Consider the following 72089-nt stretch of genomic DNA (forward strand, 5'->3'; position numbering starts at 1 on the left):
TGTAGTGTCATGCTATGTAATGGAATGCGTTGTAATGGATTTTGCGTTGTAAAAAATGCGTTGTAAGTCCATGCGTTGTAAAAGTGTGCGTTGTAACGACATACATCCGTCCAACCTACTACATGTCGGTGGTTCCGCTAATGTGACCACCATGCAGGCAGTCGGAAAACTGCTCTTTTGCATTGCTGCTTGTGCTGCAGCCCTAGAAGAGGGCTGGAGCACAAGCCACAATGCAAAAAGAGCACAGTTTCCAAACATCCATGCACCGTGTGCAAGGCACCATACGATGCCTAGCACAGGTTGCATGGATGTTTGGGGAGGACCACATGTGCTTCCCTGGGCCCATCGAGGAGGCTCACAAGAGACAGGGGCCCTGGTAGGGGCCCCGAAAGTCCAATTCTGTCTGCCTTTACATGGCAGTCGGACCACCATGTAAAGGCAGAGAGAAGGACATTGTAATCACTACGGCTGGGTCCCCGCTGGCACCACCCCCATTGTAGGGATTACGGTGGGACCGACGCTCTGATGGGCTCCTTGAGCCTGTCAGAGGCGTTAGTCAGTCATTCCATCCACTGCGGTCCTACCGACCTCATCATAATGCAGTGGTCGGACCGCTATGCTGGATGTTGGTGGGCCGGCCACTGATGGCCTGTCGGTGGGCGTAATCAGGCCCTCTGTGTTTAATACACTAGTGCATAAATATTCATTTTCAGTTTTAAATGTTCATTTATTTTTCATTGGGTCGTCATAACTACATTGTCCATACCACTCTTTCAGGGGTGTATGAAGAAACTAAAAGATAAAACAGTGGTCAAGGTGTCTCTAATAAACTTCACAGTTGAAGGATGGGGTAAACGTCACTTGCAAGTTGCCAGAGTTGTAGAAGTGTATGGCACTTTGAACTATCTGCTGGGTAAACCCTTGTTAGCCTTGTAGGCCTCTGAGAAGTGTGTGAATTCACACTGGCTTGAAAAGTATTGCAAACATTGTTATGCAACATGGAGCAGAGCACCTCAATTATCAAAGGACTAGAGTAGCTGACTGCAGGTTAGTCTAATATTCACATATATTCTCTTTCTAAAGTAATAGGCACACTAATCTGCATTTTAGTGGGTCTAAGGTACCATTATCTCTAGCCAGCTCTGCATAATCCAACTATTGTACATAGTACCAACTTATATGTAGTGATAGACTCCTCTTCTTATGGGTAGCCCTATAGAGAGTGTAGTGAGAATTAAATAGGAGATTGTTCTCCTAATGGAGCTTGAGTGTGATGAGGGACTGTACTGTGACTGAATATGTAGATCTCTGGGCATTGTGAAGGGATAGCATAACATAAGCTCCGACATGTATAGTGTGCCAGTAATCTATGCATAAATGATAGCCTACAAGTAAAACAATGTCCATAAATAGGAGTTCTGTGTGTAATATAATGTGCATCTGGTGATGTATTAATTTAAGCACAAAGAACTCTATACAACAGAAACACTGTTTGTTCAAGGGAACTACACAGAAAATGGGATTCGCTATGTTAAAGGTCTAACATATCTGTGAAGAGGTCTGCAGAGAGCGAAGGCTATATATAAGCACTGTCACGTATAATAAAGCTAGGGTACACTGTGGAATTATGTCTATACAAAGTATTGTAAGTACGTTGTTACCGATCATCACCTAATGAGTTTTCAGTATGATTTTGTAATCACCTTGGTTGCAATTAGCTCGAACATGGAGAAACGAATAGACTATTAAGAAATACCTTCAATAATTAAGAACAGTTACAATCATTATGGTTAACATAATTAGCAATAAGCATTCATTTTATACATTGGCTTTAGTTAAATATGTTTTTTGTGTTCTCTGACTATACTCACAGAGGATTATTTTACTAATCATAAGAACCCAAATGTGCTCGGCACTGGCAACATTTCCAAAAAACATTTTGTCACCAGTTAACTATGGGATAAACATAATTTTGGTTTTGAAAAAAAAAAACAGAACCACCGTCCATGTCACACTGTGCATTGTAAATAACAGGTGCTGCATATCATTATCAGTCACACTCCATTTTCCCTATGAGTTTGTTTAATTTCTAACTTGCTAAAAGGCAATATTTTCTCAATCATTTGCATATGTAGTTTGCTAAAAGTAAAAAACATATTGAAAAGGATCCAAAAATTAATGTATTAGACTACACTGGATACCTAAAGCACATTTAAGCCTAGATCCCACATCAAGTAATACATCAGGTGCTTTGTTAGCCATTAACTTTGAGCACATCAACGTACAAAATGTAACCTGGGTGATTACACGATGAAACATGTCACTAATAACCCTAATGGGGCTGCTCCCACCAGACCACACAGGGAGGCTTTTTTTTTAAATCTGTAGGTAGGCTCCCTCTCTATTCATATAAAGGTATTCATAAACAGGAAGAGGAGAGAACTCAGGATAAAACCTCTTTTTCCCTCTTTTGGGAATTGTTTCCTAAAATTAAACTTAACACAAATGGAAAAGTTACTCCACAAACATTTAAGACCTAAAGCGGTTGTCACTCTTGCTAGGCCGCATGATGACACAGATGCACAATGTTTACAATATCTTTACGTGTAAAGCTACATGCACTGCAATTACCTCGCAAATTCAGGAACTTTGGAACCATAAGTAAGAGATATGAGTTTGGTAGCTTTCGCGGTACTCTCTGTATAATGTAAGACAAGTGTCTTTACATTCAGTCTATCTGGACCTATTCTTCAAATACACTGTGTGGCTTGAACTAACGGTGTGTCCTTCCTCAATGTCAATGGCAACAGCAGTGTTTGTTTTTCTATATATTGGTATTGGACTGGCTTTACAGTTGGTGATATCAGTATTTACTTTAGTGCCTTATGCTCTTCACTGTTGTAGTATAAGAATGGCATACTTTCTGTCCTCCCTAGCTGCCAAAGTATTTAGGGGCATATTATCAAGAAACGGCGTTAAAATTATCGCCGCTTTAGCCCTTGAGAATTCCCATAGAAGCCCATGTTCTGGTGTCAACCTGGGCTTCTATTGGAATTCTCTGCGGCATATTATCAAGCCCATTATCGCTGCTTTAGCAGCAGTTTTCTGCCGCTAAAGCGGGGATAATTTTAACGCCGTGCTTGATAATATGCCCCTCAGTACTTCTGCTCTACAGTCGGGACATAAGTTATTTTGCACAGTTTGGTTTAGCAATTTGTCAAATTACACTGATTTGCAATCTGGTATGGTGACATACACAAATCACTCTAATTCAATGCCAGTTCTTGGTGACTGGCGACAATTCACACAGTCATGTTCCCAGGAATAGCTAATTCCAAACATTCGATTGACTCGAATAATCTCATTCTGTACGGTACATATAAATATCCGAAAAAATTCCAGGCCATCTTATCAGAAATTCAAAGCAAATTGATTTACACCGGTCCAGAACTCAACCAAATCACTTATACCTGTTGTAGTATGATGCACATGCTTCGAAGCTTGCACTTAAATCAATCGAGTTGACAGTACACTGTATAATTGTTTGCCTTTGTTTTGCTGAATTTTCTAAATTTGGAAAGGTAAATGAAAAATAACATTTCCAACAACATTTCAGATAACTTCAGGAGGGTTTAAAAAATTGACACCCTACCATATCGTTTACTTTTTCTGTGCCTCCTGCTTCACCTCGCCAAATTTTTTGACATTCCTGTCTTCAGATATTTTATCAAAGGGACGCTCCCTACAGCTGGCACATTTCTCTATGGTTGGTTATAGATCCAGATGAGGAGCATGCAGAGGTCTCACTGGATTGTAGTCTCTAACACATTAGCTGACTGCATTTATTCTGCTCTCATCAAAATCTAGAAGGTACAACCCTGAAAGTGACCTAACACGTGATACTGCAGCATAAGACATACCCTCTTTGAAAACTGTGTGAGCAGTATTTATTATGGCTGCATACAGACTTAAACTTTGTGCTTTCTGAATGATGACAACATAGGCCAAGCACAGAGGAAACTGTTTTCCAAGCATATTAAGGGCCTTAACTAACAGGACCCAACTGCTGCACCTTACTATTTGCTTTTGCTCTTCAAAATGGTCAAATCTGATCAAAGCAAATTCAAACTCAGTTTTATTGTGATATATGATGAAGCCTACAATGGTGTTTGCACAAAATATCAAGTTTTAAATATTGGTGAACATAAACATTCGAAAATATCATGGTATAAAATATCTTTGTCAAGAATATTCTTTTTTGCTAAATATTATCGTTTTCAAGACTATCATCGGTTTTAATATTGTTTTCTGTAATACAGTTCTAAAAAAAGTATTGTTTTTAATTATTTTGATGTGTTTCAGTTTATATATTAATTTTACGTGTTAGTATTGTTATTGGAATTGTCATTAAGTGCAGTCAGTTTGAAATGATATCCCCATCCTGCTTGGGGCAAAGACTGCACCAATCGGGGTTGAGGGATACCGCTTTGGACCTTTTGGGTTCCTTTCTGGCTAATAGGACCCAAACTGTCAACTGTTGGGACTTCAGGGTGTAACCATTGCAGCTCCCTTGTGGGGTTCCTCAGGGGTTTTCCCTCAGCCCTACCCTGTTTAATCTTTATGCTGCTCCCCTAGTAAAATCAGTGCGATCATTCGGCTTTCAGGTGCTGCCCCATGCAGATGACACTCAGATCTTCGTTTCTATATCTGACGACATGTCATCAATTGCATACAAATTCAAACTCTGTATGATGGATGGCGGCATCTGGAAGAAGGAGAACTGTCTAAAATGAAATGCCAAAAAGACAGGTATCTTGGTCTTTGGGGCACAACACTCGGTGTGGTCAGAGCGGTGGTGGCCAGAGATGTGTTGCACTTCACCTATAACAGTTGTCTCTGCAAAAAACCTAGGAATCATCTTTGATAACACCATTAACTTTGACACCCAGGTCAATAAGACTATGAGTTCTTGCTTTTTCAGTATTAAAATTCTGAAAAAGATGTTCCCTCTTATACCAGTTGATCTCAGAGTAGCAATGGTTATTGCGCTCATTACATCACGGCATGACTACTGTAACTCACTATATTTAAACATTAATAAGGCATCGCTCAACAAATTTCAGCACATTCAAAATGCGGCAGCCTGTCTGGTATTGGATATACCTAAACTCCTTTCAGTCAGGGAAGGCATACGTTCCCTGCACTGGCTGCCTCTCAGGATGCGCGTGACATTTAAAGTGCTCTAAATGGTCTGTCAGGCTCTGCGGCTACAGGAGATTTTTCTCCTGAGGTCAGTATTTCATTGGTACTCCCGTAAGAGACAGTTTAGATCTTCCTCTATTAGGAAGGTGAACATTCCTAGATTTGGGAAGGCCAGATGGGCAGTCACTCCTATTCCGTAGCAGCGGCTAAACAGTGGAACACGCTGCCTTTCCATATAGCTAGATTAAACACAAGCAACTGAAAACTTGCATTTTTTCTCTTCCGGGATTGTAGCGCTGTGGGCTCTCTCAGCATTCTTCTTCTATGTTGGTAGCACTTTGATGCCCATGGGCATAATGCATTTTATAAAATGCTAATACAAATTAATATCAAATATTTTATATATATATATATATATATATATTCACTGAAAAAACCATAGGTTTCAGACATGTTATAGTTAGCGGAAATTTTACTGATAAAAAACCAATGAAATTCCCCCGTTATAGTTAGTGCAGGCAACTATAACTCACGCGACCGCAATCCTCTGCTGATGCTAATACTGTATTTAGACACTTATTTGCCCATGTCTTCTTCCATAAATTTTTAGCTATACATATATTAGAAATATTTTTTTTTCATAAAGACACATATGTCATCAGCAGAAGATTGCGGTCGCGTGAGTTATAGTTGCCTGCACTAACTATAACGGGGGAATTTCATTGGTTTTTTATCAGTAAAATTTCCGCTAACTATAACATGTCTGAAACCTATGGTTTTTTCAGTGAATTTGCAAGGTTTTTTAAATGCTAATTCCTAACTATAACGTATGTGAAACCTATGGTTTTTTCAGTGAATTTGTACGTTTTTTTAAATGCTAAGTTACTTTAGGCCATTCGTGGCGTGCACGCCCACTTAACGCAGTTCGTTCCGTGCACGGTTTTTATCAACTATAATAAGCCCTGTACATTTGGTGGCCTTCGGCCACCAAAAGCACAGGGGGTGGGGTCAATGTGGATAGTGTTTTTTTTATTTCGATTTTATAATTTAATTATATTTTAATGCACATTTTTTTTATGTCATTTTTTGTAAGCCGTTTTTTAATAATTTATGTACTATATCCTGCATTATGGAAAGGTTTTTTTTTTATGCATTTTTTTCCGTGCGCGTACGGTAAGCTGACGCTACGCGCTTGTAGAATACGCGTACGGTAAGCTGACGCTACGCGCTCTGGACGTAATTAGTGCAGCGCGCCTACGCGATACGTGCGTGCCGTACGCGTATACCCGGAAGCAACGTCGCGGTTACGCAGGGGCGTGTAATGCGCATGCGCGATACGTGATACGTGCGTGCCGTACGCGTACACCTGGAAGCAACGTCGCGGTTACGCAGGGGCGTGTAATGCGCATGCGCGAAAGTGACGTAAGCGCTGCGTAAGCGCACCGTAAGCGTCACGTGCGCGCACGGTAGGTCATGTGACTTACAAAGAACACTTTTTATTGGTTGAAATTACTTTCACTTCCAGAAACTTCCCACACCACACCCATTCCCCTCATTACTCCTTGAAAGAACACTTTTCATTGGTTGAAACTACTTTCAGTTCCAGATTCTTCCCACACCACACCCATTCCCCTCATTTCTGCTTGTGATTCTCTAGGAGCAGGAGCTGGATTGACATTGGGATACAATGGCAGAACAGCAGGGCTCTTCTGAGAGTGAGGCCAGCAGCACCACCATGATCCAGAGAAGGAGGAAACAAAAGACTTCTTTTGTATGGGAGTATTTCACTTTTCCAGAGGGGGAGAAAAAGGTGAATGCTCAATTGGTCACTTGCATACTTTGTGATCGTGTTTTATCAAGAGGAAATCCAAGGAAGAAATATTCCTTTGGAAATCACTCTATGACGAGACACCTTCAGGACAAACACCCAAGGACCTTTGCTCGACATACTGGAGAAAACTCTTCAGTAAGTCACCAGAGCCCAGCCTCAGATGCTCAGCCGAGTACATCATCGGCAGCTCAGCTGAGCCCTTCCTCTGTTGTTGGAGCATCACCTTCTTCTTTTCCTTTGGACATCAACCCTCGATTTGCGAGTGTTGAAATGAGGTGTACAAAATGTGGTGGTCCTATTGTTTTTGGAGAGGTCAGTCTTCCCCTTATTAACAATAAGATAGACCAGCATGTTTGTAGACGCTTATAATACTCCCATTCTTTCTTTCCTCCATCCCTGTATGAACCCAACGGCTCTTATAAGAGCCAACCTTACCTCACAATTTTTTTTATTTTTTTTTAAGCTTTCCTTTTTGCAAATTTTTTTTTACCGTGCGCGCACGGTACGCGTAATTCCGCGAATTTCGCGGAATTCCGCAGGTCACCGTGCGCGTACGCTACGCGCATACGGCGATTTTTCGAAATTTTTTATTTTTTATTTTTGCCCTTGAGGGTCCTTCTGGGACCCCCTGACCAAGGCTAGGGGGTCAGGAACTGTCGAGCCTGCCCCCTTTTCACATTATCCACCTTTTTTATTCACCCCCCTGACAGTTCGAGAGAGAAAATGGCGGCCGCTGCTTCCTGGTTTCGACCGATTCGAATGTTTACTATGATCTAACAGCCAATCAGAATCGCGCTCGCGCACGGCACCGTACGCGTACCGTAAGCTTACCGTAAGCTTACCGTAAGCGCACGGTAAGCGCACCGTAAGCTGCCACAGATATATATATTGATTTAAAGGCTATTTTCTCAGGATCTACTGAACAGATTTACACCAAACCTACAAAAGGCACTTCCTTGACCTGAGGACTACCTCTCTGCCAAATTTCTAGTAATTCTGTTCAGCCGTTCGGGCTGTTGCCCTGTCTAAAGGTCCTATGGAAAAATGCATGGGAAAAACGCGTTTTGGGACCCCCCTTTTATCTCAGCCCCCGCTTGACGAATCCCCCCGAGACTTTCAGGGTAGGAGCGGAGCATAGCGCCCCACCTATTTTGAGAAATTCGCGAGGATTCGTCGACCGGCGCCAAAGTTATTCAAAATAGAATGTTGAGGTTTTCCTATGGAAAAGGGGTCCTAACTATAACTACCTACTGGCGACCGCCAGTAGGTAATATATATATATATATATATATATATATATATATTCAATGAAAAAACCAAAGGTTTCACACATGTTATAGTTAGCTGGACATTTCACTCGTAAAAAACCAATGAAATTCCCCCGTTATAGTTAGTTCAGCTAACTATAACTCGCGCGCCCGCAATGCACTGCTGATGATGTCACATATTACATCACTCATGACATGGTCAGTGACATCACTCATGACATCACTGATGACATCTCAAATGACATCACTGGTGACATCACTGATGACATCATCCTTGTGATAGAGTGGCAGACCTCCTCTCACCCTAATATAACATTTCATACACACATTCAAAGATAGAGACTAAAATTTTCAAAACAATGGACATACCAATACCAGTTACAACAACCTCTTCAGTAATTCTAAGATCCACATACATATCCACTCATTCACCAACAGTCCTATACAGTCACTCATACATGTACTCACTCATCATATGTACTCATACACCTATACATCCTGTTACACAATGCCACTCATCCATAGAGTTACTCACACACATAGTCACTCATGCTAATAAAGAATCAAACATACATTTACTTGCATATACAGTTATACACACACCACCACACTTACTTCTACAGAAACTTACACATACTTAGTCGTTTAAACAATCACTTATAGAAACACATACTTATTCATAGAGGAACTCTTTCAATCTCTCACTCTCACATATACTCGCTTATATACACCAATAGTCACATATACTAGTTTAAAACATATGTAGTTACTCATAAAGACACTATTGAGACAGTCATTCACTCACTAACACACCCATACACTCACTCATCCACCCATAGAGTCCTGCACACATGCTGTCTTCAACACATACAAAGAGTGAGTCACTCATTCATGCACCTATGCACTACGTAATACCCCCACCGAACCATGCAGACACTCAGACTGATACTCATAAAACCAACTAATAACCTATAGAGACACCCATGTAGCTACTCACCAACCCATGCAGCCACTTATACACAAAGTGAGAGACTGATACAGATATTTACATATTAAAACATTACTCACTAAGCCATGTATTCTCTATGATACACTTAATCAGTCAGTTACACAATCAATTTTTCAAAAACAAATCATTCCATTTAGACACTTATATACTCATTTATTCTTCCATCGACCTTGAGATATACATATATAAAACATACTTAATTGTCAGAAAAACACACATTCACTGGATGATGTCATCAGTGATGTCATCAGTGATGTCATCAGTGATGTCACTGACCATGTCATGAGTGATGTAATATGTGACGTCATCAGCAGTGCATTGCGGGTGCGCGAGTTATAGTTAGCTGAACTAACTATAACGGGGGAATTTCATTGGTTTTTTACGAGTGAAATGTCCAGCTAACTATAACATGTGTGAAACCTTTGGTTTTTTCATTGAATTTCTAAGGTTTTTTAAATGCTAATTCCTAACTATAACGTGTGTGAAACCCATGGTTTTTTCAGTGAATTTGCAAGGTTTTTTAAATGCTAATTCTTATATTTTCCTTTTTTTTTTTTTTTTTTTTTTGCAATGTTTTTTACATATTTTTATTTTAAATTTATATCCTCTTTAAAGACTATGGTTAAATTTTAAAAATTCTACAATTTATTTTTTATTTTTACCTTTTTTTTAAGCTAAACAGGTAAGATTTAGTAGTATAACATAGTGAATCTTTTTTTCCCTTTTCTTTTTTTTTTTTTAGTATTTTTTTAACGTGCGCTTACCGTACGCGCACGTCTTGCTTTTAGTACGTTAGATTTCTACGCTGTTTGCGTACAGTTACGCAATTTGCGTAGACGTTCATCACGCGCATGCGGCGTGTAACGCGTACGCTGCACGCGCATGTTACGCGGAAGTGAAGGAGCGTGCCTGTTTTGCGCATGCGCGCGTGCGCGTGTCTTTTTTACGCGCATGCGTACTTTTACCGTAAGCGCTCCGTAAGCGCACCGTAAGCGTAACGTACGCGCACGTTGGGTCATGTGATCAAGAAACAACACTTTTGATTGGTTTTTACTACTTTCAGTTCTAGAACTCTCCTACACCACACCCATTCCCCTCATTTCTGCTTGTGATCCCTTAGGAGAAGGAGCTGAGTTGTCTTTGTGATACGATGGCAGAACAGCAGACCTCTTCAGAGAGTGAGGCTAGCAGCACTACCTTGAGGCAGAGAAGGAGGAAACAAAAGAGCTCTTTCATATGGGAGTATTTTTCTTTTCCAGAGGGCAAGAAAAAGGTAAATGCACCTTTAGTGACTTGTAAGCTTTGTGACCGTGTACTTTCAAGAGGGAATCCTAACAAGAAGTATTCCTTCGGGAATCACACTATGTTGAGACACCTTCATGATGTACACGGTAGGACATATGCTCGACATACTGGAGGAAACCCTTCAGTAAGTCAACCAAGCACATCCACAGCAGCTCAGCCTGGTCCATCATCTGCAGGGCCGAGTCCATCTTCGGCAGGTCAGCTGAGCCCTTCATCTGTGGGGGGAGCATCTCCTTTTTCTGGTCCTCTGGAAACTAACCATCGGTTTGCGAGGGTTACAATGCGGTGCGCCCCTTGTCATGGTCTAATTTGTCATAGGGAGACCAGTGTTGCCCTAGTTAACAATAAAATAGACCAGCACATTTGTCCTACCGACTAATATTCCCATTCTTTCTTTCCTCTGTCCCTGTACGAACACAACGGCTCTTTTAAGAGCCAACCTTACCTTTCAACTTTTTTTTATATATTTTTTTAAACTTTTTTTTGATTTTTTTTTTTATCGTACGCGTACAGTACGCGTAATTTTTTTTTTTTTTTTTTTTAAATCAATTATCACATTACAAGGTCCTTGAGACATTACAATGAAAAACTGAAAATGTGATTGTGGAGAAGTGGGAAAAAAGGGACCATGAAATTTCTGACTTACCATACCCACTCAAAAAATTATTTATTAATTAAAAATTAATTTAAATTGCTATAAAAATGGTTCAAGTTTTCGAAAATGTTCTTTCTCAATCTGAAAAAAACAAAAAAAGTATTAATATTTAACAAAACATTTTATAATACAGTACACATATTTACATATTTTCAAAAAACAATTTTTTGCCTTTTTTTTGCTGTTTTCAGAATATATTGCATTTCACTATAAATCGTGAAAGCAATTGCATTCATCACTTAACAGCGGGCAAAAAAAAAATGACAATCTCAAAGATTGTTTAAAAAAAGCCCAGAATCTCTTCTCAGTTAAACATAACATTATCGAAATGCAAAATATTATTCATTAAAAATATCATCTAATAACAAAAACTATTTCTAAAAAATACCGTCTGACAATTTTCTTACAGAAGCATAATCTCAAAAAAAATATATCTCAAATAAATCCATCTAGTTTCCTTTCTTTTAGGCCAAATGTTAATTTTTGAAATTATTTTTTGATTAAATTTCCAACGATAATCCAATAAAATTTCAACATTTAAATTGTACAGATGTTACCGATTCTCTCTAAAATTTTGGTTTCCGAAAGATTAATTAGGATTTAATTAAGTCCACAATACAATTGGATACCTTTCCTTTAGGCCAAATGGTAATTTTAAAAATCTTTTTTGATTAAATTTCCAACGGTAATCCAATAAAATACAAAAATTTAAATTGTACAGATGTTACCGATTCTCTGTAAAATGTTGTTTTCCGAAACAATAATTAAGAATTATATAAGTCCACAATACAATTGGTTACCTTTCCTTTAGGCCAAATGATAATTTTAAAAATCTTTAAATTTGAAAATTCCAATGGTAATCCAAAAAAATGGTAAAATTGTTTTGTACAGATCATGCCAAGTCTCTCTAAAATTTAGGTTTCAGAAAGATTAGATAGGAATTTGCTAAATCAAAAGGCAAACGTTGCTTGAAAATCAATTTTGAATCATTACACAGTGTCCAGCCTTTTTCACATTTAAGATAAACTGTGTAATGTCCAGAAGTAACAGTAGGTCCTTCATGGAAAATTATTGCAACTGTTACAAAAGTTTTTCCTGAAATTGATAATTGCTGTCCTGTAAACTTCTTTATTAAAGTATCCAATTTTGAACCATCAGCTCTACATCGTTGCATCATTAAAATTACATACTGTCCGTATTCCTTTAAAATTAACGTTGAAAACATGTCAGATTTACACTCACCGCATTGCATGCTATGATTAGCATCTTTAACTAATTTAGCAAAAGTGACTGTTTTACTCTCTGGCAATGAAATAAACCTTTCAGAATCAACATTAGAGCCACATGTATTGAAACAGTTTTCACAACTATGTTCCCATTTATAAGACAGACCAAACAAATTTTCAATGTGTACACCTTCTTCTTCCAGTACCTGAAGAAAATACAACAAGAATTCCTGTGCGTCTTGCTGTACATTTTGAGAAAACTGTGTACATCCTGAACATACATCTAAAAGTTTTCTAATTTCAGTAGCACTTTCTATTTGAGTTTTATCATTACTCAGCTTTTGAAAAAGGAGACTCAACTCAGAACAGAATCTTTTTCTCTGATTTACTATTATCTGCTCTTGCAAACTTTCCAGATAAAATGCAACATTCAGCACTACATTAGCGTAGCAGTTGACACCAGAGCTATTTTCAAAATGACATCCTACAACCTCTTCTTCATTTTCCTTTTTCTTTTTGCTTGCAATTACATCACTCCTCTTTTTTTTCCTCCTCTCTACATCCTCATTAGAGATATTCTCATTTCTCCTTTTACGAGAAACTACACGTTTCTCTAACACAGGATACTGACCTAAATGAGGAGCATAGGTTCTTCTTAATCTATTGTACTCCTTTACACAATTTGCATCAGCACTAACTTTTGAATCATCAAAGTCTATCATGAATAAACCAGGTAATGTTTTCACTCGTGACAAAGCTACATAAGCCATAACTTCTTTGAACACAGATGAACCAATGTTTACAAATGCACAATCTACAGTCAATCCTTGAGACTTGTGAATAGTTACAGCATATGCTAGAGAAAACGGAAACTGTTTCCTTTGTACATATAAGTCTTTCACAAGCATAAAACGAACTGTACAACGACAAATGTCTATAACTTCTTCTATCTGATCAAATTTTATTTTTAAACATTCAATTCCATCTTTTTTCTGATAATTAATAAAACCCACAACTCTTCCCATAACTCCATTAACTAAACCTTTTTCAACATCCAAATTTCTCCTTAAAAATACTCTACAGTTCATGCAAACATATAGATTTTTTTCTAATCCAGCAGTTTTTGAAATGTTCTTCTCTAGTGAATCCAATTTATTTTTCAGTTTGCCTGTTAATGTGATAGTAATTCTTCCATCCTGAATTTTGTCCACTGCTTCCAATTTCCTGATATCTTCCTTTTCCAATTTCAAAAGCTCCTCATTGAATATTGAGCATTCACGTAGAGTTGGCATTAAGCAGATGACACTTTTCTTTTCTGCAATGTTCTTGTATATCTTCTCTGCAACTATTTCTTCCTTTGGAAATAAATTATGTAGCAACCAACTCTGTAATGCTTTTGTGCCAGCTTCAGTGAGTAGTCCAATTCTGATATCTTTCAGAATACTTCCATATTCTTCATCGTTTGCTTGTCTCATATTAGTAGTAAGTTCCTTGTACTCAAAGAAGGACCAAATATTTGCATTACCGATGCTTCCCAATGACTTCTTTGTATCTTCATGTGTCACAGTATTAAACACTGGTTGTCCTTTAACTGGAGTAAGCTGTAGAAGATCCCCAAAAACTATGACATGTTTTCCACCAAATAACACGTCATAGTCTGTCCTTAGAGTTTGCTGCATTCTTAAATGCACAAAGGCAAGCATTAAGTTTGATACCATGCTCACCTCATCAATAATGAGAACTTGCATCTTCTTCAATACTCTTGAAACTTCCAAGCATGCTTCTCCAGTTAGCTTGTGGTATTGTATTTTGTTCTCATGCTCCACTGGTAACATTAGCAAACGATGTAAGGTGATTCCTTTTATGTTATATGCTGCTAACCCAGTTGGAGCAGTAACCACACAAGACAAAGTAGAATCCGTTTTTTGCTGTAGGTAGCTTCTGATGACTTTTACTAGGAAACTTTTTCCAGTTCCAGCTTGTCCGCTTACATACATCCTGATTGGATGAAATGATGTGCATGAGCACTCTTTTTTTTCATGTAGTAATCCGTGATCAATTTTGTTTCTGTTTTCTTCATAAATTTGTTGCTGCTCTTCATTCAGTTGTCTTTCCAAATTTGGTAAGTCTATAAATTCTTCTTGAGCTTGATTCATAGCCGTTTCCACTTCATTCATGGCTATTGCAGCTTCATTTTCAACGATTGGTTGTCCTAGGGGATCTTGACTGAGTGTTCCTGAACTTTGGCTGTCTTGAGAACTGTCTCTAGCTACTTCAGCTGCAATTGTAGTTTCCTGTTCAATTTCTTCATTTAACATTTGCACATAAGTTGTGAATGTACTGCATTGTATGCTGTCTTTGCAAGCATTAAATGAATCTTCATAGCTTTGAAATTCTCCCAGTAGTTCATCCTCTGTACGCCATGGTTTAAATAGCTGTAAAAGAGCCAAGTAGTAAAATTCCTTTTTGTCAGTAGTGTCACAACTCAGCTTCCTGTGATTTATCAAACTTCCTTTTGTTTGCTTCACCAAACATCCTTCCTCACCAATGACTTTATATTTTCCATTGTTGATGTCTTCTGCAGCTTTCCGTGAATAAATGTAGTTCTGCAGCACTTCATAGAGACACATGTTCTCCAGATGATGACTTCTCTTGGGATAATATGTGTCCAACATGTTTGATTTCAAAATATCTGTACTTTCTGGGTCATTCTCGGCCAAATATTCAATTTCTCCAACAGATTTCAGTACCCGATTTCTCATTGCTGCAAGGCCTAAACTTGCCCAAATTATTCTTCTTGATTTCGAGTAGAGACTTGCAGAAGATAACCTATCTGAACATTCGTAGGATCCAATTTCTCGATGCGATAACATCTTTAAACTGAAACTGTACAGCTTCTTACTGACAGTCTTCTCGTGAGAAATCTCTTCCCACATTTCCTTCAATTCAGTTTTTTCTGATTTAGTAATGTAAGACGTTACATATCGAGCAACAGCAATGGAATTGTCAGCTACATACTGTATATCCATGTTAGCATTCCACATGGATAAAATGACTGGGTTGTAGTCATTTATATTTTTTGATTCTTCTTTTCTTTTAAGGTTGTAGGTATTCTTAGGTGATTTTCTTGTGATAGTATGTCTCACAGATGACATAAAACTGTTTACTCTTCTATTTGAAAGAACAGGTCTAGGAAATCCAAATCGACATTTAGTGTAGTATTTATCTTTGCTCTTGTATTTCCGTCGACAGTATTTTCCACACCGATGACTTTGGAAACGTAAAACTTGCTCCTTTAGCTTTTTCTCTTCTGTGCTTTTTGGTATAGCACATGTTGCATATTCTTCAATGAAAGATAACACTGCTTCATCAGTATCTGTTCCAAACTTTGGGGCATCCTTGATCCACAACAGCATATGAATATGAGGAGCACCTCTTGCCTGGTACTCTTTTCTCCAAAAGAAATCCTCTACTTCTCCAAGAGGTGGATTGTTTTTATTGCAGATGAAGGACATCATAGCCTCAAATCTATGATTGAAATATCTGCAAACATTAACCGGATCCAATGAGCACAGTTCTCCAGCTGTCTTGTATTCAATGTTTTCAATGTTTGAATTTGCCTCTCGTAGAAAATCCAGTAAATCATCCCAAGCGTACTCAGCACAGCTTAGGGTATGGAACCATGTTGGTGTTCCTAAATTTCGTAACATGCATTTTAATTCACCATGGCGTCGGTACCAATATTCATTTGTCCCACGCTGACAAGCCATCAGATTGATGAGTTGTGTTTCCAAATGATCATCTCGGTGCTGCACTTTCTCCATAAAATCCTTAGCAGACACATTTTGTAAATGTACTCCACTTTTTAAAATGTGATTTACTGCATATGATAATGCAGACAAGTCGCTTTCAAATAAAAGATGGAATAAATAAGGAATACTTTGTCGAAATCTTGGATCTCCTGCATATAGTCTTGTAGTCCGATACTCAGAAGCTGGAATCTGTTCTGGACGTTCATCGTATCGTCATCCTTTTCCTGTAGGAAACAGCTGGGGAAAACATCGAGCTTCCAAGCTCTCCTCCCATACACTCACGGGAGTTCCTTTTGCTTTCCTCATCTGAAACAGATCAATATTGTCTCCCATAACTTCTTTTGAATGAAGAGGATGTATGCTAAAATGTTTTACATTTCTTCTTCCTTTGACTTGTCCATTTTTTCAATTTGTCCAGTTGGTGTTTCTGTGTCTTCTTGTAAATCTTCTTCTTCTTCTTCTATATAAATTGATTCATACCATTTGTTATTCCTTTTCAAATACAAATTTGCTCTTTGAACTTTCCGTACATCTACCAGCTCCTGCCAAATCTTCTTATTCTTTGTAGGTACACCATTAACCAGAATAACTAATGGTTCAGTTTCCAAAGTATTTGCATCAATAGTTTCCATATTTTTTTTCAAATCCAAGGGCAAATACACCACTCTACCTTTTAAACCTCTCAGTAAATCAGAAGGAGGTAATTTACCAGTTTTGGGCTCCATACGTACTATGGTCTGGAACGGATGAACACATTGAATAAGTATAGACTCATATGTATTTAATTCAGAAAGTTCGGCAGGAATAACATCCAATTCTAAATTATTATGTACAGCTCTGGTCGGCATTCTATTTTCTTCTAACTTGTTGTAACAGTATTTACAAATACGCTGATCTTCACCCAATTGAAAACAATTTTCAAGAAATATATAAGTGGCAAAATCCTTCCACTTATAATTATCTTCATTTTCACTTTTTCTGTAGAGATCAACATTCCTGGTTTGTTTTCTATAATGAGTTCTGCGGCAACAAATACAAGTAATATTTGGTCTTTCATTAGAGATTATTGCAAATTTTGTTATGTGATCATTAAATGTCTTACTTACAGAGGGTTCTACATTCTCTTCCACTTCTTCCTCATTTACTGTGTCCTTTTCTGCACTTTCTTGTTCTGGACCAAAGTAACAAAACTGAATTTCATCAATAACCTTCTCTACATCTGATACCGTTCCACGGAACAGAGCCCTATTCAATTCATCTAACTTTATTGCTGGACTTTTAGCAAAATACAACCGTCTCACAAACTTTCTCATTTCAGTATGATGAACAGCCAGCATCCTAAAATGATGGAAAACACTATTGCACACTTTTCTAGATGGACAAGCCAGAGAATGACCCTGCAAACCAGTATTCTCTCTCACTCTGCATGGATCTAGACTTTGAAGCACCTTAATCTTCTGTTTTACACTTTTTTTACTCGATTCTCTTAGAAACTCAAGAAATTTATCAATAGATTCCTGACGCACAGTGCAAATACTACTACAATTCCAAGTGTACACTGGGGCTTTAGGACGTCTCCCCATAGCCTCATCCGCCATCACTTGTACCTCATCTCTTGGAACCATTTTCTCCTTCTCCATTATACAACCATTTTTCACTTCGTAAGCACGACCTCTGGTGTCAACTGCATGCAGCAAAGTATTACTTTGAAAATAACTCTCTTCATTAAAAAAAGGTTCACTACTTGAACTATGCATTCATTCTCCTAAAAACACTTTGCAATAGTTTGTTCTTTTCACTTCTCTTTTCCTTTTTGATTGTGATTTCAGTACATTAACCATTTTATCTAATGTACGCATCCTATTCAAAATTAAAATGAATAGTTTCCTTTTTAATTCTAATGCCTTAGCTGCAATGGCTTCAATTTCTTTTTTTCTCTTATAAAAATAAAGCCTTTTGCTTATATTTCTTCACATCCTTTATCAAATTGGACATAACTCTTCTCTGAAACATTTTTCTACATATCTCTTTAAACGCTGTTTTTCTGTTTAAATTAATCTTTATTGTTTCTGAAGGTATATTTGCATTAACTAAATGCTCAATTTTTTCCTGTTCTTTTCTATGTAAAACATTCTTTCCAGTACAGACATTTTGTACATTTTTCCTTTTTTTGAAGATGTTCTTTAAAAAATCTTTTGTCTGCTTACTAGAAGACTTTCTCTTTTTCCCAACATGAGCATCTCCAGCTAACTTAGGTCCTCCAGTTGTCTTCAAATATAGATTTTTTTTTGTGGTTTTTCCTTTGTCTGGATTTTGTAGGCATCTTAAATTTTGTTCACTGCTCTTCAGCAATACCTGAACAAAACTAAAAAAAAATTCTTTATTTTATTTAAATATATTACTACATTTTTTATGATCTTTTCAAATCTTAAAATACTAAGTACCCCTTTCCTACAAGTGAAAATCACAATAACACCTTCACAAATTAAATATCTAAAAACAATTCCTGTGTGCACACAGAGTCATGGTTTGAAATTAGGCAAAAAACGAAATTTCTTTGCCAATTGGAAAGCACACTTCCTACTGCTTTTTTGGCAAGTGATAAGTACTTTTACAATCTGACACATTTCTAATCCACTTTTCAGATTCTCAAAAAAGCACATGTCCAAACAGCTTTTTCAGACCAGAAACATCTATAACCTGGGTGACTGACTACACTCCAGCAAGGGCAACCAGCCTTAGTGATGCTGAATGTATTTGCATTACTAACTGCAACCTCAAACCCCACTCGGTTGTGAATACTGTGCATGATTCCACAGGATAAGCAGCTGGCTGTGTGCTAAGAGTCTGCTTCTGCACAAAAAAAATAGTTCCCCCTTTCCTACTAATGCAACTGTAAAATTACCAGAGCAATACGCAATAAATCTCTGCCTGTAATTCCTCTTTGCACACAGAGTCATGTTTTCATATTAGTCAGAAAACGAAATTTCTTTGCCATATTGAAAGCACACTTACTACTCTTTTTTTTGGCAAGTGATAAGTACTTTTACAGTCTGACACATTTTGAATCCACTTTTCATATTCTCAAAAAAGCACATGTCCAAACAGCTTTTTGAGACCAGCAACATGTGTAACCTGGGTGACTGACTACACTTCAGCAAGGGCAACCAGCCTTAGTGATGCTGAATGTATTTGCATTACTGACTGCAACCTCATACCCCACTCGGTTGTGAATACTGTGCATGATTCCACAGGATAAGCAGCTGGCTGTGTGCTAAGAGTCTGCTTCTGCATAAAAAAAATAGCTCCCCCTTTCCATCTAATGCAACTGTAAAATTACCAGAGCAATACGCAATAAATCTCTGCCTGTAATTCCTCTTTGCACACAGAGGTGCCGATCACGATCCTGCAAAAACCGGGTACGAACCGTCGGACGGAGCACAATCTCCGCCCGACGCGTACCCGGTCGTCAATTTTCACAAACAAGGAATTACGTTTCGCACGGGTACACCATTACCGTACGAATCGTAAAAAAGCCCGACCGAACAAAAAAACACCTACCAATGCGATCCGGGAAAGCGCCGACCTGACGTCGGGACGCTCGCAGCCAGCCATTCACGACCCAGGAATCACGATTCGCACCGACGTCACCCCGCACGGTGAATATTTTGCGGCAGCCAAAAACTGCCGGGAAATCAGGACGACGCGAACAAGGACCACCAGTACGCGACGGACAGACGACGACGCGAACAAGGAGGACCAGTACGTGACGGACACACAGGACGACGCCACCAAGGAGGACCCGTACGCGACAGGATGACGCGATCAAGGAGGACCCGTACGCGACAGGACGACGCGAGCAAGGAGTACCAGTACGCGACGGACAGACATGGACCCGAACCTACGAGTCATCCCTGCCCTCATAGCAGTACACCTCCTCTACAGGTTACGACGCAGACGCCGCAGAAGGTCAGAATAACTAAGGGAGGGGGGAAAGTGGGGTGGGGTGGGGGTGGCACGACCAGGGCAGGCCACAAAACAACCACATAAGTCACACACCACACATGGCCTGGACATACCTGACTCCCATGCCCTGGTCACCACGAGGGGGTGGGGGCGTGTCCTGATAAGCCAGCGACCGCCACAACGGAAGTCCGTCACCACGCGAACCGGCAACACAACCAGACAGGTACGTCCCGTACCCACGCCTGAAGAGCGTGGGTACGAGTCGGACCACGCCCACACACGTCACCCCAACAATGGCGGGACGGATCGCACCCACGTGGCAAAGGCCTGGGTACGGGCCGCACAAACATCACATAGCGTGGGGACGGATATGTACGGACCCTACCCCCACCCCGTATGCAAGGAGCGTACCCCCCAGCCCAACAGTGCAAGTACGACCCGTACCCCCACCCGCGTATGCATGGAGCGTACCCCCATGCCAACAGTGCAAGTACGTCGCGAACCCTCACCCGCGTATGCAAGGAGCGTACCCCCCAGCCCAACAGTGTAAGTACGACCCGTACCCCCACCCGCGTATGCAAGGAGCGTACCCCCCATGCCAACAGTGTTAGTACGACCCGTACCCCCACCCGCGGACGTACGGAGCGTACCCCCACCCCAACAGTGTAAGTTCGACCCGTACCCTCACCCGCGTATGCATGGAGCGTACCCCCCATGCCAACAGTGTAAGTACGACTCGAACCCCCACCCGCGGACTCACGGACCGTACCCCCACCCCAACAATGTAAGTTCGACCCGTACCCTCACCCGCGTATGCATGGAGCGTACCCCCCATTCCAACAGTGTAAGTACGACTCGAACCCCCACCCGCGGACTCACGGACCGTACCCCCACCCCAACAGTGTAAGTACGACCCATACCCCCACCCGCGAATGCAAGGAGCGTACCCCCCAGCCCAACAGCGTAAATTCAACCCGTACCCTCACCCGCGAATGCAAGGAGCGTACCCCCCAGCCCAACAGTGTAAGTACGACCCGTACCCCCACCCGCGAATGCAAGGAGCGTACCCCCCAGCCCAACAGCGTAAGTACGACCCGTACCCCCACCCGCGAATGCAAGGAGCGTACCCCCCAGCCCAACAGCGTAAGTACGACCCGTACCCCCACCCGCGAATGCAAGGAGCGTACCCCCCAGCCCAACAGTGTAAGTACGACCCGTACCCCCACCCGCGAATGCAAGGAGCGTACCCCCCAGCCCAACAGTGTAAGTACGACCCGTACCCCCACCCGCGTATGCAAGGAGCGTACCCCCCAGCCCAACAGCGTAAGTACGACCCGTACCCCCACCCGCGAATGCAAGGAGCGTTCCCCCCAGCCCAACAGCGTAAGTACGACCCGTACCCCCACCCGCGAATGCAAGGAGCGTACCCCCCAGCCCAACAGTGTAAGTACGACCCGTACCCCCACCCGCGAATGCAAGGAGCGTACCCCCCAGCCCAACAGTGTAAGTACGACCCGTACCCCCACCCGCATATGCAAGGAGCGTACCCCCCATGCCAACAGTGTAAGTACGACCCGTACCCCCACCTGCGGACGTACGGAGCGCACCCCCACCCCAACAGTGTAAGTTCGACCCGTACCCTCACCCGCGTATGCATGGAGCGTACCCCCACCACACCAGTGTAAGTAGACTCGTACCCTCACCTTGAATGCATTGAGCGTACCCCCACCGTGTATGTGCCAAGCGTACATATCCTGAAATCGGAGGTGTGTGTGCAGAGTCCACCCAGCAGTGCCCTGAGACAGGAGGGATGGTTGCCTATCACTCCCAGCAGTGCCCTGAGACAGGAGGGGTGGGTGCCTATCACTCCCAGCAGTGCCCTGAGACAGGAGGGGTGTGTGCAGAGTCCTCCCAGCAGTGCCCTGAGACAGGAGGGGTGGGTGCCTATCACTCCCAGCAGTGCCCTGAGACAGGAGGGGTGGGTGTGGAGTCCTCCCAGCAGTGCCCTGAGACAGGAGGGGTGGGTGCCTATCACTCCCAGCAGTGCCCTGAGACAGGAGGGGTGTGTGCAGAGTCCACCCAGCAGTGCCCTGAGACAGGAGGGGTGGTTGCCTATCACTCCCAGCAGTGCCCTGAGACAGGAGGGGTGGGTGCCTATCACTCCCAGCAGTGCCCTGAGACAGGAGGGGTGGGTGTGGAGTCCTCCCAGCTGTGCCCAGAGACAGGAGGGGTGGGTGTGGAGTCCTCCCAGCAGTGCCCTGAGACAGGAGGGGTGTGTGCAGAGTCCTCCCAGCAGTGCCCTGAGACAGGAGGGGTGGGTGCCTATCACTCCCAGCAGTGCCCTGAGACAGGAGGGGTGTGTGCAGAGTCCTCCCAGCAGTGCCCTGAGACAGGAGGGGTGGGTGCCTATCACTCCCAGCAGTGCCCTGAGACAGGAGGGGTGTGTGCAGAGTCCTCCCAGCAGTGCCCTGAGACAGGAGGGGTGGGTGCCTATCACTCCCAGCAGTGCCCTGAGACAGGAGGGGTGGGTGTAGAGTCCTCCCACCAGTGCCCTGATACAGGAGGGGTGTAACACATGTGTGTGAGGCCAGAATTATCCACATGCATACTGGCTACAAGGGAACATGTCCCCATGAACTCATGTCAACAGACTCCACACACAAGTACAGTGATCATCAAGGATGCCACGATTGTTGCAGGTGGAGACATGGCCCTGCATGCATGGCCAAAGTAGAAGGGCTCCGTCACACACACAGCTCATGTAGACACAGCTCTGCGCTAAACATTGGGAACACCCAGCAGGGAAGAAAGCTGGGTACACAGAGGAAGGAATACACCCTGGGACAAGTGCACCATGCAGTAACTGCTTACATGAACAAAGAAAGTTAGCCAACACCTTGTGATGGCACACAGATCCCAGGGTCCCACCAATGAGCAGTACACTACTACATATCCCACACACCCAAACCCTTACACACCACCAAAAACCATGTAGCAGCCCCACCAACACCAATACCAGCATAGCAGTAGTGTGATAATGAAAACAAAATTAAGCTTTATTCAGCATGAGCACAATGTCCGTGGATCGCAGGCAGTTCAATCTTCACAAAGCCCATAGGGCAGTCAATGATTCTCAGCTGGATGGGGGACACAGTGGGATGCGTGTCCCCTACCTTGCCTGCACAGTCAAATGGCATCGTCTTCCACACTGGTGAGGGCATCAGGGGGGGGGAAGCAACAGGCACCGCAGGGACATCAGGGCAAAGGGGCGGCGTTGTGGGTGCAGGGATGGAGGACTCCACCACAGGGGGTGGGTCAGTGCCAAAGGCGGAGGCCAGGATGGCACTACACACCTTTGCAAGGTCCTCCAGGGAGTCCCCTGCACCCGAAGGGACCTCAGGCCCCAAGGAGGGGGGGGGGTCAGAGGGATGGGTCGCAGCGCCACCGGGGGAGGGTGGAGACAGGGGGGGAGACTCAACCACCCTGACCGGGGACCTCCTTGACCGCTTGCGTGGTGGTGTAACTGTGGGGCTCAGGGACAGAGCGGCCATGAAGGAGTCCTTGGGGGAGATGTGGCCAGGAGAGCTGAGGGGAGGGGATTTGGAGGGAGTGGACTGGGTGGAATGCGGACTCCCACTATGGCTGCGTGTCACACGTTTGCCCCCCGACCCAGTGGGTGTGCCTACCTCACCCTGTGTGTGCGTGTCAGGAGGAGTGCGGTGGACCTTCCCTGCTGGTGTGGTGCCCGTGTCCGTTGATGTGGGTGCATGCCGACGTCTGGGTGTACGTGGGACAGGCATGGGAGTGGGAAGTGTGGATGGGGCAGGGGTAGGTGGGGGGAGGTCGCGCTGCAGGAGACCCACTGCTGCAGTCAGTTTGGAGTCGATGGACCTCAGCAAGTTGCGTTGGTCAGCCTGCGATGAATGAATGCCCTCCAAGAAAGCCTCGATGTTGGTGAGGGTTTTGCCGTGGGCATGGAGGACATTAAGGATCGCAGCCTGACCAACCTGCAGTTGCCGCTGGATGTCCACAGACTCTGCATTGGCGGCAGCAGTGGAGACAGGGGCAGGGGGTGCGGTGCCTGGCAGGAAGGAGACATGCTGTGACCGGGCACGCTGGGAAGGGACACGAGCAAGTGGGAGGCGGCTGGTGGGAACTGAGGGGGCGGTGCGAGGTGTTGTTCCGCTGTCAGCTGCTGGTGCAGCCACCGCCCACTCGGAGACATCCTCCTCGGACCTGTCAGCTTCGTATTCTGACGTGCCAGTCGACAGGTCCTCGGCCGCACTATCCTCCACCTCTGTCCCACTCGATGTGCCAGCCCCGATGTCACGGCTGGCACTGGTGCTCGGTCCCTCCGCCTTGCCTGTGTCCATGTCTCCCTCTGTGTCCCCCGACGATGCTGTGGGCAGGGTGGAGAGACAGAAATTAATCAGACAGCTGTACACATCTGTTAGACGGACCGGGAGGGTCGGCCGAGGTCAGGGGGAGAGGTCTCCGGGGAGAGCCGTCTCCAGCGATCGTACAGACAAGTAACTTCCCCCCCCACAGACAGACACCACACAAGGATAAGATTTAGCGTTCTTTATATGCACTTCTTAAGGTACGATGAGATAGTACAAGGAGGTCTGGACTCAGGGGTCCCCTCGATTTAGGTCTCTTAGGATAGGGAAGGGGTAGCGGGACAGTCTGTTTACCAGTCAGGTAGTTCGGATGAGATGATGGTTAGCTCACAATCCTCGAGCTTGGTGGTGGAGCTGGTACGGGCCGCGGCAGCGCCAGCAGGTCCCGGTAGAGATGGTCGATACACGGTCCGCGGCAGCGCCAGCAGGTCCCAGTGAGGATGGTCGATGTACGGTCCGCGGCAGCGCCAGCAGGGCCCGGGGAAGATGGTCGTTACAACGGGCCGCGGCAGTGCCAGCAGGTCCCGACGAGGATGGATGTTGCAGAAGGCCGCGGCAGCGCCAGCAGGCAGGACGATAGTTCGCAAGATAGGGCTACGGCAGCGCCAGTAGTCCGTCAAGGCTGAGTTCTCTCGGTGTCTCTCGACTCCAGGATACAACTGCCATCCTGCTCCGGAGCTGCTCCAGTTATAGGGCAGGCGCCCTTTGATGTCCGAGCCCTCGCACTTGGAGGTCGGAGGGTCCGGGATGAAGGTGTCCAGACACCCAGCAGGGGGTGGAGCCAGCGCCTGGGGGAGCTGGAGGCGATCGGCACCTGGCGGGGGAAGAGCTCTTGACGCTTCGTTCTCCCATCGACCTGCCAAGTGGTCCGCTCACCTCCTGGGTGGATGGTGGTGCCGGGATGTCGGGGCCGGCCAGGCCCAGGGTTAGGGTCGGGGGGAGGCCACGCGGCCTCGTGGCGCAGGGCCCAAGATGGCGGCTTGACCCGGCCGGGGAAGCCGGTGGGGCTGGGGCCCGTGATGCATGGAGGTCCGAGGGCAGAAGTTCTGTCGGGAGACGGGGTGCAGGTGCTTTTCGTGGGTCACGCCTGGCGGGCCGGAGCTTGGGCCCTGTCGTGCGGGGAGGGAGTAAGCCCTTCGTGTGGCCTGTCCAACATGCGTCCCCCCCAGCTGAAGGCGGGGAGAGTCACCCATCTTCTTGGGGACTCTCCTCGTCGAGGCGGAAAAATCGTGACAGGCCATCCGCGTTGGCGTGGTCTTGGCCCGGTCGGTGCTCCACGGTGAAGTCCATTCCCTGCAGGGAAATGGACCAGCGCAATAGTTTTGGGTTCTCCCCCCGCATCTGCATCAGCCACTGCAGGGGTCGATGGTCGGTTTGTACCCGGAAGTGGGTACCGAAGAGATAGGGCCGGAGCTTTTTGAGGGCCCACACCACTGCGAAGGCCTCCCTCTCGATGGTGCTCCAGCGCTGTTCTCGGGCCAGGAGTCGTCGACTGATGAAGGCCACCGGCTGGTCATGACCCTCGGGGTTTAATTGAGAAAGAACGGCCCGATGCCGTGGTCGGAGGCGTCTGTCTGTACCACGAATTCCCGACTGTAATCGGGGGCCTGGAGCACAGGGGCGGTGCACAGGGCGGCCTTCAGCTTCTCGAAGGCCGCTTGACAATCGAGGGTCCAGTTAATCCGCTTTGGTTGGTTCTTGGACGTGAGACCCGTGAGGGGCCCCACGATGCTGCCGTAGTCCTTCACGAACCGCCGGTAGTAGCCGGTGAGCCCCAAGAAGGCTCGGACCTCGGTCTGGGTGACGGGGGGCTGCCAGGACTGGATGGCAGCAATCTTAAGTTGCAGCGGGGCCACCAGCCCGCTTCCCACTTGGTGCCCAAGGTAGGTCACGGACCCTTGGCCAATTTGGCATTTGCCGGCCTTAATTGTGAGGCCGGCCCGCTGGAGGGCCTGTAGGACCTTTTGGAGGTGGAGGAGGTGGTCGGACCAGTGGCGGCTGTATACAGCGATATCGTCCAGGTAGGCAGCGCTGAACTCTTCGAGCCCCGCCAAGACCTGGTTCACAAGGCGTTGAAACGTGGCGGGGCATTCTTCATGCCGAAGGGCATGACCTTGAATTGGTAGTGGCCATCGGGGGTAGAGAAGGCTGACCGTTCCTGAGCCCGGGGTGTGAGACCGATCTGCCAGTAGCCCGCTGTTAGGTCGAAGATACTGAGGTAGCGGGCGGCCCCCAGCCGGTCGATCAGTTCGTCCGCTCGGGGGATCGGATGAGCGTCGGTCCGGGTGACAGCGTTCAAGCCCCGGTAGTCGGTGCAGAATCTCAGTTCAGGTGTGGTGCCGGGGGCAGCGGCTTTGGGAACCAATACAACCGGGCTGGCCCAGGGACTGTCCGAGGGCTTGATGACCCCGATCGCGAGCATTTTGGCCACTTCCTCCTGTATGCAGGCCCGTACCCGATCTGGTACGTGGTAGGCCCGGTGTCGGATAGGGGGACTGTCCCCGGTGTCCACGTCGTGCAAACACCAAGGGGTGACCCCGGGGGTGAGGGAGAACAGTGTAGCGAACCGCAGCAGGAGGTTTCGGCAGCCCTGGCGTTGCTCCGAGGTGAGGGCGTCAGAGAGCCGGACCCCGTCCACGGAGCCGTCATTCTCCTGAGTCTTCAGGAGATCCGGGAGGGGTTCGGAGTCTTCCTCCGCCCCACTGTCCGTAGCCATCAGGAGGCTGAGTTCTGAGCGCACAAAGTGTGGTTTGAGTCGGTTGGTGTGGAGGACCCGAAGGGGGTTTCGGGAGGTCCCCATGTCGATAAGGTAAGTGACGGGGCTTTTGCGCTCGACCACTTTGAAGGGCCCCGTCCACTTATCTTGCAAGGCACATGGTTCGGTGGGGGACATCACCCACACTTGTTGACCAGGCTCGAACTCAACGGAGGAGGCATTGTGATCATACCATCTCTTCATGTCCTCCTGGCTGGCCTCGAGGTTCACCTTGGCCATCTCTCTGAAGCGCCGGGTCTGATTGCGTAGGGCCAGGAGGTATTTGAAGACGTCTGGAGGGGTCTTTAGGGGGGCCATCTCCCAACCTTCCTTGACTAGGCTGAGGGGCCCTCGCACAGGGTGCCCGTACAGGAGTTCGAAAGGGCTAAAGCCGAGGGACTTCTGGGGGACTTCTCGGTAGGCGAAGAGGAGGCACGGGAGTAGTACGTCCCACTGGCGACGGAGGGGCTCTTCCAATCCCCCAATCATCCCCTTGAGAGTGCGGTTAAAACGCTCCACTAGTCCGTTCCCTTGGGGGTGATAGGGGGTCGTGAATCTGTAGGTGACCCCGCATTGTTGCCAGAGGGACTTCATGTATTTGGAGATAAAGTTCGTGCCTCGGTCGCTGACGACTTCTCGGGGGAAGCCCACCCGGGAGAAGATCCCCATTAGGGCCCGGCCAACCACCGGAGCTGTCACGGTCCGTAGGGGCACCGCCTCGGGGTAGCGGGTGGCATGGTCCACCAGTACCAGGATGAACCTGTGTCCTTGTGCCGTGCGGGGGTCCAGAGGCCCCACAATGTCTATTCCTACCCTTTCGAACGGGGTGGTGACCACAGGGAAGGGTTGCAGAGGGGCCTTCAGCTTCCGACCACTCTTCCCGCTGGCTTGGCATGTGGGGCAGGACCGGCAGTGGTTCAGGACGTCGTTCCTCATTTTCGGCCAGAAAAAGTGGGTCACTAGGCGACTGTAAGTTTTGTCCTGGCCCAGGTGTCCAGCCAGGGGGACATCGTGGGCCAGGTTGAGTAGGAAGTCTCGGAAGCGGAGAGGTACCACCAGCACTCGACCGGCCCCTAGCTCTGCGATTCTTTGTTCGCTGTATAGCAGGTCGTTATCCCAGTAGACCCAGTGAGATCCGGTGGAGTCCCCTGCGTTCTGGGCGCTGGCTTGTTGGCGGAGTCCCTCGAGGGAGGGGCAGGTCTTTTGTTCCTGGCGGAACTGTTCTTGGGTGGGCCCCCCTTCTTGACGCCACTGAGCCAGGCCGGGAAAGTCCTGGGGTTGCGCGTCTCCTTCGGTCGTTGGTTCTGGGGGGCTGGCCTCGTCGTTGTCTTCTACTGGGGTGACCGGGGGCGGAGGTGCTGGCCATTCCGGTTCTTCTGATCGGGGGACGGCATGGGCGGCCATGGACCGGGTGGTTATGCAGGCCCAGTCCGGGAGGCCCAGCATCCCCAGGTGCTCTCTTCTCTCGACGGTGGCCCACGGGGAACTTTCGAGGTCATTCCCCAGGAGGCAGTCCACGGGGGCATCGTCCCGGACCGTCACCTTTAACAGGCCGGAGACCCCTCCCCATTCGAATGGGACGCAGGCCATTTGACACATACTTTTAGAATTGTCGGCTGAGCGGACGGGGCAGAGAATGTTCGGCAGGATCTGCTCGGGCTTCACCAGGTGACAGCGGACGGCCGTCACACTGGCGCCTGTGTCCCGCAAGGCCTCGGCCCGATGTCCGTTAATGGTCACCCACTGACCGTATTTCCTGGTGTTAGCGGGTAGGGGAGCCCGCGGGACCATGTCTCTTCCCCCTAGGCACGCCAGGACCATGGCGGCCGGTTCCCACTCTTGCTGGGCCGGCTCATACTCTTCCTGTTCCTCCGATAATCGCTCTTCTCCCAGGGCGGCGGCAGCTACCTGGCGGGGCTTGGGTGTTTGGTTCTGTGGGCAGCTCGGGTCATTGGCGTAGTGGCCGACTCGCTGGCATCGGTGGCACGTGACGTTGGCTCGGAACCCAGGACGCATCGGGGGGTTGCCCCGGCCGGCCGGAGGCGGGGTGCTGGCCACGGGTGTTGCCGGCAAGGCGTCTCTCCCTCGCCCCTGGCCTCCTCCTCCTCCCCGAGGACGGTGCTGGCCTTGGTTGCTTCGGTTCTGCTCGTGTGGCCCTCTCCGGCCCACTCGGGTGCTTTCCCATCGGTCAGCTTCAGCGGCGAGCTGCTGGGGGTCAGTCAGCTTGCTGTCGAGGAGGTGCTGCCTGAGCTCGACGAAACAGTTGTTCGACAGGTGCTCCCATACCATAAGGTTAAAGAGTTGCTCGTAGGTCGTGACATGGCTCCCCTTGATCCAACCCTCGAAGGCACGGCTGAAATAGTTAACGTACTCCACCCAAGTTGTGCCCGGGATCCGGGTGCAATCTCTGAACCTCTGGCGGTACATCTCGGGTGTGAGGCCGTAGCGGGTGAGGAGGGCAGCCTTCATGTGGTCGTAGGACGACATTTGGTGATCTGGGAGCTGTAGCAGGGCATCGCAACCTTCGTTGACGAACCTCCCCCATAGTCCGGCTCCCCAATCACTCCGGTCGATCCGGTGGGAGGTCATGGCGATCTCGTAGGCTTTGAACCACTGTTGTATGTCGTCTTCTCGGACATACTCGCGGACAACATCCTTGGGGATGTGTACTTTTTTCTCGGTTGGCCCTGGGGTGTGCGGTCGCTCAGGCACCCCAGTCTCTTTATTCTGTTTCCGAAGTTCTATTTCCGCCAGTTTGCGCTCGTGTTCGAGTGTTATTCTTTTTTCCTCAAGCTCTCTCTGTCTCTGCTTTTCTTCTCGTTCTTCTCGGAGCCGCATATGCTCTAGATTTAGTTTCTGCTCGGCTAACTTGAGTTCACCGTCCATCTTGAGCCGTGCCATTTCCAACTCGTGTAATCTGGTTCTTTCTCTTTCCTGAATCTCCTCCTGCGAGAGGCCCGTTCCCCGCTCCTCGGGAGCCGTGGCGTTCCCCTCTGGTGCGACACTGTTTTGGTCGGAGGGCCCGGTGATCCTAGTTTCTGTCCATGACTCAAGGGCGTGCTTCAAATCCTCTTTGGTACTCAGGCCGGTGGTAGCAATGCCTAGTTCCATGCAGAATTGTTTCAGTTCGCGGTGGCTGTATTCTTCTAACTTATCCATTTGGAATTTTTCAGTGGAACCGCTATCTTTGGCTGACATCGTGGTTTTGTCGTGGGGTGAGCTACTCTCTGTACGATTACGCGTTGATTCGGATCGCGCCGCTGGCCACCAATGTTAGACGGACCGGGAGGGTCGGCCGAGGTCAGGGGGAGAGGTCTCCGGGGAGAGCCGTCTCCAGCGATCGTACAGACAAGTAACTTCCCCCCCCACAGACAGACACCACACAAGGATAAGATTTAGCGTTCTTTATATGCACTTCTTAAGGTACGATGAGATAGTACAAGGAGGTCTGGACTCAGGGGTCCCCTCGATTTAGGTCTCTTAGGATAGGGAAGGGGTAGCGGGACAGTCTGTTTACCAGTCAGGTAGTTCGGATGAGATGATGGTTAGCTCACAATCCTCGAGCTTGGTGGTGGAGCTGGTACGGGCCGCGGCAGCGCCAGCAGGTCCCGGTAGAGATGGTTGATACACGGTCCGCGGCAGCGCCAGCAGGTCCCAGTGAGGATGGTCGATGTACGGTCCGCGGCAGCGCCAGCAGGTCCCGGGGAAGATGGTCGTTACAACGGGCCGCGGCAGTGCCAGCAGGTCCCGACGAGGATGGATGTTGCAGAAGGCCGCGGCAGCGCCAGCAGGCAGGACGATAGTTCGCAAGATAGGGCTACGGCAGCGCCAGTAGTCCGTCAAGGCTGAGTTCTCTCGGTGTCTCTCGACTCCAGGATACAACTGCCATCCTGCTCCGGAGCTGCTCCAGTTATAGGGCAGGCGCCCTTTGATGTCCGAGCCCTCGCACTTGGAGGTCGGAGGGTCCGGGATGAAGGTGTCCAGACACCCAGCAGGGGTGGAGCCAGCGCCTGGGGGAGCTGGAGGCGATCGGCACCTGGCGGGGGAAGAGCTCTTGACGCTTCGTTCTCCCATCGACCTGCCAAGTGGTCCGCTCACCTCCTGGGTGGATGGTGGTGCCGGGATGTCGGGGCCGGCCAGGCCCAGGGTTAGGGTCGGGGGGAGGCCACGCGGCCTCGTGGCGCAGGGCCCAAGATGGCGGCTTGACCCGGCCGGGGAAGCCGGTGGGGCTGGGGCCCGTGATGCATGGAGGTCCGAGGGCAGAAGTTATGTCGGGAGACGGGGTGCAGGTGCTTTTCGTGGGTCACGCCTGGCGGGCCGGAGCTTGGGCCCTGTCGTGCGGGGAGGGAGCAAGCCCTTCGTGTGGCCTGTCCAACAACATCAGTCACATGAGTACAATCGACATAGGTAACACTGCATAGCCTGAAAAGGAAGATCCCTAACATCTACTAAACAAGGTACCGATGTAGGGCATGAAACACACAGTTGGTTGAGCCACCATGCCACTGAAATACCATGGAGAGCATGAGACAATAGCTAAACACAGGAAACGGAGTCTGACATAGCACCCAGGCCCTGGGGACAATCCTGCACTGCATCTGCACCACACAGCGTTGGCGAAAATACCGATGACCAGGGACCATATCCATGAACTTGAGACACATGCTGTATAGGTAATGCTGAAAACATGCCCAACATGACTCGGTCACTGCACATTGCGTGTGTGTCCAGACACATCACACACTGCCCAGACCCAGCAAATAGAAATCGGGATTTGACACATAGGCATTGCCCGCACCAACAAGACCCTACATGAGGCAAATTGTTGAGACACAGGTGGCACCAACATCTCATAGTCTGGCTGATACACACAGGGGCAGGCAAAAAGCAAGAGTGTACGCCAAACAGCCAAGGTGCGCCTGTACAAATAATGAGGTACCAGTGCCCATCCTCAGATGAGTATAACAAGACACACAGGCACTGGCAACTGTGAGTATGTAGAAGGACAATCAGGTCAGGCTGCACAGTGGACACCTGTACAAAATAGCACGTCTATATACATGGTGACAGGGGACAATGGCACAGAGCACAACCCACGCTGTAGACACTGAGATTGTCCACGTTTATGATGACACATACACCACTGAGGAAAAGGTGCCCCAGGGGACAGTAGTGGGCACGCAAATACATGCTACTGAATAGTAATGACTGCAACACACGTCACCATCCCTGCACTATGTGTATCGCACACTCATGCACATCATGTCACAGGCCACTACATAGGACATGCGCGCTGTAAGGCATGACACATGAGAGACCAACTCCCATGTCTGGAGTCAGCATCAGTGCCAACTGACATGGAACCCACATGCAGTGAACTTGACAGTGCACAGGCAAGGTCCCACAACCTGTTACACACCACCCCCACACATGATGCTACAGTCATTGTTCTCGTGGACAAAGCGCCAGCCTACATCACCTTGTGAAGGAGTGACTACACACAGACCAGGGAACACATTGCAAGGAGGGGAAGGGTGGCAGGGGCACAGCGCTATACTGGGGCAAACAGGATCTGCACAGCACCTTTAAACCCTGCCAGTTAATTCATGCTACTGTGCCCTTACAAATGCCGGTGACACACAACAAACACACATGTACCTACCCCCTTCCGGCTGCTGCATCGCCTGTAAGCGCCTCTCCAGGTCTGGAAAGACCACCGGCAGCACACGCCTGTGGAGGTGGCTCAGACGGCGGCGGCCGCGGTTCTTGTGGCTCTCAGGTGAGTCCCCCAGCAGGAGCCGTGCAATCCTCCGCGTCCAGCACCGGATATCCTGCCAGCGTTTTCTCACCTGGGGCAGGCTCCGCCTCCGACCATCCACACCCCTCACGGCACTGACGGCGGTCAGCCAGATCTGCTCCTTGGCAGTGGCGCCTACCTGTGAGGAGGAACAAGTGACACCACATCAATACACCAGCCACATGTCACAGAGAGACATATGGGTACAAATTAGCTGGTTACAACAAGGCATGTCATGCAGCCAACGCATTGCACCTTTGTCATAGGGACATCATCCCCTGGTGAGGGAAAAAGCAGTACGTGCCACAGTGGGTACACAGGTGGAATGATGGCAATGTCACAATCAATGATCAAGGCTCACACTGTGCATCACACCCACCCCTCCTGTCTCAGGGCACTTCTGTGAGTGATAGGCCCCCACCCCTCCTGTCTCAGGGCACTGCTGTGAGTGATAGGCCCTCACCCCTCCTGTCTCAGGGCACTGCTGTGAGTGATAGGCCCCCACCCCTCCTGTCTCAGGGCACTGCTGTGAGTGTAAGGCCCCCACCCCTCCTGTCTCAGGGCACTGCTGTGAGTGATAGGCCCCCACCCCTCCTGTCTCAGGGCACTGCTGTGAGTGATAGGCCCCCACCCCTCCTGTCTCAGGGCACTGCTGTGAGTGATAGGCCCCCACCCCTCCTGTCTCAGGGCACTGCTGTGAGTGATAGGCCCCCACCCCTCCTGTCTCAGGGCACTGCTGTGAGTGATAGGCCCCCACCCCTCCTGTCTCAGGGCACTGCTGTGAGTGATAGGCCCCCACCCCTCCTGTCTCAGGGCACTGCTGGGAGTGATAGGCCCCCACCCCTCCTGTCTCAGGGCACTGCTGTGAGTGATAGGCCCCCACCCCTCCTGTCTCAGGGCACTGCTGTGAGTGATAGGCCCCCACCCCTCCTGTCTCAGGGCACTGCTGTGAGTGATAGGCCCCCACCCCTCCTGTCTCAGGGCACAGCTGTGAGTGATAGGCCCCCACCCCTCCTGTCTCAGGGCACTGCTGTGAGTGATAGGCCCCCACCCCTCCTGTCTCAGGGCACTGCTGGGAGTGATAGGCCCCCACCCCTCCTGTCTCAGGGCACTGCTGGGAGACATCAGGCACCCCCCCTGGGACCCCCCCGACAGTACATGGCATGTGTGTTACACCTGGACGCAATGGCAGAGGTCACAGTCACAACATAGGGACAGTCTGTGGCAGTGGCCTATGCACTCAACTGATACCCTGGTCGCCCATACAGCATGGAGTACTGTGGGAGGATCACATCCAGCAGAGCCATGTTCTCCTCCAGGGTGAATGGCTGTGTCCTCTCCACAGCCCTTGACATGGTTCCAGGGAATCAGTAGCAGCAGCTGGGTCGACGAATGCAAAGATGTGCAGGCAAGTGCTCCCTCATGGGACCTGGCTGCCTTATATGTGCCCTTCTGCCCAGTCTCATGCACAGGAGTACAGAGTGATTGGTCACTCACATTTGCATCCTATGTTTCCACCAATCCCTTCAAACCTAGCAGTCTGTGGGTTCTCTATCGGTTTCATTCTCCTGCATGATGTCAGCCCCACAAACACATTGCAACAAAGTAGAAGAATTCCAACTGACTTCTGCTGTGCACCTTCCAGAACAATTTCGAATTTTGAACTTGGTCTCCATGACAACCAGCATGCATGTAGGCCTTAATACTTGTCCCCTATGTAATTTGGAGCATCACACACAGGTACGGTGCGTTTCGGGGCCCTAGGGCACCCCAAATGCATGGCAACGGCCCGTACATGCATGCCTACGCTCTCCATCACTATGGGTCTGCACGCGTATGCGTACCCGTAGTGTTACGGACCGTACACACGCATGTACGCTCTCTATCACTATGGGTCTGCACGCGTATGCGTACCCGTAGTGTTACGGACCGTACACACGCATGTACGCTCTATATCACTATGGGTCTGCACACGTATGCGTACTCCTAGTGATAGTGAGCGTACATGCGAGTGTACGGTCCGTACCACTACGGGTACGCATACGCGTGCAGACCCATAGTGATAGTGAGCGTACATGCGTGTGTACGGTCCGTACCACTACGGGTACGCATACGCGTGCAGACCCATAGTGATAGTGAGCGTACATGCGTGTGTACGGTCCGTACCACTACGGGTATGCATACGCGTGCAGACCCATAGTGATAGTGAGCATACATGCGTGTGTACGGTCCGTAACACTACGGGTACGCATACGCGTGCAGACCCATAGTGATAGTGAGCGTAGATGCGAGTGTACGGTCCGTACCACTACGGGTACGCATACGCGTGCAGACCCATAGTGATAGGGCCGTACACACGCATCTACGCTCACTATCACTATGGGTCTGCACGCGTATGCGTACCCGTAGTGGTACGGAACGTACACACGCATCTACACTCACTATCACTATGGGTCTGCACGCGTATGCGTACCCGTAGTGGTACGGAACGTACACACGCATCTACGCTCACTATCACTATGGGTCTGCACGCGTATGCGTACCCGTAGTGCTACGGACCGTACAAATGCCTGTACGCTCGCCATCACGATGGGTACACATACGGCAGCACTCCCACAGTGATTTGGGAACATGCACAGGCCCTCTCAGCAGCAGTACGGCGGTTTTTACACATCACTGTGGTGATAAGCGACACACATGTAGGAATAGGGCGGACATACTTGTCCATGGATGGACATACTTGTCCAGGAATGGACATCAAGGCATCGTCTGTGCATTACTACATGTGTGGGGCACAGGTGTCACAGGCTGTGATGTGGAACATGCCTCCTGAGTGGAGAAGGCACCAGATGTATGATGAGATGTGTACATGTGTACTGTGTGAGGGTGCAATGTGTGCCAGGCATGCCCTTGACTCCTTTGACATGTGTGCATGTGGGACTGCGCACTTGGGGTGAGCGTCACTGGCATGGCACGGACACCAACACACGGAAGTGTCCCATGATGCCCGGTACAGGGGTCATGACACATGACTTGTCACTACCCACAGTGCACAATGTGACTATGTCATATATGTGTCCGGGATTTACATCAGGTTGATGTTGTAGCACCCTCAAAAGCTGCAGCCGTTGCAGCAACCAACATGTGGCTGTGTGTAGATTGTCATTGCACACTGTTCCCAACACCATGCCACATGTGTTATCGGATGTGAGGTGCACATGTATGCATGGGACACGGAGTAGCGTGACAAGGCCATGTCAGCAAACTCACAAGGAATGTGTGGTGAGTCATGACATGTGCACCTTCATGGCAAGGTGTGTGGGCTGGACTAGTGTAATGTCATGTGACCTGTGGCTCCAGTGTTCCGCTACCAGTCTCTGCAATCGGCATCACACTTCTGCTGATGTGTGGGTGTATGTCACTCCTGTCTTGCGTCGGGCAGTGCACTTGCACTGGGACACAGCTATTTCCATGGCGTGGCATGGGGAGGTTCTCAATCACCGTGTGTAGCTGGGTCTTGGAAGGAGTGTCACCTTGCATCCATACGTGTCCTGGGCATGTAGCACATGCCTGACTCCCTATGTGGCATGTGTGTATTGCCAGATTTACATGTGCTCAGTAGACATGAGTTGTTCTCGTAGTGCACTCACTCTTCCTTGTCACTTCCAAATTACTGCAGAGCGCCTCCTGTTGCCCGAAGAATTCCAGACTTGGCTACCATGCAGGAGAATGACAGGATCCGGCTCTACCGCTTCACCCAACCGTTGATTCTGGAGCTGACGGCGAGACTGGCACCACACCTGCAACCGCAGCACAGGTATCCTACGGCACTGACACCCCAGCTGAAGGTAATGGCTGCCCTACATTTTCTGGCCACGGGTACCTTCCAAAATACCATAGCTCATGTTGGTGGCATGTCCCAGAGCATGTTCAGCGGTGTGCTGCATGATTTCTTGGAGGCCATGTTGATTCACCTGGATGACTTCATCAAGTTCCCAACCCCTGAACAGATGACTGAGGTCAAGCGTGGATTCTATGCCCTGGGAGGGATGCCCCATGTCATTGGGTCCATAGATGGGACACATGTAGGTTTGGTACCACCACACGCACGGGAGGTGGCGTACCGCAATCGGAAGCACTACCACTCCATCAATGCCCTTGTGGTGTGTCTGTCCAATATGGTGATTTCACATGTCTGTGCTCGTTTCCCAGGATCAGCACACGATGCCTACATCATGAGGCGTAGCGGGATGCCTGATATGATGATGCAGCTGCGCAACGAACGGGCATGTGTTGTTGGTGGGTACAGTCTGTCTGTCCTGTATTCTGTATAGCCGACCAGCACGACCGCTACACCAGTTCTAACGATGTCCATGTGCTTCCCATGTAGGGGACGCTGGCTATCCCAACATGCCTTGGCTGCTGACACCTCTCCGCAACCCCATCACGCCGGCCCAGCTCCGCTATAACACCGCCCATGGCCGGACAAGGCGAGTGATAGAGAGGACGTTTGGCATGCTGAAGAGCCGATTCCGGTGCCTCCACAAGACCGGCGGTGCACTCCCTTATGCCCCGGCGAAGGTCTGCAAGATCTTCATGGTCTGCTGCATGCTGCACAACATGGCAGTTGAAAGAGCTGTGCCACTCATCCTGAATCAACATGACGAGGACCATCCACCCGTGGAGGACGAAGGGCTTGGCAATGGGGCTAGTGATGTGGAGGATGTGGAGCCGCAAGAGGACATCCGGACTCGGCTCATACGCGACTTCTTTGCTTAGTGGTGAGTACCAGGGTCTGAGTGTGCACGCATTGGTCCCCGTGTGGCATGCGTTGTGATGTGTGTCTCCACCTGCATGTATGGCACGTGGGTCAGAGGTGTGTGTGGGTGTGTCACTGGAGTGATGGTGGCAGTGATGGTAGTATTTCCCCAGTCATAATTGTGACCTAGCATGTTGTCATCCATACATGTGTCGAGTAACTGCACATGCAAGTGGCTGTGCTTTTTGTGGCTGACTTCTTGTGTGTCTCTCTTCCCCAGGTACCTGCGCATGCCGTTTGCTGGTTGCATTGTTGTGGCACTGCTATTCCTCATGGACATGACATCGTGGGCTGACTCAGCGTTACAGGCACGGACACGTTTGGAAGTCTCCATGGGGTAAGGGATGCATCTGGGGTGTATTGGGTGTGGCAGTTGTTCACGATGTGTGCACGCTGCCCCGGTCGGGGTTTGGTTCCTCTGCAGACATGTGGCATCCCCATGGGACACGACATGCAGCTGGGTACACCTGAATAGATGGGCTGCCTGGTTGTCAGTCATCAGTGATGGGATAGTGGATTGTGATGATGGCATCAATGTGTGTGACACTGCCCTCGGACACATACGGTTAACATTGTCTTGACATGGCGTGGGACTTCCACATCAGCGGATGTATGGTGTATGGCAGGCTCTCCGTGAGCAGCTGTGGGTGTTTAGCTGTTAGCCGACGCTTGTGTGCCAGTTCCATGGCTATCACGCATTTGTGCTGCAGAAGGGGGGTGCCAGTGTTGGAGCCACATGTTACTCCACATGATGTGTTCATGTGTACTTCAAGTTGCCTCTGCAATCCCAAAAACATGACTAATAAAGGTGTCCCTATGCCTCCAAGGTGCCTCTTCTCAGTCAATGCTGGTGTGTTGGCACGGTGCATCCTGCATGTCTGGCATGGTATTCCCTGATTGTGGCTATGTGTCAATGTGTCGAGTGGCAAGATGCAAGCTGTGTGTGTGTGCTGAGACTGTGTATTGGGCATGATGTCCAAGACTGTGTGGGTATTGTGACATGTGCCATCCCCATGCATCCAACGTTGTCCATGACCCCATTCTCTGCATCCACCGGACTCAAGCTTGCAGGACATGGTTCTGCCACCTGTCTACACATACCTGGGTGCCCCCCAGGACACGGGCCAGGATCCCTGACCTCTGCGCATGACTGTTGCTGTACTCAATGTGTCTGTCAGCACGGTTGTTCGGCCACCCCCTCAGCTGGTTCTGACCATCACGGGTGTGTATGGTGCTCCATGTCTGTCTTGCCTAATAAACTGTGACCCATGTGTCCTGTGCCAGACTCAGGCCCCAGGGTGTGGATGGTTGAAGTGAACAGATGACTCAGGCATGTTTAGACTGTACAAGACACATGTTAGGTAATAATGCTACCAGCAGGCATCTACTCTTAATAGTGTGATTTATTATTGGGGGGGGGGGGGCAAAGTGAGGGGCTTTCCGGGATTAGGGAATCCAAAGTTCAGTAGGGGAGTTGGTGTCCTTGCCATTGGAAATCCTCAGAGTCCATGCCACAGTCTTTGTCAACATTGGTCAGCCAGTGACCAGCAGGGCCATGTGGCAGAGAATGTCTCTTGATGCTGTGATGCTGTTGCTCCAGTGGGCCAGGTGCCAGGCCAGGTGTCCTGGGAGATGGTGATGTAGCAGCCACCCTCACGGTCCTTTCCGTGGACGACCCGGCTTCCTGCGGGGAACCTCAGCAGCAGGCCGTGACGACGTCTGGGATGCTCCGTCGGATGTTTCCTCCTCCTCCTCATGATCCCTCCCTGTGGGTGGTGATGTTCTCCGCCTTCTGGCACAGGGAGGGTCGGCCATGGTGTCGGCCATCCGACGGAGTTCAGCGTGAATCCCCTGGGACGCCGTCACTTGCTCAGCCTGTCTGTCCTCCATCCTCCGTTGGTGTACCTGTAGACAGGCTATTAGCTCCGCATGTTGCTGGGCCTGCTGGACCTTGATCCCCTCGAGGACGGACACAACCTGGGCCATGCCCGTGGTGTCCTGCCGGTATGAGTCCAGGATGTTACGGACATGGGAAAATACCGGATCCCCAGCCAACTGGTCAGGCTCGCGCCTCCGCCGTCCTCCACTCCCACCACCCCTGCCCACTTGCGTCTGGCCTGCACTTGTGGGAACATCGGGTCTCCGGGACCCCTGAGGGGTGGCATTGGCGTTGTCGCCTGCCTCCTCCTGGGTGCCCGGGACACCGTGTCCCTCCTGGCGAGCCTGGCTGCATTGTGGTGTTGGGGCAGGGATCCTGGGTCTCTCCTGGGATGTGGCAGGAGTGGGGGTGGTGGTTGGCACGGTTGTACCTGACGCAGGTGCTGCAGGTGGTTGGACACCATAGGGGCCAGGTCGGTCGGGGTCGTCCGCAGAGTGGTGAGAGTGGTCGCTGCCGGTGGGATCGGTCTCCTGCAGATCCGGGTCCTGTGAGTGTTCCCCCCCAGTGTTGGGGGGTGCAGCACGACGTTGACCTGTGTGTGAGAGAGAAAATGTTAATTTTGATCCATGCAACATCCATGTTTCATCCGTTACAAAGTTGACACATTTCCTCTTGGAATTAGGATCTGTCTTGCATTCCACTCACAGTGCACTTGTGCATGGGTGTGTCCCTTGGGCACCAATTTGGCCCCTTTAACTATGTGTGGCACAGTCTTACTTGCTGCGTCAAGTGTGACTGCAGTCAGCAGTGGAGTGTGCATGTGTGGCGAGCCATGCATTTGCGCCTTCCTTGTAGCACTGTACATGTGCACATGGAGTGGATCCACACACTTATATGATGCAGGTGGCTGTCCTTGTGCTCGTGTACAGGTTGTGACATGGCCCTGCGTTTTGCCATGATGAAGAGGGGGGGTTCTGGCACTGGCCACCCTTGTCTACATGCACGCAGTCCACCTGCTGACGAGCAGACATTCCCACACACCAAAGGACTGATTTGCTCTCCCTGTGTCTCCCTCCTTCTCTGTCCCCCTCTCCCTCCCTCTCTGTCCCCCTCTCCCTCCCTCTGTGTGTCAGCCTCCTCCCTCTGTCCATCTTCCTGTGTCTCCCTCCCTCTCTGTCCCCCTCTCCCTCCCTCTCTGTCCCCCTCTCCCTCCCTCTGTGTGTCAGCCTCCTCCCTCTGTCCGTCTCCCTCCCTCTCAGTCCCCCTCTCCCTCCCTCTGTGTCCCCCTCTCCCTCCCTCCGTGTGTCACCCTCTGTCACCTTGGCCCAGCTTCCTGGGCACACACTGTTAGCAGATCTTTGAGTGGCCCTTGGCCTGTTGATGTGAGTTTGTTTCTGATCTCCAGGCACCCATTTTGTCTGCTGTGTGTCTGTGCGCTGCTGCTGTGGTGGTGTGTGCTGCCACTCTTTCACAATGTTTTTTTTTTAAAATTCTTTTTATTTGCATTTTTCAAAAACAAACTTAAAACCACATCACTCACTGTTGTGTACATATGACAAGCGATGACGATACGCCTCCACATCGAGCAGCACATCACAATTTGGGTACCAGCACACGAAATCAGCTCTACATTATCAAGTGTATGGCATACATGAGCCGATCATCCCATCCCTCCCGCATGCGGCACCACAAAACCAGTTCAGCACCCAAAAGAGTCCCCACGGGCAGTACGGTTATCCCCATCTTGCGTCCGCCTTAGGGCATAGGATCGAGTCACAGCGCCTGCAGTGTGGCTTGCTCCAACCACTGTGTGAAAGGCCCCCAAATGTCCTTAGGTCGTGAACGCAGCGGCATAAGCTCCCAGTACAGGGCAAGTTGTGTCTGACAATAGACTGCGCTCGTGACCCACGCTCGAATGCTAGGTGACGTAGCAACTCCCCAGTGCATCGCAACTTGTCTTCTAGCTAGTAGCAGTAGCATCGCTGGCAGCCTACGGTGTTTGGGCTTAATCATGTGCAAAATACCAAGCAGCGCAGCCTGCGGGGTGCACGGGATCTGCAGGCCAGTGAGTTCGCATATAATCTCTACTACCCTTTCCCAGAATGACGACAATGTAGGGCAGTTCCATGCCATATACAGAAAGGTGGCGCCATGAGTGTAGCAGCGCCAACATTCATCCGTGTCTCTTAAACCCATTCTCTTTCACAATGTTGGCTGTTCATTAGCTGCTGTCATGTGCAAAACAGTGCCTTCACCCCCATGTGTTGATGCAAGGCGTCCGCCATTTGCTGGCAAGTCATTCCTGTGTTGGCACACAGTGTTTGTCTGGCTGTGACCTAGGCCATATGGGCAGAGGGCATTGTTGTCTGCTTTGGAGTCGCACTATGTGATTCTTGGTGCCCAGCCTCCCGCCATCCGGGTTACCGTGTCATGTGTTGTTGTCTTCTGTGGCCTGTGACTTGACATTGTCCAGCTGGGTGCATGGGGCATGGTGGCAGTAGTGGCATGTGCCTGCTCATGGAGTGTGGTTGAGTCATGCGATGGCTTGTGGTGGTTGCGTGCCTGTTATTAATTTTGGTTGTGGTTGCAGTTCCCCCCATGTGAGGTGCGTTGTTTGTGTACTCACCCGGGTCTCGGAGTCCTTCTACTCCTTCAACTGCCTCCACCGGCAGTATGGCCATCACCCTCTCCTCCCAGGGATGGTACTGTACGGCTCTGCGGGAGGGCCCTCCTCCGGTGGCGTTGGCCTGGTCGTGTTCCTCCTGCCTCTTGGCTCTGACCCTCCTCCGCAGATCGTACCACCTGTTCTGGCAATCCTGCTCGGTCCTCCTGGTGTCCGCAACAGCATTCACAGCATCGACGATGGTCTGCCACATGGCTGTTTTGGCTGCCTGGCTGGTGCTTCTGACCAATGTTCCAAAGATCTGTGGCTCGACTCTGAGGATTTGATCAACAAGGACCTCCAACTCTCGGTGACTGAACTTTGGATTCTTGGTAGTGGGCATGGTGAGGGGTGTGGGTGGGGATGGTGTGGGTGTGGGGGGTGTGTGGATGTTGGGGGGGGGTGTGGATGGTTGTGTGTGTGTGTGAATGTGATGAGAGGGTGTTTGTGAGGGTGGTCGTGTGAAGGTGTGCAAGTGTAAGATGTGGTGTAGCTTGTAGTCTGGTTCTGTGGTGTCTGGCAGCAGTGAGTCTGTTGCAAAGGCTCATGGTTTGTGTGTGTGGGCCCTTTTCATTGGTCCATGGGTGGGTGTGGCAGTGTTTGAATTTTGGGTGGGTGTGTTATAAGGAGTGGTGGTGTATTGGTCCTCTGTTTGTTTTTGACAGTTGCAGGTCAGTGATTGTGTTATTTTAGTGGTTGTTGGCCATGTTTAGTGGCTGTGTGCCTTTCGAATGGTGTATTCTTGTGTTGTTTTGTTTTGTCCTTGTTGTGTACGTGCGTTTTGAGCGTGTGTACGGTGTGTACATGGGCCATTTGGTTGTACGATTATGTCCTTGTGTGTGGCTTTGTACGACTCGTACATGCGGTTGTGATGTTGGGGCATGGGGTGCGCTCCGTACTTAGGAGGTTGTGTTGGGGGTGCGCCAGGAACGTACTGGGGTGTAGGTACACGGGGGGTATGACACGTACTGGGGTGGGGGTGGGGCTCGAACGTACTGGGGTGTACATAGACGGTGGTACGACACGTACAGGGGTGGGGGGGTGTACATTGACGGTGGTACGACACGTACAGGGGTGGGGGGGTGTACATTGACGGTGGTACGACACGTACTGGGGTGGGGGTACGACTGGAACGTACTGGGGTGTACATAGACAGTGGTACGACACGTACAGGGGTGGGGGGTGTACATTGACGGTGGTACGACACGTACTGGGGTGGGGGTACGACTGGAACGTACTGGGGTGTACATGGACGGTGGTACGACACGTACAGGGGTGGGGGGGTGTACATTGACGGTGGTACGACACGTACTGGGGTGGGGGGGTGTACATTGACGGTGGTACGACACGTACTGGGGTGGGGGTACGACTGGAACGTACTGGGGTATACATGGACGGTGGTACGACACGTACAGGGGTGGGGGGTGTACATTGACGGTGGTACGACACGTACTGGGGTGGGGGGGTGTACATTGACGGTGGTACGACACGTACTGGGGTGGGGGTACGACTCGAACGTACTGGGGTGTAAATTCACGGTGGTACGACACGTCCAGGGGTGGGGGTACGACTGGTACGTACTGGGGTGTAGGTACACGGGGGGTATGACACGTACTGGGGTGGGGGTGGGGCTCGAACGTACTGGGGTGTAGGTTCACGGTGGTACGACACGTACTGGGGTGGTGGTACGACTGGAACGTACTGGGGTGTACATAGACGGTGGTACGACACGTACAGGGGTGGGGGGGTGTACATTGACGGTGGTACGACACGTACTGGGGTGGGGGTACGACTGGAACGTACTGGGGTGTGGGTAGACGGGGCTATGACACGTACTGGGGTGGGGGTGTGGCTTGAACGTACTGGTGTGTAGGTACACGGGGGGTACGACACGTACTGGGGTGGGGGTACGACTGGAACGTACTGGGGTGTGGGTAGACGGGGCTATGACACGTACTGGGGTGGGGGTGTGGCTCGAATGTACTGGGGTGTAGGTACACGGGGGTACGAGACGTACTGGGGTGGGGGTACGACTGGAACGTACTGGGGTGTAGGTAGACGGGGCTATGACACGTACTGGGGTGGGGGTTCGACTGGAACGTACTGGGGTGTACCTAGACGGGTGGGGGTATACATATACGGGGGGTACGTGTCGGACGTACGGGGGCTGGGGGGAGTGTTGGGCGCGTATGCGGGCACATGTCTCCATGGTTGCTGTAGGAGTTCGGTGCGGACGGTGTTTTTTCCATACGGTTGTAACCTCGGACGCACGGGATGGATCGTGATTCCTCGGTCGGACTTGGATTTTCACGTTTGTAAGGTAAATCGTCCGAGGACGTGTCGGACACATTTTCCGACCCGAGGACGTGTGGGGAATGATTCCCAGTGCGGTTCGTATGGACTTTTTACCATGCGAATCGTGATTGCCAGTTCGTACGGCACTTGTACGATTCGTACGGTAAAAAGACCCGATACGAGTCGCACGGGGGAATTTTTTACCGGATCGTGATCGGCACCAGAGTCATGTTTTCATATTAGTCAGAAAACGAAATTTCTTTGCCAATTTGAAAGCACACTTACTACTCTTTTTTTTTGGCAAGTGATAAGTACTTTTACAGTCTGACACTTTTTCAATCCGCTTTTCATATTCTTAAAAAAGCACATGTCCAAACAGCTTTTTCAGACCAGCAACATGTGTAACCTGGGTGACTGACTACACTCTAGCAAGGGCAACCAGCCTTAGTGATGCTGAATGTATTTGCATTACTAACTGCAACTTCAAACCCCACTCGGTTGTGAATACTGTGCATGATTCCACAGGATAAGCAGCTGGCTGTGTGCTAAGAGTCTGCTTCTGCATAAAAAAATAACTCCCCCTTTCCATCTAATGCAAATGTAAAATCACCAGAGCAATACCAAACAGCTTTCTGAGACCAGCAACATCTGTAACCTGGGTGACTGACTACACTCCAGCAAGGGCAACCAGCCTTAGTGATGCTGAATGTATTTCCATTACTGACTGGAACCTCAAACCCTAAAAGTATTCCTTATTCATACCAGTACACCTTAATTTATGGTGAAAACATAGTCCATATTATTTTACATGTTCCTCACATTTAAATTTCTCCCAAAACACAAAATGATAAACACAACTTCAACAAAAGGAATTCCAATGCTATTATTCATTTCTTAATTTACCATATACATCCCCTCTCAAACTCTTAACTCACCTTTAAAATTAGTTAGTTGTGAAAGAAATGTGGCACTCAAACAGCAGATTATCAGAGCCAGGATCTCTGTTCTGTACACCTCTCTCCTCTCAGCAGAACCAGATAATGGCAAAGTTTCCCTCTCTTTTTCCACACATATACATGTTAGTTTCAAATCTCAGTGCTTCCCCCTTTTTTTCAAATGTAATCACACATTTCTATTGGTTGAAAACCAACCCTTTTCAAAAAGTACCCTTCCCCCAACTTGACTTCTGCCTAGTACCCTTCCCCCAACTTGACTTCTGCCTGCTACCATAGCAACAGCTCATGGAACACTGCTGTGTGGAGTCAGGTCAGAAGCTCAGCAGACAATGTTTCATTTTCAAAGTGCAAGAGTGCTTGACTTTTCAAACCTAACAGCAAATCCATAGTACTGTTCTTTGGTAACACATTTTTCTTTACCAATACAAATCATGCTTCTATAAATTGACACACACAGCCTAGTTTTTAGTGTAGAATGGTATGAAACAGCCAATCAGTTCTTTTTATTTAAAAAAAATATGTATGCCTCCATTTCCAAACTGTCTTTCATTTCTTTTTACCATTCTACTGAATTACACCTCCTGAGTGCATCCAGATCTCCTTGGAAGATGTTCACAGTGTGGATTGTAGGGCACAGCTATGTCTTCTGGAGTGAAAAGTATGCAGAGAAAACAGGTATGGTGAGAGACCTTGCTTTGCCAAATGTAGACATTAAATGGATTGGCCAGAGAGGGTTAAAGCGGCACCAATTGATGCCATTGGTGAAATCCTTCATGCAAATCCAACACCCTGACCTCATAATAGTGCACTGTGGTGGCAATGACCTAGGCACTTTGACTGGGGTAGGTCTGGAAATGCTTATGAAGGAGACCTTTGCACAACTGTTTTCACTTTTCCCTAAAACTGCCTTTGTGTTTTCTAACATATGCCAAAGGCAAAAATGGAACTGGTCCAATCATTTTTGTCCACAGATTGACAAAGCAAGAAAGCACGTCAACAAATCTGTTTCTGCTTTCCTCCGTGACTATGGTATGGGTTCCATTTACCACAACAACTTGCGTTACGACATGCAAGACATTTATAGAGGAGATGGTGTACACTTCAATGATGAAGGGAACAGAGTCTTCCTCTTGAACCTTAGACTCTGCATCGGTACTTACTTGTAGGTACCACTAAAAAATCACTTAATAAACACAACGGCTCTTTTTAGAGCCCCCTAATATCTAAACACTTAAATCTGCATTTAATTTCATTTTTTTTTTTTTTTTTTCGTACGCGTACGGTGAGCTTACCGTATGCGTACCCCGCGATTTTTTTTAAAATTAATAAATGTTTTTTTTGTACTTTTCTGTCCTTCTTTGACCCCCTTTCAAATGTTAGGGGGTCTGTAACTCTCTTCCTTGCCCCCTTTTCAAGTTATCACCCTTTATTTTCTCAGTGAAACACACAAAATGGCGGCCGCCGCTTCCTGGTTTCGACCGATTCGAATGTTTACTAAGATCTAACAGCCAATCAGAATCGAGCTCGCGCACGTCACCGTACGCGTACGGTAAGCGCACCGTAAGCGCACCGTAAGCTGGCTCAGATATATATATTGATTTAAAGGCTATTTTCTCAGAATCTACTGAACAGATTTACAACAAACCTACAAAAGGCACTTCCTTGACCTGTAGACTACCTCTCTGCCAAATTTCAAGGAACTCTGTTCAGCCGTTCGGGCTGTAGCTGTGTCTAAATGTCCTATGGAAAAATGCATGGGAAAAACGCGTTTTGGGACCCCCCTTTTATCTCGGCCCCCGCTTGACGAATCCCCCCGAGACTTTCAGGGTAGGAGCGGACCGTAGCGCCCCATTAGTTTTGAAAATTTCGCGAGGATTCGTCGACCGGCGCCAAAGTTATTCCAAATAGAATGTTGCGGTTTTCCTATGGAAACAGGGTCCTAACTATAACTACCTACTGGCGACCGCCAGTAGGTAATATGAATACAATTTTCTCCCAGACCGAAGAAAAATAGGGTCGCACTTCAGCAAAGTATTTGTAATCCAATGATCACATTTATTGCCAATCTATTCCAATCCACAATTAAGACGCAAAAAATAACCAACGCGTTTCGTCAACTTCCGTTGACTTGGTCACGGTTGTTTCTGTTGGAAAAAACGATGCATTTTAAACAAAGTTAAGACAGGAAGTTATCATGCCTTCATTTCCTGTCAAACACGGGTTTTTTTTAAACCCAGAATTCTGGGAAACGTAGTCCCCGATTAATTTTAGCCGTATTATTTGAGAAGGCTAAAATCAAACAAACCAACCATTGATGCCGAATTTAAATGGACACAGTGCAAAACTTAAATGGACACAGTGCAAACTTCTTAGCATCGTGTTGTTTACCACTCTTTTCATTCAAAATAAATCATATGGTGCTCTATTAAACAATTATACTGTTTTAAGTTTAAGACGCGCCCTCTGGTGGGCAGTCCCGCTGCTGATTGAGTCAAAAAAGGGCCCCTATTGGCCCGTTGCACACAATATCATGACGAGTTTTGTTCATATGGTTTATGGGTTCTGTCCTTAAACCCAATGTTCAGAATTTCATTTTTGTGGTACCACATAATATTCAATCTCATTACAGATGTATATACAGTTCTTCCGACTGGTTCAGACCAAACGGTATCATGCTTCTGAAATTTATGATGTGTCGCGATTCTTTCTGTCGCAGTAGTTTCTCCCGATTTCCTCCACGAATGTTAACAGGTATAGTTTCTATTCCGTAAAACTTCAGAGACTTCCAATTACTACTGTGGTGTGTTTCCATGTACTTGGCCACCGCATTATTTTTGTCTTTGTTTATTGTGGCCCTCGTGTGTTCCAAAATCCTTTTCTTAAGGTCACATATGGTACTTCCCACGTATTTTAATTTGCATGGGCATTCTATTATATAGATGGTATATTGACTTTTGCATGATATCAATTGTTTGATTTTCCAGATTTTGTTGTTGGCCATTGTGATTTCACTTGTTGGTTTTGCGATTTGACACACCTTACAGTTTTGACATTTGATAAAACCAGTTTTCTTTAACCAAGTCCCTTGTGCTTTACTGGATTTAAAGTGACTGTGCACCAACCGATCTTTTAAATTTTGTGATCTCCTGTACGTTATCGTTGGTTGAGATCCCAATACTTTTCCCATGGTCCCATCTAGTTGTAATATTTTCCAATTCTTTTTGATGATACTCACAATTTCCTTTGATTCCTGGGAGTAGTCCAAAATGAGTCTTATTGGTTCATCAGTTGATTCTGTTACTTTTGTTACTGATAAACATTCCTCCTGAGATTTCTGGTTAGCTCTGTTCCAGCACTGTTTTACCATATGTTTGTTGTACTTCCTCTTTATGAACCTTTTTATTGTTCCTGCACTCTGTTTTCTCCATTCCTCCTCCTCACTGCATATTCTTCGAAGACAGAGAAATTCTCCATAGTGTATGCTTGATACCAGTGAGGGTTGGTGGAAGCTGGTTGCTTCAAGGGTGGCATTTGTTGCTGTGCTTTTCCTATATATGGTCGACTCCAGGTAATTATTTTTAACATATATTACAGTGTCCAGAAAATTGATTTTTTCCTTGTTTATTTCATATGTGAACTTTACATTTTTGACACTGTTGTTGAGGATCTCAAAATATTCCTTGAATTCCTCCTCATTTCCAATCCAGATGATTAGCAAGTCATCAATGAAACGTGTCCATTTAATTATCTTGCTGGTGTATCGTTCATGTTTTTTGCTCCAGGCCACCTCTCGCTCCCACCAGCCCATTACTAAGCAAGCATAGCTTGGGCTAAATGAAAAACCCATTGCTGCCCCGTTCTTTTGTCGATAGAGATCATCTCCAAATAAAAAGATGTTACAAGTGAGGCAGGAGAAAATCATATCGAATAACATCTCATTATGTTCTTTATAATGAATATTTCTTTCTTGCAGGAAGAATCGGATTGCTTTCAATCCTAAATCATTGTCAATGTTAGTATACAATGTGATTACATCCATTGTTACTAAGAGGAAGTTGCTTTGCCAAGTCGCATCCTGTAATTTTTTTAGGAGGTCAGTAGTATCTCTGATGTAAGACTTCAATTCCACTACATGTGGGATAAGAAAATGATCAATGTAGTTGGCCATTGGTTCAAATAGCGAACCTTTCGCTGATAAGATGGGTCTTCCTGGGGGTTCTCTTCAATTTTTATGTATCTTTGGGAGAAAATACATAGTAGCGAGCTTGGAAAAGTTAACTGATAGATACTTCCGCTCTTCTTCGTCTATCAGATTTTTAGAGGTCCAAAGATTTGGTTTGTTCCCAATCTCCATTTTGTAAATCATTGTGGGGTTTGTATGCAGTTTTTCATAGTACATCTCATCTTGCAATTGGCGAAGTGCCTCTGAAATATATAGTGATCGGTCCCATATTACAACATTACCCCATTTGTCTGCCATTTTGATTTCTATTTCCTTGTCATTTGCTAATTTATCCAGGGCCACTCTTTCCGAGTTTGTCAAGTTGTCTTTGTGTTGTGATTTCTTTATTTTGTACAAGTCATGAATGACAGCCTCTTGAAAAACATCAATTTTGTTTCCCGGGGGTAGTTGGGGGTAAAACTTGGATTTAGATGTTTTTTACTGAGACTTGCCCCCAGTTGTGTAATTGCTGTTCCCAGGGGTATCTCTTCCCCTTCCTCTGCATTTAAGTTGAGTAGCGTTAAGTAATCATCGGCTTCCTTTGCTGATAAAATTGATGTAGGAGTTTCCGCTTGTTTAAATGGATCAAATTTTCGTGCAAACGTGAATATTCTTCCTTGAGCGTAATCATTTGCATCTCGAACAAATTTATTATGTTTTCTCAAGCGGACCACATCCTCATGTTTATTGATTAGACACTCTAAGTCATCTTTGAATTTTTGTAGTTCCGTATTGAGTTTCAAATTTTCTAGCTCTTTCTCAACTTCTCGTAATTGTTCCTTGATTTTATTTAAGGCAATCTCAATATGTTTCACTAGTATTTTAATTAATCCAAGCGATGAATTTAGGGTATGTTCTCCCCACTCTTGCAACAGATCATTTGTTGAGTCTTGATGGTTAGGCATTGTATATATGTAATTTTGTAACTTTAGTAACTTGTAGGGTTTTAGCATTGTAGCAGGTTGTTGGGTATATAGGAAGATATGGTGGGACTTTATTTAAATGAGATACATTTTAATGTAATGGTAATTTGTAAATGTAAATACAAATAAATATCAAATATTCTGTATATACCTGGAGGTCAAGGAATGTTTGGATTTGATATATATATATATCTATTACCTACTGGCGGTCGCCAGTAGGTAGATATAGTTAGGACCTATTTTCCATAGGAAATCCGCAACATTCTATTTGGAATAACTTTGGCACCGATTGACGAATCTTCGCAAAACTTTTGCCCAGCTCAGGTCCGCTCCTATCCTGAAAGTTTCACGGTGATTCGTCAAGCGGGATCTGAGAAAAAAGGGGGGGTCCCAAAACACGTTTTCCCCATGCAATTTCCCATAGGACCTTTAGCCGCAGCTACTGCCCGAACTGCTGAACGGAATTACACCAAATTTGGAAAAGAGGTAGTCCTTAGTTCAGACTCGTGCCTAAATGGTGTAAATCCGTTCAGTAGTTCCTGAGAAAATGACATTTAAAAGTACATATATATCTATGGCCACGGAGGGTCCGCGTACCCTAAGCGCAGCCTAAGCGCACCCTGCCGTGCACGAGCTGTATTCTAATTGACTGTCAACACTCCAAATCAGGAAGTGTTGGCAGCCATCTTGTGCCTCAGTAGAACCGAGGCACAAGAAATCAGCAAAAGAAATGTGAAAAACGCACAAAGGGGGCAGGGTAGAAACACCCTGATCCCCTAGGCCTGCTCAGGGGGTCCCACAAAGACCCCCAGGGCCAAAAAAAGCATTTTTTTAAAAAAACAAATCGGCGAGATTCGCGCACCCAGTGCGAATTTCGGCCAAAAATTAAAAAAATGAAGCACGGCCTCCCGTGCTTCTTTGGTAATTGGCCAAATCCCGGGGTCATTTTCAAAAAATAGTGTGGGGGGTCCCAATCCCCCCCACACTGTCCCGGGGACCGCCACCTCCCGGGGCTTTATAAAATTGGGTGGGGGGCTCTCAGGCCCCCCCAGCCACGGGGACCGCCACCCCCCAGGGCTTCTTCAAAATGTGGGAGGGGGCCCCCCTCCTGGAGCCTTGTCTAGACCCTGGGGACCGCCACCACCCAGGGCCGGCTCCTGCAGCCCACCCCCGGGACACTGCCATTTGCAATGACAGGGCGGGAGCCTCGCGGCATGTTAGCTGCTCCCGATGTGGAAAAGCAATGCCGGCTCCCGCAGGACGTGAGGAGCCAGCTGGGACCATGGGGGGATTGGGGACCCCCCCACGGCCCCCAACAAAGAGGGCCAGCCCCGGGGGATGGGGTCCCCAGGGCTAGTAGTTGCCCGGGAGGGGGCCACGCGGCCCCACTCCTCAAAAAAAAAAAAAGAAACTGCCCTGGGGGATGGGGTCCCCGGGGCCATAAGTGGCCACAGAAGGAGGGCAAGGCAGCCCCCCTCCAAAATAAAAATTTTAAAAAGGGCCATGCCCCGGGGAATGGGGTCCCCGGGCAAATTATGGCCTCGGAAGGGGGGGCCACGCGGCCCCCTTCCCGATTTTCATATTTAAAAAAATAATAATATTTGGGGGCAGGCCCTGGGGGATGGGGTCCCCAGGGCCAATAAGTTAGAAAAAGAAGGGGGGGCTACACAGCCCCCCTTCTTAAAAAAAAAAAAAAACACGGGATCGGGCTGGAGGCCATGCCCCCTCCTTGCACCACTCTGCAAACGCGCCCCCTGATGCGTTTGCAGAGGGGGATTTAATTCCCCTTGAATACTTGTGGTCCCTGGGGGACAACTAGCCCACCAGGAACCTCCAGTATGCGCCAGGGGGTTGCGTTGCAGAGAGGTGTAATGAGGCCACACCCCTTTTTACACCTCTCTGCAATGCAGCACCGTGGCGCTTACTGGAGGTACCTGGTGGGCTAGTTGGCCACCAGGGGACCTCAGGATTCAAGGGGACTTAATCCCCCAACTTAAAAAGTGCCATGGGGTGCGTTTGCACAGTGGTGAAGGTGGGGGCGGGGCCTGAGGTGATATGTGTGCAAACACGCCCTGTGGCATGTTTTAAGTTGGGAAATTCATTCCTCTTCAATCCAGAGGTCCCCTAGGGGCCAACTAGCCCACCAGGTACCTCCACTAAGCGCCACGGAGCTGCGTTGCAGAGTGTTGTAAAAAGGGGCGTGGCTTCTGAACACCTCTCTGCAACACAGCTCCCTGGCACATACTGAAGGTACCTGGTGGGCTAGTTGGCCCCCAGGGGACAGCAGGATTGAAGAGGAATTAATTCCCCAACTTAAAACGCGTCACAGGGCGTGTTTGCACACGTCTCCTCAGGCCCCGCCCCCTTCCTTCACCAGTGTACAAATATTCCTCTAAAATCAGCCGAACTACGAATTCCGATTTACTCACCGGTTATCAGGAGAGAACCCAGTGCTGCATCTTTTAGCCCAGCACTGACCATGAAAAGTAATTCTAAGCGTACATACCAGTAACTTGTATTTCCTTCCATAGGAATCCATTGTGTGGTTTTCAGCAGAAAAGTTTCTAAGTGTCGATTTTTGAAAAGTACAAATATTCCTCTAAAATCAGCCGTAATACGAATTCCGATTTACTCACCTGTTATCAGGAGAGAACCCAGTGCTGCATCTTTTAGCCCAGCACTGACCCTGAAAAGTTATTCTAAGCGTACTTACCAGTAACTTGTATTTCCTTCCAGAGGAATCCATTGTGTGGTTTGCTGCAGAAAAGTTTCTAAGTGACTATTTTCACAAACTAAAAATATTCCTAAAAAATCGTCTGTATGACTTAAACACATTCTTTCAACTGTTTACAGGAGATACACCAGTGCTGGATCCAGGATCCACCACTGAGTAAGAAAAACTAACGATAACACTACTTACCTGCTAAGTGAATTTTCTGCCATAGGATAACATTGGTGATTCTATGTGAAATAATTTCTAAGTGTCAAATTTGAAAATACAATAATATTCCTTAAAAATCACTACTGTAATCAAAACGCTTTTACTCAACTGTTTACAGGAGATGTCCAAGGACTGAATCTAGGATCCAGTCCTGTGGTTAGAAAAGTGATCCATAAAGTAACTAATTGCATTTGACTAGAAATTCACAGTGAGCTCAATGTTGCATTGTGTTTGAAATTGTGTTTCCCATTGCAACAACTGTAACTACTGTACTTAAAATTCTATTGCCTATTTGCAAAGTATTTAAACTAAAGTAACTCATTCTGAGAAAGTATATTTTGCATTGTAATCTAAAAATAAATAGTTTAAAAAATTTAGTAAATCAGTATAAATAAAATCACTATAACAGTTAATACATTAAAAATGTACAAAACCTTTGAAATTCACTGAAAAAACTATAGGTTTCAGGCCTGATATAGTTAGAAATTAGCATTTAAAAAACCTTAGAGATTCACTGAAAAAAACATAGGTTTTAGGGGTGTTATAGTTAGCTGGACATTTCACTCGTATAAAACCATTGAAATTCCTCCAATATAGTTAGTTGTACTAACTACATCTCGCGCGCCCGCAATCCACTGCTGATGATGTCACATATTACATCATTCATGACATGGCCAGTGACATCACTGATGGCATCTCAAATGACATCACTGATGACATCATCCATGTGACAATCAGATACACCTCATCATACACTAGTATAACCTTTCATCACTCACTGTAAAATACAGAGTGCCATATTTGAAACCATTGACACACCAATACAAGTTTCTAAACACCCACTCAGGGATTCCTAGATCTATACACACATCTAATCACTTACCTATATATTCACTCATACATGCTGTCAATGATCAATAGAACACTATCAAATATACTTATACACCTATATCGACAGTAAACACCAATCCAGCACACATCCTAATCACTTATGAATCATCTTACTCACTTATGCAAACAATGGATCATACTTACTTTTACTTAGCTACACACTTATACAATCACCACTTCATCTATTCATATAGATAGTAACTCATACTTAGTGTGTTATAAAATGACTATTTCAAGTATACAGTTATCCATACAGTCACTCATACAATCACTGAGTCTTATGTATACTTATTTATATACAACAGCTGACACATACACTGGCTTTCAGTTTTCTAGTTTGTTGGATATGTACCATTGAGACATATATTTGCTCATCACCACACCCATAAAGATATTCACTCACCCAAACAACTGTTATAACATGTAGTTTTAACTTCATATACCTACTGAATCAACTATTCACACATCTTTGGGCTGTCACACACCCCCCACCGAACCACACACACATTCACTCTCGCATACAAATACTCAGTTAACTAATCAATAACTAATGTAGACTTTGACGTAGCTAGTAAACAACTGGTGCAGCAGTTTACACAACAACTGACAAAGTGATACAGATATTCACACAGTTTAGTCACTATCCAATATATTTAGTGAGACACTATAAATTAGACAAGTAAACAGTCGATCACACTGCTACTAAATCCTCCATCTAGATATTTATATTTATATATCCACTCATTCTTCAATGCAAATTGCTATATATATATAATACATATTTAAATAACGAACCAAACCACATTCACTGGATGATGTCATCAGTGATGTCATTTGAGATGTCATCAGTGATGTCACTGACCATGTCATGAATGATGTAATATGTGACATCATCAGCAGTGGATTGCGGGTGCGCGAGATGTAGTAAGTACAACTAACTATATCGGAGGAATTTCAATGGTTTTGTACGAGTGAAAGGTCCAGCTAACTATAACACCCCTAAAACCTATGGTTTTTTCAGTGAATTTCTAAGGTTTTTTAAATGCTAATTCCTAACTATATCAGGCCTGAAACCTATGGTTTTTTCAGTGAATATATATATATATATATGTGATCAAGCTCGCGGATGCGAGCGAAACGCGTCAGTGGCGGGCACTATGTCCGACTAATTCTTGGAAATATCATGTGCTTTCCAATAGATATGCACCTTGCACTTTAATTGGATGTGTTCCTGATCCATTTTTCTCTATTGGATGTTCTTCGAGAGGTCCTCGCCAGCAGATCACCGCTTGTTCTTGTTTTGCGGGGCTGGAACAGTTTTTGTGATATATATATATATATTTTGTAATTTTGTAACTTTTATATATGTATGTATAATTTTGTAACTTGTAGGGTTGTAGCATTGTAGCAGGTTGTTGGGTATGTAGGCGGATATGGTGGGACTTTAATTAAATTAGATACATTTTAAGGTAATGGTCATTTTTGTTGTTATTATTAATTAATTTTCTAATTGATTAATAATTATGAAACATGTCTAAGGGGCTGATTACAAGTCTGGCAGTCCACCGACCGCCAGAGTCGCAGGGGCACATCTGTGACAATTTCCCCACTGCCCTATTATGAGATGGACGGTAGGACCGCAATAGCTCCACTGCAGCCGGCAGTGTTACGGCAGTCACGAGGCATCCATATGCTTGGCAGGAGCGTAGCGGCGGACCCAGCACTGCACCACCAAACTCGTAATTGGGCCCCAAGTGTTATAATATATTTTGAATTTGAAATTATTTGATTTTTTTCTTGTTTTGTTAGTAGTAGTGAGTTATAATTTAGTAGCTGTTTTTTTTAGTTCATAGGAGCCTGGGCTGAGAAGTTAATGAAGTTATAAATAATTAAAAACTATTGGTACTGAAGTGCTCTTTCTTGTAAGGAAATATGGGGATTGCAGACAGCACAGAGGTAGCCAGTGAGTGAATCCAATCACGATTGGGAAACCTGAACTCCATCTTATCCTGGAAGACACTAGATGCAGGAACTCTGCAGGAGTCAGGTAAGTGGGGACCACACACCAAGGAAGCAAGTCGATGCCTGCAAGTGCAGCGCTGTTAAAATAGGCACAAGATTTACATGGAACACGTGTCTTGGTGTCAGTTTGAGCCACACATTGGGGAAACGAGCAATTACCAAATGACATGCCAAATGCTGATCAGGTGTTTTTGTCTCTTTACATGGTGGCACGTTGGATCAATTAGGATTATGAGGTGCAACACGTTTCTCACAGTGACAGTTGAGATGGTGCACGTCTCTCACATTGTCAGTTGGCATGAGGTCCACACCTTGCTCACCCAGTTATGTACAAACAAGCTTTGGCTACCTCAACATTGATAATACTAATACTTAGTGACATAATCATGTACAGTAAGCATTGGCTAATGCAACCCACATGCCACTGCCAACAGTTTATTACAATGGTTTTCATGAGTTAACTTATATTCGTGCTAACATCATAGATACATCAACATAGTTCCATCATTACCAATCAATATGATGGTTATTGTAGCTGAGCAGCGGCAAGCCAGATGCTACCTTTGACAACCACTCTGCAAACGTGCCTCTTGACTCACTACTGGGTGCGGAATGAAGTCCCATTAGATGCTGAGGGTACTTGGGGGTCACCAAACCCTCCTGTTGTCTCCTGTAAGTCCCACACAGTGGGATTGCTGAGAGCTGGTCCGAGGCCCAATCCCCTTTCTCCACCACTCTGCAAACATGAGTACAAGTAGAAAAACACCAAAGAAATGCACTTAAAAAAACAAAGGTTATAGGGGCATTATAGTTAGGAGATAAAATTCAAAAGACCTTAGATATTCACTTAAAAAAACAAAGGTTACAAGGAAGCTATAGTTAGAAAGTAACATTTAAAAAACATAGAAATTCACTGAAAACACCAAAGGTTACAAGTACATTATAGTTAGGCTCAGATTTCACTCATACAAAACCATAGAAATTCAGTAGTTATAGTTACCTGAGCTAACTATAACTTACAACTCCGCAATGCAGTTCTTATGACCTCACATATTCCATCACTCATGACATGGTCAGTGACATAACTCATGACATCTCAATTGAGATCACTGATGAAATCATCCAGAGAACCACTCAAACACCCACTCACACTCCCATATATCTTCTTGTACATTTACTCATACACCTACACAACCACTCACAGACCCATTCACAGACTTTACCAGTACTCACACACCCACTCACTCATTCATAGAGCCGCTCACAACATCCACTCACTCACTCATACAGCCACTCACACAACCATTCACTCACCCGTACATCCACCATTACAATGAGTCATTCACTCTCACAGTCACTCACACAGCCATACACTCACCCATACAGCTTCTCACACACAGACTTATTCACCTATGCAGCCACTCACACACCCATTCACACACCCACACAACCACTTGCATATCCATTCACACAGCAATACAACCACTCTCATATCTGCTTACTCACCTATACAGTAATTGACACAGATACTCACTCTCCAATACAACCATTCACACACCAACTCACTTAACCAAACACCCACTTAAACAGCCACTCACCCATCAATGCAGCCACTTGCACACCCAGTCCCACACTCATACAACCATTCAGACACCCACTCACTTATCCATACAGTCACTCACACACTTACTTATCCATCCATACAACCACTCACACTGCCACTCACTGATCCACACAGCTACTCACACATCCACGTATCACACATGCAGCCACTCACAGAACTATACAGCCACACAGACACCCACTTGCACATGGATACACAGAGTAACATAGCCACTCACATAATAATTGTTAGAAGTAGTATCAATCATTAGTAGTACACCTAGTATACTAATAAAAGCTTGCTATATATGTTTAACACTCTTAAACTCGTAGAACACACTTGCACTCACTGGATGATGTCATAAGCAATATCATTTGAGATGTCATCAGTGATGTCACCGACCATGTCATGAATTATGTAATAGCAGTGCATTCGAGGGGCTTAAGTTATAGTTAGCGCTCGTAACTAGAACTGCTGAATTTCACTGGCTTTGTACAAGTGAAATCTGAGCCTTACTATAACGTCCACATAACCTTTCAAAGGTATATATATGTGTATATGTATATATATATATATATATATACATATATATATATATATATACATATATTCACTGGGGAAAAACACAAAGGTTACAGAGACGTTATAGTTAGACTGACTTTTCACTTGTACAAAACCAGAGAAATTCAGCAGTTATAGTTACCTGAGCGAACTCTAACTTCTACCCTGTCAATGCACTGCTTATGACCTCACATATTACATCACTCATGACATGGTCAGTGACATCACTCATGACATCTCAAATTACATCACTGGTGACATCACTGAGACATCTCAAATTACATCACTGATAACATCACTGATGACATCATCCAGTGATTTTGTGTGTTTTCTAAAACATACTGAGTGTTAAACATATATACTAATGTAAATGGCTATGGGAGTTTCTATATGGGTGAGTGAGTGTGTGTGTAAGTGGTGTATACAAGAGCGAGTGGGCATTTGAGAGACGGGGTGTATCAGTGTGTGTACGGGTAAGTAAGTGGCTGTGTGAGTATCTGTATGAGTGAGTGAGTTGGTGGTTAAGTGGGTGTAATGGTGAATGAGAGGATGAATGAGTAGCTGTATAGGTGAGGATATTGATGTGTCAGTGGCTATAAATGGGGAATGAGAGTGCATGAGTGGCTGAATGGGTGACTGAGCAGGTACATACATGTCTGTATGGGTGAGTGACATGGTACATAAGTGACAGGATTGTTTGCATGAATGGGTGTGTAAGTGGGTGTATTGGTGAGTGAGTGTGACTGAGGTTGTATGGGAGAGTATGTACTTGTCTCAGTGACTGTAAAGATGTTAGTATATCTATGAGTAGGTGAGTGAGTGGATGTGTGAGTGACTGTATGGGAGAGTAAGTATGTGACTATTTGTATAGGTGACTGAGTATGAGTATGGGTGTATGAGTTGGTGAGTAAGTGTCTGTATATCTGTATGACTGGATGTGTGAGTCATGGTATCGGTCAGTGAGTAGGTGCTTGAGTGACTGTATATGTGAGTTAGTGGTTGCGTTAGTGGCTGTATGGGTGAGTTGATATTTGAGTGGCTCTATGAATCAATGAGTAGGTGTGTGAGTATAGAAGATGTCATCAGTGATGTCATTTGAATGTTTTTTTATGAGTGTAATGTCATTCTAACTATAATGTCCCTGTAACCTTTGTTTTTTTCAGTGAATTTCCATAGTTTTTAACTAGGAGCCGCATTTGTAGAGTGGTGAAGAAAGGGGCAGGCTCTAACAAATCCTGCTGTGTTGCACTTATTACAGGTAACAGGAGTGCTTCTTGGCCCCTAAGGACCTGCAGTTTCCAAGATGACTTCATGCCCCAACCAGTAGTGCACCAGGAGGCTCGTTTGCAGAGTGGTGAGGAAAGGGGGAATGGCCTCTGAAGACCTCTCAGCAATCCCGCTGTATGTGACTTACTGGAGGTAACAGGAGGTCTTGTTGGCCCCCAAGGACCCTCTGGAGCCAAGGGGGCTTTATTCCCCAACCAGCAGATTATTGGAGAAAGGGGGCGTGGCCTCCAAGTTGTCTCAGCAATCCCGCTGTCTGGGACTTCCTGGAAGTAACAGAAGGTGTTCCTGGCCACAAAGGACCTGCATTTCAAGGGCCTGCTTTGAAGTCACCCCTGCTTCACAGGCACAAGTGGGTATACGTACTGGGCCTCTGAGCCTACCAAGACAATACACTACTGGACCTGTGAGGAACCGTACAGTAGTAAGGACTGCGGTGCTACAAGGATTGCCACTCTATTTGATTGCTGTTCTGGAAGAGCTGCTTTTCTGCTTTGCTGTGCTGCCCTTCTACCTGCTGATCTCTGCCCTGCTGAGGCCAAGGACTGGATCCATCATACTTGAACCAAGAATGACTCCATGGGCTTATGGGCTTGACCCCAGATTTGAATTCTCAGGGCCACCAAAGACTCCCTTCAACCCTGCAACAGTACCTGTTCTCTGCCAACTGTGAGTCCTGCCCTGCCTATAGTGCCAATCCAGTCCTGGGCTCTTGAAAGGTGACTACTGCTGTACAGAACTGTCAACATTGATGCAGTGACAACTTTGCACTGATCGGAACCTATGCAATGCTCTTTGATGCCGAAGCAGTAGCTGATCAACATCCGTTTGCAGATTGCACGGCTCGGCGACAGACAGCGCGGGTCAACGATGACGCAGTATCTACATTGTAAACGGATTTGTTAACGAAGCCTTCATCGCCTGTGCGGATTGGAACCAATGCTCCGTGTCTTCTACATCGATGCTTGCTTCATCCAAGGTTCTTTTTCAGTGGAACCTGCATGAGTCCTGTAGCCGGCCTGCCCTCCATCGTGATTGGCCTAAACTTTAGAAATACCCCGATCCAGCCGCGACCTCAAAGAACCCCTGAGTGGTATTTGCTTCTAAGCACTACTTTTTGATTCATGCCTTAAAAATTCACACCTTCGTTCTGTTTATTGGATTTTGTCCTTTTGGTCTTGTTTTACTCATAAAAATAAAAATATAATCTATTTTTCTAACCTTGCGTGGAGTATTTTTGTGGTGTTTTCATTGTGTTACTGTGTGTGTGTGTGTGTGTGTGTTGCACAAATACTTTACACATTGCCTCTTTAGATAATCCTGACTGCTCTATGCCAAGCTGCCAGAGGGTGAGCACAGGTTATATTTTAGTGTGCATCTTACTTACCCTTAATAGTGTGGTGGTTCCTACATGGACAATATGCATATCTCTGCCTGCCAGGAACCCCAGGTTTAACATTAACATTTACTCATTTGCCACTTCAAAGACACCTGCTGTCAGGCCTTATGGGCAACAGTCCATAGTTTAGTAAAATACACTGCACACATTCCTGGTATGGGCAGACTAGTGGCTTTCAACCTTAGAGCCATGCGTACAAAACCAGTATTTGATAAATCACACTTAAGTCACACCCCAACATTTTACATTACTCAGTAATCTGCAATGCCTTCAAATCTTCAGTGACGTTCTGGAGATAAGTATGCACAGTTTATAGAACTTGTCTATACCTCTGTAATAAAACTATTAACATGGGCACATGCCTAGATATCCACTGGCAGTTAATGTACTGTCAACGGCAGCTTTTGCCTTTCTAATAGATTTCTTAGAACATGCTTTGGCTTTTAGCCCAACCTACTTTCAAAAATACCTCTGCAACCCACATTAGGTGTGTTCAGCATTTACCTTGCTTAATATGGAGTACTTCTGCCACCCCATACTTCAATGATTGTTTAACAGTGCACCATATACTTTTAACCCCTTCGCTGCTAGGCCTTTTCCCCTCCTGTGCTAAGCCTTTTTTGGGCTATTTGGGGTAGTGCGCGCTTAGGCCCCTGTAACTTTTTGACCACATTAGGTATCCACGCCAAATTTGCGTCCATTTCTTCCAACATCATGGGGATTCTAAAGGTACCCAGGGAATGTGGATTCTCCTAGAGGGTTCCCAGAAATTAGTCAAAATACAGCAAAATTTAGGTTTTTTGTGAAACATGGGAAAAACGGGCTGCAAATGAAAGCGTCTGGGTGTTTCTCTGCAAATGGTATCAAAAAAGGGTTTGTGGGGCTGAAATCACCATTTCTCCAGCTTTTAGGGAATGACAGAATTTTGTCAGAAAACCAACATTTTTTACACAGTTTTGGCATTTTTCTGGGACATACCCTATATTTGCTATTTTTTGTGCTTTCAACCTCCTTCCAGTTAATGGTAGAAATGGGTACAAAAGCAATAATGGATCCTGGAAAGCTATACATTTTTGAAAGGTAGGCAAACTTCTGAATTCAGCAAGGGGTCATTTGTGTAGATCCATCAAGGCTTCTTTATAGAAACTACCAGTTAAATATAGGAAAAATGAAAAATTAGTTGAAAAAAGCAGCCTTTTGAGTCAACGTCTTCATCTGTAACTTCTTCTAATTATGACATCTCTTTGAAAGCAATGTACCGTTGTTAGAAAAGGTAGACGGACCGGGAGGGCCGGCCGGGGTCAGGGGGAGAGGTCTCCAGGGAGAGCCGTCTCCAGCGATCGTACAGACAAGTAACTTCCCCCCCACAGACAGATATCACACACGGATAAGGTTTAGTGTTCTTTATAGGTACTTATTTACGATACGGTAGAATGGTACAAGGAGGTCTGGACTCAGGGGTCCCCTCGATTAGAGTCTCGTAAGGTAGGGAAGGGGGTAGCGGGTCAGTCTATTTACCAATCAGGTAGTTCGGATGAGATGATGATGAGCTTACAATCCTCGAGCTTGGTGGTTAGGTGGTACGGTCCGCGGCAGCGCCAGCAGGTCCCGGTGAGGATGGTCGGTACAACGGGCCGCGGCAGCGCCAGCAGGTCCCAGGAAGATGTACGGTCCGCGGCAGCGCCAGCAGGTCCCGGTGAGGATGGTCGTTACAACGGGCCGCGGCAGCGCCAGCAGGTCCCAGGAAGATGAACGGTCCGCGGCAGCGCCAGCAGGTCCCGGTGAGGATGGTCGTTACAACGGGCCGCGGCAGCGCCAGCGCCAGCAGGTCCCAGGAAGATGAACGGTCCGCGGCAGCGCCAGCAGGTCCCGGTGAGGATGGTCGTTACAACGGGCCGCGGCAGCGCCAGCAGGTCCCCGGAAGATAAAGATTGCAGAAGGCCGCGGCAGCGCCAGCAGGCAGGACGATGGTTCACAAGAGCGGGCTACGGCAGCACCAGTAGACCGTCAGGGTTGAGTTCACTCGGTGTCTCTCGACTCCAGGATACAACTGCCTTCCTGCTCTGGAGCTGCCTCAGTTATAGGGCTGGTGCCCTTTGATGTCCGGGCCCTCGCACTTGGAGGTCGGAGGGTCCGGGATGAAGGTGTCCAGACACCCAGCAGGGGGTGGAGCCAGCGCCTGGGGGAGCTGGAGGCGATCGGCACCTGGCAGGGGGAAGAGTCCTTGACACTTCGTTCTCCCATTGACCTGCCAAGTGGTCCGCTCACCTCCTGGGTGGATGGTGGTGCCGGGATGTCGGGGCCGGCCAGGCCCGGGGTTAGGGTCGAGGGGAGGCCATGCGGCCGCGTGGTGCAGGGCCCAAGATGGCGGCTTGACCCGGCCGGGGAAGCCGGTGGGGCTGGACCCCGTGATGAGTAGGGGTCCGAGGGCAGAGGGTCCGTCGGGAGACGGGGTACAGGTGCTTGCCGCGGGGATAGGCCAGGTGGGCCGGAGTTCGGGCCCTGTCGAGCAGGGAGGGAGCAAGCCGTCTGTGAGGCCTGTCCAACATGCGTCCCCCCCAGCTGAAGGCGGGGAGAGTCACCCATCTCCTTGGGGACTCTCTTCGTCGAGGCGGAAAAAGCGGGACAGGCCATCCGCGTTGGCGTGGTCTTGGCCTGGTCGGTGCTCCACAGTGAAGTCCATTCCCTGCAGGGAAATGGACCAGCGCAAGAGTTTTGGGTTCTCCCCCCGCATCTGCATCAGCCATTGCAGGGGTCGATGGTCGGTTTGTACCCGGAAGTGGGTACCGAAGAGATAGGGTCGGAGCTTTTTGAGGGCCCACACTACTGCGAAGGCCTCTCTCTCGATGGTGCTCCAACGCTGTTCTCGGGCCAGGAGACGTCGACTGATGAAGGCCACCGGCTGGTCATGACCTTCGGGGTTCAACTGAGAGAGGACGGCTCCGATGCCGTGGTCGGAGGCGTCGGTCTGCACCACAAATTCCCGACTGTAATCGGGGGCCTGGAGCACCGGGGCGGTGCACAGGGCGGCCTTCAGCTCCTCGAAGGCCGCTTGACAATCCGGAGTCCAGTTGACCCGCTTCGGTTGATTCTTGGATGTGAGACCCGTGAGGGGCCCCACGATGCTGCCGTAGTCCTTCACGAACCGCCGGTAGTAGCCGGTGAGCCCCAAGAAGGCTCGGACCTCGGTCTGGGTGACGGGGGGCTGCCAGGACTGGATGGCAGCAATCTTAAGTTGTAGTGGGGCCACCAGCCCGCTTCCCACTTGGTGCCCAAGGTAGGTCACAGACCCTTGGCCAATTTGGCACTTGCCGGCCTTAATGGTGAGGCCGGCCCGCTGGAGGGCTTGGAGGACCTCTTGGAGGTGACGGAGGTGGTCGGACCAGTGGCGGCTGTATACAGCGATATCGTCCAGGTAGGCAGCGCTGAATTCTTCGAGCCCCGCCAAGACCTGGTTCACAAGACGTTGGAACGTGGCGGGGGCATTCTTCATGCCAAAGGGCATGACCTTAAATTGATAGTGGCCATCGGGGGTGGAGAAGGCTGACCGTTCCTGAGCCCTGGGTGTGAGGCCGATCTGCCAGTAGCCCGCCGTTAGGTCGAAGATACTAAGGTAGCGGGCGGCCCCCAGCCGGTCGATCAGCTCGTCTGCTCGGGAGATGGGATGAGCGTCGGTCCGGGTGACAGCGTTCAAGCCCCGGTAGTCGACGCAGAATCTCAGTTCAGGGGCGGTGCCGGGGGCAGCGGCCTTGGGAACTAATACAACCGGACTGGCCCAGGGACTGTCCGAGGGCTCGATGACCGCGATCGTGAGCATCTTGGCCACTTCCTCCTGTATGCAGGCCCGTACCCGATCTGGTACGCGGTAGGCCCGGTGCCGGACAGGGGGACTGTCCCCGGTGTCTACGTCGTGCAAACACCAAGGGGTGACCCCGGGGGTGAGGGAGAACAGGGCAGCGAACTGCAGCAGGAGGTCCCGGCAGTCCTGGCGTTGCTCCGAAGTGAGGGCGTCAGAGAGCCGGACCCCATCCACGGAGCCGTCCTTCTCCTGAGTCTTTAGGAGATCCGGGAGGGGCTCGGAGTCTTCTTCTGTACCACTGTCTGTAGCCATCAAGAGGCTAAGTTCGGAGCGCACAAAGTGTGGCTTGAGCCGGTTGGTGTGGAGGACCCGCAGGGGGTTCCGGGGGGACCCCATGTCGATGAGGTAAGTGACGGGGCTTTTACGTTCGACCACTTTGAAGGGCCCCGTCCACTTGTCTTGCAGGGCACATGGTTCGGTGGGGGACATCACCCATACTTGCTGCCCAGGCTCGAATTCAACGGAGGAGGCATTGTGATCATACCACCTCTTCATGTCCTCCTGGCTGGCCTCGAGGTTCGCCTTGGCCATCTCCCTGAAGCGCCGGGTCTGGTTTCGTAGGGCCAGGATGTACTTGAAGACGTCTGGAGGGGTCGTTAAGGGGGCCATCTCCCAACCTTCCTTGACTAGGCTGAGGGGCCCTCGCACAGGGTGCCCGTACAGGAGTTCGAAAGGGCTAAAGCCGAGGGACTTCTGGGGGACTTCTCGGTAGGCGAAGAGGAGGCACGGGAGTAGGACATCCCACTGGCGACGGAGAGGCTCTTCCAATCCCCCAATCATCCCCTTGAGAGTGCGGTTAAAACGCTCCACTAGTCCGTTCCCCTGGGGGTGATAGGGGGTCGTGAATCTGTAGGTGACCCCGCATTGTTGCCAGAGGGACTTCATGTATTTAGATATGAAATTCGTACCTCGGTCGCTGACGACTTCTCGGGGGAAGCCTACCCGGGAGAAGATCCCCATCAGGGCCCGGCCAACCACCGGAGCTGTCACTGTCCGTAGGGGCACCGCCTCGGGGTAGCGGGTGGCATGGTCCACTAGTACCAAGATGAACCTGTGTCCTTGTGCCGTGCGGGGGTCCAGAGGCCCCACAATGTCTATCCCCACCCTCTCGAACGGGGTGGTGACCACAGGGAAGGGTTGCAGAGGGGCCTTCAGCTTCCGACCACTCTTCCCGCTGGCTTGGCACGTGGGGCAAGATCGGCAGTGGTTCAGGACGTCATTCCTCATTTTCGGCCAGAAAAAGTGGGTCACCAGGCGACTGTATGTTTTGTCCTGGCCCAGGTGTCCAGCCAGGGGGACATCGTGGGCCAAGTTGAGCAGAAAGTCTCGGAAGCGGAGCGGTACCACCAGAACTCGACCGGCCCCCAGCTCGGCTATTCTTTGCTCGCTGTAGAGCAGGTCGTTGTCCCAGTAGACCCAGTGGGTGCCGGTGGTGTCCCCGGCGTTTTGGGTATTGGCTTGTTGGCGGAGTCCCTCGAGGGAGGGACAGGTCTTTTGTTCCTGGCGGAACTGTTCTTGGGTGGGCCCCCCCTCTTGACGCCACTGAGCCAGATCCGGGAGGTCCTGGTGCTGCGCGTCTTCTTCGATAGTCGGGTCCGGGAGGTCGGACTCGCCGTTGTCCTCTACGGGGGCAACCGGGGGCGGAGGTGCTGGCCATTCGGTTTCTTCTGATCGGGGGCGGCACGGGCGGCCATGGACCGGGTGTTTATGCAGGCCCAGTCCGGGATGCCCAGCATCCCCAGGTGCTCTCTTCTCTCGACGGCGGCCCACGGGGAACTCTCGAGGTCGTTCCCCAGGAGGCAGTCCACGGGGGCATCGTCCCGGACCGTCACCTTCAGTAGGCCGGAGACCCCTCCCCATTCAAACGGGACGCAGGCCATCTTACACATGCTCTCAGAGTTATCTGCCGAGCGGACGGGGCAGAGAATGTTCGGCAGGATCTGTTCGGGCTTCACCAGATGACAGCGGACGGCCGTCACGCTGGCGCCGGTGTCACGCAAGGCCTCGGCTCTCTGTCCATTAATGGTCACCCACTGACCGTATTTTCTGGTGTTGGCGGGTAGGGGAGCCCGCGGAACCATGTCTCTTCCCCCTAGGCATGCCAGGACCATGGCGGCCGGTTCCCACCCTTGCTGGGCCGGCTCGTACTCTTCGGGTCCCTCCGATGATTGCTCTTCCCCTAGGGCAGCGGCCGCTACCTGGCGGGGCTTGGGTGTTTGGTTTAGCGGGCAGGTCGGGTCGTTGGCGTAGTGGCCTAGTCGCTGGCACCGGTGGCACGTGACGTTGGCTCGGTACCCAGGCCGCAACGGGGGGTTGCCCCGGCCGGCCGGAGGCGGGGTGCTGGCCACGGGTGTTGCTGGTAAGGCGTCTCTCCCTCGCCCCTGGCCCCCTCCTCCTCCCCGAGGACGGTGCTGGCCTTGGTTGCCTCTGTTCTGGTCGTGGGGCCCTCTCCGGCCCACTCGGGTGCTTTCCCACCGGTCAGCTTCGGCGGCGAGCTGCCGGGGGTCAGTCAGCTTACTGTCGAGTAGGTGCTGCCTGAGCTCGACGAAACAGTTGTTTGACAGGTGCTCCCATACCATAAGGTTGAAGAGTTGTTCGTAGGTGGTGACCTGACTTCCCTTGATCCAACCTTCGAATGCCCGGCTGAAATAGTTCACGTATTCTACCCAAGTTGTACCTGGGATCCTGGTGCAATCTCTGAACCTCTGGTGGTACATCTCGGGCGTGAGGCCGTAGCGGGTGAGGAGGGCAGCCTTCATGTGGTCGTAGGACGACATTTGGTGATCGGGGAGCTGCAGCAGGGCATCGCGACCCTCGTTGATAAATCTCCCCCAAAGTCCGGCTCCCCAATCACTCCGGTCGATCCGGTGGGAGGTCATTGCGATCTCATAGGCTTTAAACCACTGTTGTATGTCGTCTTCTCGGACATATTCGCGGACAACATCCTTGGGGATGTGAACCTTTTTCTCACTTGGCCCCGGGGTGTGTGGTCGCTCAGGCACCCCCAGTTCCTTATTCTGTTTGCGCAGTTCTATTTCCGCTAGTCGGCGCTCGTGCTCGAGCGTTATTTTTTTCTCTTCCAGCTCTCTCTGTCTCTGCTTTTCTTCTCGTTCCTCTCGAAGCCGCATATGCTCGAGGTTGAGTTTCTGTTCAGCTAACTTGAGTTCCCCATCCATCTTGAGTCGTGCCATCTCCAACTCGTGTAATCTGACTCTGTCTCTTTCTCGGATCTCCTCTTGCGGGAGGCCCGTTCCTCGCTCCTCGGGAGCCGTGGCATTCTCCTCTGGTGTGACGCTGGTTTGGTCGGAGGGTCCTGTGACCCCCGTTTCTGTCCATGACTCCAGAGCGCGCTTTAGATCATCCTTGGTACTCAGGCCGGTGGTAGCAATGCCAAGTTCTATGCAAAATTGTCTCAGTTCGCGGTGGTTGTATTCTTCTAACTTCTCCATTTGGAATTTCTCGGTGGAGCTGCTATCTCTGGTCGACATCGTGCTTATGTCGTGGGGTGAGCTACTTTCTGTACGATTACGCGTTGATTCGGATCGCGCCGCTGGCCACCAATGTTAGAAAAGGTAGACGGACCGGGAGGGCCGGCCGGGGTCAGGGGGAGAGGTCTCCAGGGAGAGCCGTCTCCAGCGATCGTACAGACAAGTAACTTCCCCCCCACAGACAGATATCACACACGGATAAGGTTTAGTGTTCTTTATAGGTACTTATTTACGATACGGTAGAATGGTACAAGGAGGTCTGGACTCAGGGGTCCCCTCGATTAGAGTCTCGTAAGGTAGGGAAGGGGGTAGCGGGTCAGTCTATTTACCAATCAGGTAGTTCGGATGAGATGATGATGAGCTCACAATCCTCGAGCTTGGTGGTTAGGTGGTACGGTCCGCGGCAGCGCCAGCAGGTCCCGGTGAGGATGGTCGGTACAACGGGCCGCGGCAGCGCCAGCAGGTCCCAGGAAGATGTACGGTCCGCGGCAGCGCCAGCAGGTCCCGGTGAGGATGGTCGTTACAACGGGCCGCGGCAGCGCCAGCAGGTCCCAGGAAGATGAACGGTCCGCGGCAGCGCCAGCAGGTCCCGGTGAGGATGGTCGTTACAACGGGCCGCGGCAGCGCCAGCAGGTCCCAGGAAGATGAACGGTCCGCGGCAGCGCCAGCAGGTCCCGGTGAGGATGGTCGTTACAACGGGCCGCGGCAGCGCCAGCAGGTCCCCGGAAGATAAAGATTGCAGAAGGCCGCGGCAGCGCCAGCAGGCAGGACGATGGTTCACAAGAGCGGGCTACGGCAGCGCCAGTAGACCGTCAGGGTTGAGTTCACTCGGTGTCTCTCGACTCCAGGATACAACTGCCTTCCTGCTCTGGAGCTGCCTCAGTTATAGGGCTGGTGCCCTTTGATGTCCGGGCCCTCGCACTTGGAGGTCGGAGGGTCCGGGATGAAGGTGTCCAGACACCCAGCAGGGGGTGGAGCCAGCGCCTGGGGGAGCTGGAGGCGATCGGCACCTGGCAGGGGGAAGAGTCCTTGACACTTCGTTCTCCCATTGACCTGCCAAGTGGTCCGCTCACCTCCTGGGTGGATGGTGGTGCCGGGATGTCGGGCCGGCCAGGCCCGGGGTTAGGGTCGAGGGGAGGCCATGCGGCCGCGTGGTGCAGGGCCCAAGATGGCGGCTTGACCCGGCCGGGGAAGCCGGTGGGGCTGGACCCCGTGATGAGTAGGGGTCCGAGGGCAGAGGGTCCGTCGGGAGACGGGGTACAGGTGCTTGCCGCGGGGATAGGCCAGGTGGGCCGGAGTTCGGGCCCTGTCGAGCGGGGAGGGAGCAAGCCGTCTGTGAGGCCTGTCCAACAACCGTTACATCCGCTGGACCTTCCTGGTTGTGGGGATATATATGACTTGTATGTTCACCAAGAGCCCAACGAACCCAGAGTAAAAAACTGAGCAGCATTTTGTAATGGTTTTTTATTTTGTTCCGGGTATATAGCAATTATTGTGGGAAAATGTATACATGAAAAAAATCGGTATGAAAGACACCTATGTATTTCTGAAATGGGAACAAATTACAGAGTTTAGAAACAGTGCATATTTGCACATTTTCGAAATTGGGAATATTCATACTAGCATGAGAATTATTGGTCATTTTTCAAAATGTCTTTTTTTTTACACAATGTCTTTCATTTGGGAGGGAGAAATGCATCCAAAATCAATAGGTAATAACAGTTGCTTTACAAATCTGAACTACCCTAAGTCTCCCGATAAAAATAGTACCTCACTTGTGTGGGTAGGCATAGTGCCCACGACAGGAAGTGGCTCAAAACCTAACGTGAACACACCACATTTTCACAATGAAAATTTACACATTTTTTGCGAAGAGTCTAGCTGTAGTTTTTTAACCCTAGCTCTGCCGGCAGCTAGGGAAACCTAGCAAACCTATACATTTTTGAAAACTAGACAACCAGGGGAATCCAGTATGGGGTGACTTGACTGCCTCCCACCATGATCTGTTACCCAGAATCCCGTGCAAACCTAAACAATTGACAAAAAAAACACATTTTCCCCACATTTCTGTGGTGGAAAGTTCTGGAATCTGCGTGGATCCATAAATTTCTACCCACCCCGTGTTCCCCAAAGTCTTACGAGAAAAATGGTACCTCACTTGTGCAGGTTGGCCCAGTGACAAGAAACGGCGCAAAACACAACGTGGTCACACCTCAATTTTGCAGTGAAAAATGACCCTTTTTTGGCAAAGTGACTAGCTGTAGTTTTATAACCCTAGCTCTGCCGGCAACTAAGGAAACCTAGCAAACCTATATATTTATGAAAACTAGACACCCAGGGGAATCTAGGATGGGGTGACTTGAGTGCCTCCCACCAGGGTCTGTTACCCAGAATCCTTTGCAAGCGTAAAAAATTGTCCAAAAGAACACATTTTCCCCACATTTCTATGATGGAAAGTTCTGGAATCTGTGTGGATCCACAAATTTCCACCCACCCAGCGTTCCCCAAAGTCCTACGAGAAAAATGGTACCTCACTTGTGCGGGTCGGCCTAGTGCCCGCGACAGGAAACGGCGCAAAACGCAACATGGTCACACCTCAATTTTGCAGTGAAAAATGACCTTTTTTTGCAAAGTGCCTAGCTGTAGTTTTTGAACCCTAGTTCTGCCGGCACATAGGGAAACCTACCAAACCCACACATTTCTGAAAACTAGACACCCGGCGGCTTCCAGGGAGGTATGGCTTGCATGGATCCCCCAACGTTTCCTTACCCAGAATCCCCTGCAAACCTCAATTGTAGCTGAAAAAATCACTTGTTTAACACATTTTGGTGTGGGAAAGTTGTGGCATCACCGGGCTCACACAAATTTACCACCACCCAGCGTTCCCCCAGGTCTCCCAGTAAAAATGGTGCCTCACTTGTGTGGGAGGCCCAAGTACCCGCGACAGGCAAGGGCCCAAAACGTAGTGAGGCGACATCAAAATGGCCTATCGCAAAACCACCTGGTTTTGCAAGGGGGTCACTTGGGTTTTTGGCCCGGTGCTCGGCGGCCATCTAGGG

This window comes from Triturus cristatus, chromosome 6, assembly GCF_964204655.1.
Source record: "Triturus cristatus chromosome 6, aTriCri1.1, whole genome shotgun sequence".
Taxonomy (NCBI): domain Eukaryota; kingdom Metazoa; phylum Chordata; class Amphibia; order Caudata; family Salamandridae; genus Triturus; species Triturus cristatus.